This window comes from Cibotium barometz, chromosome 18, assembly GCF_041138505.1.
Source record: "Cibotium barometz isolate CiBa-2024 chromosome 18, ASM4113850v1, whole genome shotgun sequence".
In the NCBI taxonomy this organism is placed as follows: domain Eukaryota; kingdom Viridiplantae; phylum Streptophyta; class Polypodiopsida; order Cyatheales; family Cibotiaceae; genus Cibotium; species Cibotium barometz.
The window spans coordinates 21,369,726-21,441,814 of record NC_141063.1 but is presented as its reverse complement, the minus strand read 5'-3'; the positions used below and the strand labels follow the sequence as shown (position 1 = coordinate 21,441,814).

The following is a 72,089-nucleotide window of genomic DNA, read 5'->3' as shown; positions in this document are numbered from 1 at the left end:
CTCCAGGAGCTTGGTATGATGTATTGGTTCCCAGTTCTTGTTGTTGTCGTCTCTTGATTAATAATAGCATCAGGAACTAAGACTTCTTCCTCTCCTTCAACAAGAGGTGGTTCCTCATAAATTGGGTGAGAAGGAAGTGTTCCTCGAAAGGGTTTTAAAAGATGAATATGGAAAGAGTTGTGGATATTCCAATTAGATGGCAACTCTAGTCTATAGGCCACATCGTTAATCTTTTCAGTAATTTTAAATGGTCCATAGTATCTAGGTGCAAGTTTAATTGTAGGGAATTTTTCCACACTCTTCAATCGTCTCTTCTCAATTCTCAAAAGTACATAATCACCTTCTTGGAATGAAAAATCTTTACGCTTCCTATTTGCTTGAAATGTATACTTCTCTTGAGCTCTTGCAATACAATCACGTACTTCAGATAAAATGCGATCAAAGTCTCGAGTATATTGGTCAGCAGCTTCAATCTTATGGGAGAGTCTAGTAGCCGGAATAGGCAAAGCTCTACCATAGATAATCTCAAATGGTGCTCGACCAGTAGCAGAATGAGGAGTATTATTATAAGCAAATTAGAGTAGATGTATGTACTTATCCCATGAACTAGGTTGCTAGGAAACATAGGCTCTAAGCATATCCAAGATAGTGCTATTCGTGACTTCGGTCTGTCCATTTGATTCAGGATGAAAAGCCGTAGAAAAATCTAACTTAGTGCCTAAGTTTAAGAAAAGAGCAATCCAAAAGTGACTACAAAATTTGGAATCTCTATCAGAAACTATCACTTTGGGTAGACCATGATGAACAAAGATTTGCTTGACAAATATGGTCGTAACTTACTGAGAAGTTAGTGTCTTTTTACATGGTCGCAACTTACTGAGAAGTTAGTGTCTTTTTACATGGAATGAAATAGGCTTGCTTACTAAACCTGTCCACTATGGTCCAAATCATGTCATGATGACTGGAAGTAGTAGGAAAGCCTGTAAAGTCCATAGACACTTGTTCCCATGGTCGGTCTGGAATGGGTAAAGGCATAAGCGATCCCAAAGCTTTGCCTTTGTAGCTTTTAATTGCTTGACAAATGTTACAGTTAGCTACAAATTTTGCTACATCATTTTTCAAATGAGGCCAAAAGAATTCTTGAGAAACTACTTGAAGTGTTGCGAAAACTCCTCTATGTCCCATGAATGGTGGTTGGTGCATCTCTTCCAAGACAAGTTGTCTATAGGGTTGAGTAACACATAATCTTTTCTCAAAGAAAAGATAGCCATCATTATGAGAATAATTTCCTTGAGGTGTCCAATTGTTTTCACGCAATTTGATCCATATCTCAGAAAAATTTGGATCTACTTCATAAGTTTCTTTCATAAGTACAAATGGTTCACTTTCAATAGCGAAAATGTTGTTGATATGAGGTCTTCTACTTAAAGCATCGGCAACAACATTTTCCTTTCCAGGTTGGTATTCAATCATGGGTTGGAAACTTTGTATGAAAGATGCCCATTTGATGTGCCTATCTGAAATAAGGGGTTGCGAAAGCAAATGCCTAATGCTTTGTTGATCAGTCTTGATAAGAAATTCTGAACCCATTAGGTAATGCTTCCAAATCTTCAAGGCATGCACAACTACTGCTAATTCCTTGTCATATGTACTTTAATTTGTTTCAGCAGGTTTTAGCTTTCGACTTTCATAGGCAATAGGATGGTTGTCTTGCATAAGCACAGCACCAAAACCTTTGCCACTAGCATCAGTTACTACCACAAAGAATGGTCTTTGAAAGTCAGGTATTGTAAGAACTTGTGCATGAATTAATGCATCCTTGAGTACTAGAAAAGATTTATCTTGACTTTCGGTCCAATGGAAAAATGTAGTTTTCTTGAGAAGTTCCGTCAAAGGATGTGCAATATAAGCAAAATTCTTGACAAACTTCCTATAGTAACTACATAGACCTAGAAAAGATCTAAGGTCATGAATGTCTCGAGGTGTAGGCCAAGAGGCTATACACTCAATCTTCTTAGGATCCACACGGATTCCTTCAGCTGACACTATATGGCCTAAGTATTCAATCTCTCGAGGTGTAGGCCAAGAGGCTATACACTCAATCTTCTTAGGATCCACACGGATTCCTTCAGCTGACACTATATGGCCTAAGTATTCAATATCTTTTTGAAAGAAAGAACTCTTTTCAGGATTGACATACAATTCATTTTCTCTCAAAAGGTTAAACATGTGCTCCAAGTGTTGCTCATGGTTTTGACGATTCTCGCTGAAAACAAGAATATCATCAAAGAACACCACAACAAAGCTTTGAAACTTTAGGAAAATACGATTCATCATACGACTGAATGTAGCTGGAGCATTGGTCAAACTAAATGGCATAACCAAAAACTCATAATGGCCAGTCTGGGTTCTAAATGCAATCTTGAATATGTCTGACTCAGTCATGCGTACTTGATGATAACCAGACTTTAAGTCAATCTTGCTAAAGACCTTTGAACCTCTAAGCTTATCAAGTAAGTCATCTATCCTAGGGATAGGGTATCTGTTCTTGACAGTGATTTTGTTCAATGCAACACACATTCGGAAAGTTCCATTGTTCTTCTTAACAACAAGAAGGATTGGAGCTCGAAAGGGTGAACTACTAGGTCTAATAAGGCCTCTTTCTAATAAATCCTCGATTTGTTTTTGGATTTCTTTTTGCTCTAAATTGTTGACTCTATAAGGAGCTTTACAAGGTGGAGATTTGCCTGGCAATAAGTCAATACTATGGTCTTCAGGCCTAGACTTAGGTAATCCTGGAGGTAAATCTTCCATAAAACAATCCCTGAATTTGGAGATATAAGGATCAAGTTTTGGACTTTTGGATGTGTTAAACTCAGTGCTAAGTTGGTTAACCCAAACCATATAAGTCTTCTCCCTTGTTCTAAGAGCTCGCTTTGCTTGAGTGTGACTCAATAAAGGGTTCGTCTCTCCTTTGACTAGACATTGGAGGAAAATATTTTCATTGTCCTTCCTTACACAAATGCTATACATGTATCATAGTCTATAATAGGGTTGTACATATGTCTCCAAGGCATACCCAATATTACATCTACGCCTTGTAAAGGTGCAACTAAGAAATCCCTTTTTTCTGTTAAGGAATTGATGCTTAAAGTCAAACCTTTCACCTCATGCATGCAATTATACTTGGTTCCAGTAAATGCAGCTTTAACTCTATAATGTGTAGGTGAAGGTTGAATGTTTAAAGCTCTAATTGCCTTTTCAGAAATAAAGTCATGAGTGCTACCATCGTCATGCAAAACAATAACTTCATGCTCATTAATTTTTCCTTTTATTTTGAGTAGCGAATGAGCTTGAGGCTTACCTTCTGCTTCTGAATAGTCGGGGTCAGAATTACCCTCTTGCTTGAGCGATTCATCTTCATTGTCGTCCCCTTCAAGCATATTGACTCGTGCCACAGGTGTCGAATTCTTTGCACGTTCTGGGCAATTTGGTGCTATATGTCCTTCTTTATGACATCGAAAACATTTGATTGGAGGACCTTTGGGCTTGCCACCGTTGACTTTCTTTGAATTTGATTCGCCTTTGACCATCTCCTTGCCTTTGTCAAACCCTGGCTTATGAAAATTTCTTGAAGCATGAAAAGGTTTAGAAAAAGGTTTAGAGTGGTTACTCTCAAATGACTTGGCCTCTCTAGGAAAACCATTTTTGCATTCGAAATTTGTTGCCAAAGATATTGCTGTAGAAAGTGAATGAGGTTTAAACATATTCACATCGGCCCTAATTGTAGGCTTAAGGCCCGAAATGAATTTCCTCTTTTGGTCCTTCTCATTGACTTTCTCCACACCCTGTACCTATAGTAATGTATTCCAAAACTTCTCCACATACTGAGACATGCTTTCTTTTTCAAGTTGATGCAATGTATCCCATTGATGCCTAACTTTAGATTTAAATTGTGAAGGTAAGAAATGCTTTTTCACTAGCCTTTGAAACCTTTTCCATGAATCTGGTTTGTCACGTCCTTGCTTGATGACGCTTCACCATAAAGCTGCGCTATCCACCATGTGATTAGCCGCACATTTGATCTTGTCCTTCTCGGAAAATTTCTCCCCCGAAAAGTAGTCATCCAATTGACTAAGCCATGCCAAAAGGACTCGAGCATCTTTCTTGCCATCATAATTCTGAAATGAAAAATCTTTACGACTGATTTTAGAATCTTTCCGTGAATTTTGTGCTTGAAGTGTAGTATTGATAGCTCTTTAGATGATGTCGTCTTCGTCATCATAAGATGGCAAAGAGTCACGCTTACGCCTTCGACTCGTGAGCTATCGCTCCAATTCAATTCGCATCTCTCTCTCTTCTACAATTTGTTGTTGTAGAGATTGGAGTTGCTCTTGAATTGAAGGTAAAATAGGAAAATTTGCCATAGTGCTCATGCAAACAATGTAAACAATGGCAAATAGGAAAATTTGCCATAGTGCTCATGCAAACAATGTAAATAAGTAAAATTGATATTATTTGATGTATGTAAATAAAGCAAATGATTGTACTTATCTCAATTCTCCCACAATTTGATTTGTGTTGAAATTGAACAAAGACTTTGGTTCAATGGTTGGGTCGAATCCCCTTCGTTTCGCACAAGTCCCGAGCAATTCCGAGTGATTTAGGAGACTTGGGCTAGTCGAAATGCTGAAGAAATAATTTTCTGCACCTTGAACACTGCTCAAACAATTCTGAAAACTTGGCCAACCCTCTGTAATAATATTTGAGAATTTTTTAGAAATTTTCAGAAATTATTTTGGAATTATCTGGCATTTATTTGGCCTTTTTAAGCCTCTTTGAGCCCTGAAAAATCAATTTTCTGCACCCAAAAATCTGAAAATTGCAATTCTTTGGAATTTCCCTTGAAATAGGAAAATAGGAAGTGTGAAAGCTCCAAAAGTTGATGTGACATGCATTGGGCTTGGGAAAAGTGGAATTTAATTAAGCTTTTAATTTAGCTTAATTAACTTTTGTGAGCTTATGGCTTGGAAAGCACACGGCGATAATTTCCGCCCGTCAGGTTGCATTTTGGCGCATCGCTTTTGCTTCTTGTTGATTAATTTACCAAGCTAGTTGCTCACAAAACATGCAGACCGTCAATTATAGGATTTTTGTAGCTTGAACCTCTTCTAATTCTGAGCAGGGCAGGTGAGGTTTTTGACCATGGGGAATCCATCTGTACGGTCAGATCTGAAATTCATGAAGCTGTGAGCAAAACTACTTTTTGATAAAGAAGAATGGTTTTGGGAAGAGGTAAGTGGGTTTGAGAAGTAGAGCTAGTTTGAGAATTTGAATTTTTGGTTAAAGACCACAAACCCTTCTTTTGCCCACCGGTTAAAAGCCTGCAACTTTCTTGAGAGTTGTGTTGATGAAGACCTTTCCCACCTTTCCACAAATCTCCTAGCCCAAGCTCTGATACCACTGAAAACGGAATCGTTCTCTAGGATAGCTTGTGGAACACTTGAGAAATTCAAGACATAAATTCAACCATGAAAACACATGCTTTGCAGGTTTCAACAAAATCAAATAAATTGAACAAAAACATAGCAAACATAATACTTAGCTCCAAGACAAACATGCTGGGTGCAATCTTCCCCCCCCCCTTGTGCGTGGCCTTCCCCCACACAAGAGTATTTTTATTAGCTTTCAACCAAAAATAGGCCATAGCCCCCAAAAATATACAATGTGTGCTTTTAGAGAGCACGACACTCTTCCACAACAAAAATAGAGTGTCCCAAAAATTGGGGCTAGGGTAAAGCGTTTAGGCTTTAATAAATTCAACATTATAAATGTATTTTTCCTAATGTATCAAAATGGAAAAATCAACTACTAAGGTTACAAGCTACGCTTGTAAAAATAAATATGATGCGCATAAGAAACATTCTCCTCGACATTATTCATCAATCCTCGTAATCTTCATCACCTGAAAATATAAGCCCAATTAATAATTAAATTAATTCCACAAATATTAAACAGGCACAAACCATCACCAACTCATGACTACCAGGCGTAAGTACCCCAGGAATCACCCTGCCATACAAACCTAACTGAAATAATCATAGACGGTCCCAAGCATACGTCATATACCGCACGTATTAATATTTATAGTGGTGTCACCCACGATATTAACCTAGCCGACATGACGCAAGAGTAACCTAGGCATCCCCAAATTACTCAAGAGGGAAAAATAATATTCTTAAAGAGGACTTAAAATATATTCTCATGACAACACATCATCCATACATCTATCCACATCAACCACATCAATCCACATCATCCATACATCCATCCATATCAATCCACATCATCCATGCATCCATCCACATGAATCCACATTATCCACATATCCATCCACATCTTCCATACATCCATCCACATCAATCCACACGTCAATCCACATTATCCAGACATCCATCCACATCAATCCACATTATCCACATATCCATTCACATCATCCACATCATCCATACATCCATCCACATCAATCCACATTACCCACACATCAATCCACATTCATTTCATAAGTATTCCCATTCTCATCTAATCACATCTTTTTCTATCCCATCACTTACTTCCTCATTTATCCTCATCAGGTCTCATCCACTTGCATCTACCCATACATCTCATCACTTAACCACTTATCGTTCATTCACATCCTGATTCACATCACATCACATCCCTTATCATTCATTCACATCCCGATTCACATACTAACACATTCATTCACATCATATATCATTCATTCACATCCTGATTCACATGCTAACACATTCATTCACATCCTATATCATTCATTCACATCCCGATTCACATGTTTACATCCTGATTCACATGCTATCACATTCACTCACATCCCTTATCATTCATTCACATCCCGATTCACATGTTTACATCCTGATTCACATGCTATCACATTCATTCACATCCCTTATCATTCATTCACATCCCTTATCATTCATATCTATCCAATTTACATCACATCTCATCGTCTCAATTCTCGTTCATATCCATCACATTTACATCCACATGTATTCTCCCATATACATCCACATCCATACTTATCACATACACATCCACATCTATCCTTTCACATACATCCACATCCATACTTATCACATACACATCCACATCTATCCTTTCACATACATCTAGTTCTACTCTTCACATACATCCAGTTCTACTCTTCACATACATCCACTTCTATTCTTCACATACATCCACTTATATTCTTCACATATATCCACATCCATCCTTTCACATACACACATCCACATTCATCCTTTCACATACACACATCCACATCCATTCTTTCACATACATCCACTTCCATTCTTTCACATACATCCACTTCTATTCTTCACATACATCCACATCCATCCTTTCACATACACACATCCACATCCATTCTTTCACATACATCCACTTCTACTCTTCACATACATCCACTTCTATTCTTCACATACATCCACATCCATCCATCCATTCATTCACATTTATTTGATTCACATCACATCTATCCATCTATTCATTCACATTTATCTGATTCACATCACATCTATCCATCCATTCATTCACATTTATCTGATTCACATCTATCCATCTATTCATTCACATTTATCTGATTCACATCACGTCTATCCATCCATTCATTCACATTTATCTGATTCACATCACATCTATCCATTCACATTTATCTGATTCACATCACATTTATCTGATTCACATCACATCTATCCATCTATTCATTCACATTTATCTGATTCACATCACATCTATCCATCCATTCATTCTTTTATAAAAATCAACTTCAGTGGGAATAACACTTTTATAAAAATCCCTTTATACATCTATTTATGCATAAATTTAATTTTAAGGAAAAATAACACTTTCGAAATAAAATAAAAAAAGCTTGTGTGAACAACTTGAGCTCTATTTTGAAGGTAGTTTATTGTTGCTCCATTGTGCTTCTTCCGTTCAATAGTGTGATAATGTTGTTGAAGGAAACATAAAGTTTAGATTGCTATAGATGAAGGCTTGGAATGTTGCAATCATTGGTTGTGCATTTAAAAAGTTCCCTCCATAGCTCCCAAGACAAAGTGGAATTCTCCTTGTTATCAGGCTTCTTGAGAAATTACCTTACTTTTGTTTCACTCATGAAGACTTGTTGGGCCACCTCATGGATCATTCCACATGTTTTCTTGTTAATCGCTATCTTGATGTTTCCTCCATGGCATCCCAAGCTATTAACTCCTCCACTTTGGTCATCATGGCTTTCTTCAGTTCCTTTGTTGGCATAAAAAATGCAAAGTCAATATGGCACTTATATAACCGATCAAACCCCTAAATGAATGCATGGAGCATGCAAAAATGGATATTGTCTAATGGGAATGGAATGATTTCAACTTAGATCTACCTTGGCTCTATTGGGCACTGCCTTGACATGTTGCATGACATGACTCCACCAACCCATTTCCCATCATCAGCTTCTTCCTCTTCTCTATCATCATCACTATTTTGGTTCTCCTTAGTTACACTAGCGACCTTCCCCTTAGTAGCACCATTTCCCTCGGTAGCACCCTTTGCATAGCTAGCACCCTATCCTTATCACTGTCCACATGATTGTATTTATCCTCTGCAAGGCTCCATGACACCATATTTTCTTCTCATATTGAACAATAAGTCTACTTTATCTCATTCTCGCTTGTGTCCCATGCATGTGCCATTGCCTCATTCATCAAGGTGATACTCATATGCTCTAACCTTCTCTCTTCACAATCTGGCAGTTGTCCAATTTAAGCACGGAACGCTAGTGTGTCTCCTAACAGTGTAAATCACAAATGAATATCTTCACCCACTAAAGGTAGGGTAGTAATTCTCAAACCAAAAAATGTAAGAGGAAAGAAAACTCACCATGCAAGGGAGACGATTGAAATTCACCATGGCTTAATGTAGCCGTTCTAAGTCCACAAAAAGTTATTTAAGGCATCATGTTGAAAGACTACTAGTGATTTGTTGGCCTTCCCCTTGTTGGGACTCGGTAGTGTCAATGTGCCTTCCAGATGGAAATACTACCCCACACATCTTTTCACATCATCATTATTAGTTATCTTTGTAGCTCATACCTTTATAGGAGATGGAAACAAGTTGCTTGCAATCCCATGCTTCCGAAGGGAATCCTTAATTAGATGGTGTATTTCCTCATAGCCCTTGGTAATGATTCCAACTTCATCACATGCATTTTAAGTGTTCGTTGAGCTAAGAAGGTCTATGAAGTCCAACATAACTTCCTTTGTCAAGGAGGGTGCTTGATGTATGAACACGTCAAATCCCTCCACCCATCATTGGTATTACCATAAGCCTCTTTGAGAAAATCCCTACAAAGCAAATCGTAATCACTGTTAAAAATTAATGGTACTAATATCGTAGAGCAATTAAGCCGAAGCGTAGTGCAAACCTACTTTATGGCATGAATTCTCCTTTTGCAAGCTTTAGCGCTCCACCACAAGACTTTCAATTAACGCCAATGCTTTCTTGTGCTCCTTACCTCTATTTGGGGTGCTTTTTAACCGATTCAAGGTCTCTTCTAGCTTCAAGGTGTATGCATCCTTCTCTCCATTTATGGAGTCTAGATCCTTCATCTTTGATGGGTCTCTACCAAGTCTTGTTGGCATTGATGTAGAAGTGATTACATGCCCTATAGTTAAGAATGTAGATACGTGCTTCGCAATGCTCTAGACATGGAAAGCCTTTGTTGCAGTAGCCCAATAATCCCTTATCCCCTTCACCCACAAATTGTACAAATGTGGATAAGTCCTTGAATGGAGGAGTATCTCGAATAGGTAGATCAAGGGGGGGAAAGATGACCATCAACCCAAAGATCTATATTCTTTTTTCCTACACTACTTAATGCATGCATAGTATGAGGAGGTATTGGTTGTTTAGGGTTAGTATGCTTGAAAGATGCATACTCCTCATCATCAGGAACACGCACATGCACATCAAGCTTACATTTACTTAGTGTCATTAGTATTGGTGATTTCTTATAGCTTCCATTAGGATTATAATGGAGAGAAAGAGAGAGAAGAGAGGTTGAAAATAAAAAGTCAAAAAGAAATGAGATGGAATGCTTGAAAACTTTAAAAAAAATAAAGAAGGAAAAATGTTTGTTTATGAATTGAGGGAAAAAAATAAAATTTAAACACTAATATAAGTTGTGAGAGAGTTTTAGAGATAAAAGGAGTTTTAAAAAAAGGTGATTTCTCACCCCTACCCCCATACATGTTTTTGATGAGGTGGTAATTTGGGTATTTAATGGAGGAACTAGAGATGGAAAGGTTCAATTATGATGATTCAAAAGCTTGTGTTGATATGACAAGAGAGTGGAGAGAGGTTGGACATTAAAAAATTTAAAAAAAAATAGAGGGAATGTTTGAAAATTGAAAAAGTAAAGAGGGAGGAATGTTTATATGTTAAAAAGCCTTTTTTTTAAATAGTTATGTAAGAAAATGAGGGAAAAAATATTTTTCATATATATATATATATATATATATATATATATATATTGTTTGGGAGTAATTTTTAGCATGATATTCATAAATTTTAAAAAGTAAAAACATCATTTTTGGGCCTCCTTAAATTCAAAATTTTTTGGATGTGAAAAATAGGCAGTTATGGGAAGAAAATTGACTTTTTAATATAGATATAAGTTGGGGAGTTTTTAAGGGAGAAAGTGTCAAAATTTCAAAAAGTAAAAATTTACATTTTTTAGGCCTCATTAAAACACGCCAATTAAGTTGGTGATGCGTGGCAAGAGAGAGGAGTGAGATTGATGATAAAAATTTAAAAAAGTAATATGAGGGAGGAATGTTTGTATATTAAAAAAGTAGGGGGAGAAAGGGTAATGATTGTGAATCTTTGGTTTTAAGCCCTACAAATAAGGTAAAGTCTAGGCAAGTAGGGGGATGGAAAGTCTATAAAAGAGCCCAAGAATAGGGGTCATCGTTCGTCTTATCCCCTTAAGCCTTTACATTTTTAGCTTTAATCCCTTAAAATTAGGAATCCTTAGAGGGCCCTTTTGAATTCCAAATGCCTCCTAATGTACTAACCTTAATCAACTCGATCCTTACCAGATTATTCACTAATTAGTTGGGGTTGTGACAAACATTGACCTCACCTTCCATGTTTGAGGATGGAGAGTGTCTCATCCTCCCCAATGCCCAAAGCCTTTTGAATGTTGTCAAGAAATAGGAACTTTGACCATTTAAAATGACTGAGTTCAAGAGATAAACATCCAAATCTAGGAAAAGATCCTTGACCCCCTCCTTTTCTAAGTCACGATCTTCTTCTCTATGATTGAGTTCAAGAGATAAACATCCAAATCTAGGAAAAGATCCTTGACCCCCTCCTTTTCTAAGTCACGATCTTCTTCTCTATAACATCGTTTATCTATACTTGGAAGGTGACAAACATTGACCTCACCTTCCATGTTTATGAGGATGGAGAGTGTCTCGTCCTCCCTAATGCCCAAAGCCTATTGTCAAGAAATATAAACTTTGACCATTTAAAATGATTGAGTTCAAGATATAAGCATCCAAATCCAGGAAAATATCCATGGTCTCCTCCTTTTCAAGTCACGATCTTCTTATATAACCTCATCTATCTATACTTGGAAGGTGACTGCCAACAATTGGAAGCTTAGTTTTAGCATCCACTTGCTCCTCCACATTTCTTACCATATAAGCCTTTGTTCAAGGCTTACGCTACTGAAGATGAAGCCTTCATAAGTTCTGACTCTTAAAATGATTGAGTTCAAGATATAAGCATCCAAATCTAGGAAAATATCCGTGGTCTCCTCCTTTTCCAAGTCACGATCTTCTTATATAACCTCATCTATCTATACTTGGAAGGTGACTGCCAACAATTGGAAGCTTAGTTTTAGCATCCACTTGCTCCTCCACCTTTCTTACCATATAAGGCTTTGTTCAAGGCTTACGCTACTGAAGATGAAGCCTTCATACGTTTTGACTCTTGGAGGAAGAATACAATTGTCATCTCCCAAGAGAGAAAGAAGATTATTGTCATTTTCTAAGAGAGGAAGTTCTCTCCTACATTACTTGTCCCTAGATTCATTAATTCTAGTCTTGGAGGAAGCATATCACTATCATCTTCCAAGAGAGGAAGTTCTTTCCTACATTTCCTATCCCAATATCCATTAGTTGATCTAGATCTAGGGTGGGTGTGAAAGATAGCTAAAATGTGAATCTTTTAAGGTGCTTCAAGAAGGCATTGCCATTGTTAAAGATAATGTCAATGTAGTTTGTTGGCACCCATTATTTATTACTATGATCAGTGAATATTATGTAGTACTTAGGATTGGACCGCAATCTCCATGTATTGGAGAATCTCTTTAAAATTATCTTTGTGCAACGAGAGAGCTTGTTGCACATCAATCTCATCAAGGAAGATTGACATCAACTTCCACATCTCTTTAAAATGATCTTTTCTACAACAAGAGAGCTTGCTGCACATTAATCTCATCAAGGAAGATGGGCATCAATTTTGGCCAGCTCATCCTCTCTTATGAAAAGATATGCTCTCTCAATAAAGTCTTGCATTTGGGAGGTTGTGGTGAGCCATAATAGCAAGTAGACAAAAGTTGGAAAAAGAAATCTTCATGTAATTGAAAAGATGAATGACACTTTTATGAAATGGCATATATAGTTAACTTTGTTTTAGAAAACTTGCATACTTTTATTATGTTATCAAAATTAGGATATAACAATTAGTTAAGTGATCATTTGGCCAAATTTGGGTGAATAGTCCAGCAATTAGTCAACCTTAAATGTGAGCCAAAAGATGAAGACAATGTAGTTGTGCTCATCAAGAGCATGTGAAAGCATGTGAGGGATAACAAGATTTGAACAAACGTTAGAGATCCTTTGTGTAGCAACACTAAAGTTTGAAGATCTAGTTGCCTTGCTCCTCGAAAAAGATATGAGAATCAAAGAAAACCAGCAAGCCAACTGTAGTACATTAAGCCAATAGTAGTACTGACTACAACAAAGCCTTTTGTGGGAGCACATAATTGGAAGAATAACAGGAAAATACAGTGTAGGTACTGCAAGAGGATGGGGTAGAAGGAGTCCAACTGCTTTAAGAAGATGAAGAAAGAGCAAGCCAAGGACATGCTAACCTTGTTGTTTGTAGAGGACCAGAAGGAACTAGTTGTTAAAAAGGAGAAAGTATAAGAAATCTATGTAGCAATATCCAAGTCTCCCTTGATGAGGGACCAAGAGTGGGAATTTTAGTCCTTTACCCTATGTGATTGAGGCAATAAGGGTTCTCTGCCCTGAGCAGTCCCCTGAAACCTGATTGAATCATGTTCTTTTGTGTGCCTTGATTTATAAAAGACTTCATGTTTCTCTTCTCCCAGTTAGAAGCATAGCTGGCCTCGCTACCTCGGTCTTACCCTTATATGAGAAACTACCATGGCATGGGAGCTGTAGATGGTAAGTATAGCTCTTCTCCCAGTTAGAAGCATAGCTGGCCTCGCTACCTCGGTCTTACCCTTATATGAGAAACTACCATGGCATGGGAGCTGTAGATGGTAAGTATAGCTCTTCGACAAGGTGGATGGGGTAGGCAGTAGCATCTTCTTTGCATTGGTGGGGTCTCACCACCTTTTCTCTCTACGAAGGGGTAGGTGGTAGCATCTTCTTTTTGCATTGGGGTCTCACCACCTTTTCTCCAAGAAGGGGTGATTAGTGGCATAAATTGGAGCTTCTATGTGTGTAATGGTGTGTTCACCCCCTCTTAGGAGGGTGGATAAGCATGCATTAAATAAGGATAGCATGGTTTGGTGTGAGAAATGCCTATATAACAAGGTCTTGTACTTCATTTTATAAAACAATCCAATCACCATATTGAGTCGTGCAATATATCTTTTTCATAACTTCAGCTTGTCTCACTGCCTCTTATTTGGTCTTCCACCCACCATAGCCTAACCCCGCACACGTAGCACATTAGCCCTACTTACCATACAATTTCCCAACCTTAAGTATCTCACATTGTGTGCAAATATTGTTTACATCACATGATAGTTTGCCCCTAACTTTTGGCTAACATGCTACCTACTTCTCATGTAGTGGCATTACATGTCCACCACATGTGTCTCACCTAGTCACCTGGCTTCCATCATCCTTCCAATAGCAAAACTAAGATCACCTGTCCACCACATGTGTCTCACCTAGCTTCCATCATCCTTCCAATAGCAAAACTAAGATCACCTGGCTTAACACCAGCCATCTGCCTCTTGCCCACATCACCCATATGCTTGCCCCTAAACATAAAGCCACCCATGTGCAAACTAAGGCCACCCATGCCTCTGCAGCATCTTGAGGTTACAAAAACTTGAGTCTATGGAACCTAAAAAATGGCCATCCAATATCAAGCCATCCAATATCAAGCCATCTGGGTGACCTTGGCACGGAAACTTATTGGCCTCTAAACCATCCACCTCGTGAGTTGCATTATTCAAGTTTGACAATGTACGTTTGTAACTATTATTTGAGTAAATTATTTATGGTCACGTCATGAATTTTTACAGTGGTTCTCAATTCCCTTACATTTTATACAAATGATATTTTACACAAATTATCTTTTGTATAAAATATTTGATTATATAAATGTATTCTCATTGTTATATAAATATTTGATTATAAGCATCCTAGAGAGTGATCAAAGGAGCTCCAAGTGTTTAGCTTTAAAGAACAAGTAATTAGTCAAAATTAACAATGACTATCATCCTTCTCCTTTCTTATAGTTTGCATTTAAGGGAATGGTTTGTATATAAACCCATCTTGCTGCGTATTAAAAAAACCACAAGCTTGTTAATTAGTTTTATGTCTAGTGAGAAGCTAGAAGGGGTTTCTCTCAAAGGTGATCTTTAGTCGGCTCTTGAAGACCAGTGACTAATATAGCTATACCCAATGCGACAAGCCATGCATGGAAGTCAAAATCGTGCAATTCCTTCACATGGGCACGGTGCTATCGAAGCTGAAGATGTCCCTAAAAATCTTTGCAACAAATGCTTGGGTATAGAGGGAGAACAAGGCTTTGAAAATTTTGGTCACAAAGAGAAAGAGTGGATAAGGGTAAGATTAGTGACTAATAAGACTAAAATCAAGCTGAGAAAGGATTAAAGAAAGCTGAAGCTAAGCTAATTGATACCAAGTTGAAACTTGAGGATCCAAGCTCCCATGGAGATGGTGATGGTGTTGAGGGTGCATTAATCCTATACTAATTGATTAGTTCTAATCTAAGCTAGGTTGGATGATACTTATACTAATTATAATATGATTAGTGATAATCTAAGCTAGGGTGAATGATACCTAAGTACAATCGTAGTGATGAATAAACTAAACTAATTAATCTTTTGACTTAAGAAAAATTAGGTTACAAGATTAAGACTTGTACTCATAAAGAGGCTTGAGAGTTTGCTTCATTTCAATGCTTGAAAGTGACCCTTTTATATGAGGTAGGTACAACAAGGCTTGCTATGAGCTTATGGGATTTCTTTAGCTAGGTGACTTGGCACTCTAGCATCACTTATTTCAACACTGTTACTCGGGACTTCTTTATTGCTATTGTGGGAAGCATGGTTCCTTTTCTCTTCTTCTTTATTTTGCATGTATGGAGGTCTGTCCTTTAGAGGGCTTTTCCATTAGAGAGGGTAGTTGTTACAATGTATGGAGGTCTCTCCTTCGTATGGCTTTTCCATTATTGGAGAGGGTAGCTGTTGCAATGCCTCCAACCTTGAGTTGATAATCCTTGTTAAAAGTAGGCCTACCCCCAAATATTATCATCCTAGAGTCAGTAATAATTTCTCTACCTCTCTATATACTAGCTCAACAAAATTCTAGGTTTTCTCTTTTACATCATGTTCTGTATAAACCCTTTAGAGTTTGAGTAGAATTCTAATGTCTACTTTTGTGAAGCAGTTTGGTTTATAAAATGAGAAGTGTGTGCAAATGGATTTGGTGGGGGTGATTAAGTAAGGGGTTTTACATTTGTCCAATGGGGCTTTGCTAGCTTGATGGGACTAAATAGGGCAACTCTTTTTGGTGGCATTATGTTTGATCCATGGATGGTCAACCCTAGTAGGCAATCTGAGTGCATTATGCATAGCCTCCATTGTCAGCCTCAATATGACCTTCTTTTTCCCACCTAGAACTTGGACTGGGTCCACATGAAATGCATTGGTGGTTTAGTAATAGGTTGCCATGGCCTAAAAGCATCGAAGAAAATCCAAGATCACCATGATCCGAGATATTGAGTATGGATTTTAAGTGCTTTTCTAGTCTCAAAAACTTCTTGTGCCTAATGTTGCACCTTGTAATGTAGTGCCCTAAATATACTTAATGCATTCATTGCATGCTATGCAAGAGAGATCAGTGGGGGTCCTTGGCTATCCTACATGCTTGGTATGTGAATGATATGCAATCATGCAAAGTGCACTAGTAAAACAGTTAAAGCATGCCTGTTGCATATGCCTTATCATGTGACACCCTGAGATGCATCATAAGCTTGATTAAAACATATATATGGTGTGAAAAGGAATTGAGTATGGAGTTCTTAGGTGATGTGTCATACACTAGGCCAATTGTAAAGTTTCCCTTCTATAGCTCCATAGCTTTTAGAGTCGATGATTCTCCTTTTGTGAATAGTGTGTGGTTGTGAGGACCACTCCACCACTCCTTTAACTTGACGTAGACTTGACATTCATGCCTACTGCATCTCGCATAGGTGACTTGACTTGACCTTTATGCTTGTCTCTCTAGCACAAGCGACTCAATAGAAAAAGACTTTGTGAATAACATTGTGTTGTGGTTAGATTTACACTTGACTCTTGACTCTTATGCCCTTGGCCCATTTTGACCTATGATGACTTGACATTCTAGCAGGTTGCTGTCCAGTCTTTTCTTTTGCCTTGATCTACTTGATGCTGCAGCAACTTAGCTTAGCCTATGATCTGGCACGAGGGTGATAGTATCCTCTTTACAAACAAAGTTTTCGCCCATGTCAAGATTGAAGACTTTATGGTCTTTGGGCCTTTTTGGGGCAAGGTTTGCTTGGTCGATTCTTGCTTTCAATTTAGAGGAGTCTTATTCATGATGCTAGAGGTTGCGGAGAGGTCTTGTATTTTCTTTTACAGTTGTTCCCACTCTTCCATGGTCAATTGCTCCTCTACTTTAGCCTTGCCCTTCTTAGTCCTTTTAGGTACCCATACTTGCTTTAGCTCAGTTAGATTGTGGATTGGCTTTAAGCACAATAATGATTTTTGACGTTATTTGACTCAAGTGCTATATTGTTAGTGATGGCCTCCTTTTGTGGACTTAATCTTTGGCAACCAGATCAAGTCATGTCCTTGATAATAACCTTGGGCTTTGAGGGAGCGTTCCATGTTTATCCATCCTTGGGTGGAGCGTTCCATGGTTATCCATCCTTGGGTGGCTAGATCAATTCTTCGCTCCAGTCTTTGGGATCCATACCAACTTGTTGTATTATGTCCTTTGCAGGTTACGTATATTGGCTTTTGTGATCCACACCCATTTTGGTTGGTTTACTCTATCTTGTCATATTCTATCATTTGCACGTTAGGTATACTAGCTTTTGGGATCCACACCTATTTTGGTTGGTTTACTCTAGCTTTTGGAGAAGCATGGGGTATAGTTACTAGAATTGTTGGAACTTTTGGTACCCCACCTATCGAAGCTTATCCTTGGGCATTAGTGGCAAAGTGGAGGCATTAGGAATTGGTGATTCTTGGGCCACTTTTTGATTCCTCCTATGGTTTCTCCTTGGTTTAGGCTTGGGCCTCTCTACCTTAGGAGATCAACTTCTAGCTTATTGGCCCCTGTTAGTGGTAGAGTTGGGAAGGGTTGGGGTTGTTTTGATGAGGCCTTGAGTTTTTAGATGATCGAACTTACCAACTCGATCAGGTCTGCTTGTAATAAACAAGATCAATTTTTAGATCTCTGAGGAGATTTGTCTTGGTTCTCCTACAAAAAGGACACTCATGGTTCTTGTCTCAAATTTGATAGTTGTGGTCCTTGTCCTCTAATTAATGTTGGAATCATATTTAACAATCCACCCTCTTCCAAGGATGATTTCTTTTGGAATAGTTCCTATCTATAGTCCATGAAAAAAAAACTACCTTCCATGGGATAAGAGTTTATAAGTTTTACAATACCTTCACACGCATTATACTATCTTAAAACATTTTTCACTAAGGCCTTTATGGGATCAAGGGGTTTTCCTAATAAGATTCATGTCTCAGAGGACATGAGGTTTCTTTTTGCTCCAATGTCTAATAGAGTGAGTTTGGATATACTCTTTATAGTGGTGGGGAAAGTCCTTCCATATCTTCTTCTCCATGAGGTTTCTTCCTGCTCCAATGTCTAATAGAGAGAGTTTGGCTATACTCTTTATAGTGGTGGGGAAAGTCCTTCCACATCTTCTCCTCCATTATCATTATCTACTATGATTAGGGAATTACTAGGCCTAAAATTTACACCCAAACCTATAAGTAGTATGACTAGCTTGGCGAGGGTTACACTTCCCATTCTTTCTCTAGGCCCAATTTCTTACTTAACAGTTCTCTCTCCCATGGAGGTTAGATGTTCTTCCCTTAATATGTCTAACATGGAGGGAAGCCTCATCTCGGCTTAAGGAATGTGGTTTGTTTCCCTTAAACTCAATGAATTGTCCCCTCTCACCACATGGCTTTCTGGTCTTGAAGTGGTTTCCTTAGCAGAGGTCCTCACTTCACTTGGCCTCTAAGTCCTATGTTCAAAGTTTGCATTGGATGGGAAAGCTCCCCCTTGCCCAAACCTTTACATCCCTCTCACTTCATCAGTCTGCACCCATTGGATGGGAAGCGATGATAACTTTTGGGTTTTCTAAGATTTGTGGTTCATGTCCTAGCATAGCTGCTGCTAGAAGCAAACATCACTCTAAGAGAATCCCTTTATGGTCAATATAGATGGGAACCTTTGCAGCTTCATAATATCATAGCATTGTAGCACATAGGTTTCATTTGTTATGCAAACTTGTTCCTTGATATTCTTGCTCATGTCTCTTCTTTCTCCAATCAAATGAGCTTCTTGAGCTCTCTTAGCCCTCTTAATGATTCACCCATGAATACTTGATGCTCACTGGGCTCTAATCCCACTTAAGAAGCTCTACAACATTTATCTCTATCCCTTTGATTTGGATGGAAATCTCTACAAGGTAGCTGCTAGTAGGGAAGAGCAACAGATAGGTACAATAATAAGGTACAATGACACATCTTGAGATACTCTTTGTAGTGAAGGAAAGAGAATTATATTGTGTGGGCAAAGTATGTAGTATCTCAGTGATTTCAAATTTTGGATTTGAGGCCATTTCAGACTTTGTTTTGGCTCTGCAAGTTTTGGCACACGCACTTTGTGAAAGTGCCATTTTTGAGAGTGTATAATCAATTTTTGGTTTGGTGCAAAGTTATGAGTAGAAATTTGGTTGCAAGGACAATTTGTGTAGAGAATCTAAGATTTCTAGGTTATTGGTGGATGTATATTTCTGTGGCTATCCACATACACTTGCAATATAATAGGTTTATAATACTGCAAGAGGAGAAGATTGTGTTAGAGATTACAAGTTTGGTATAGTTTCTACAAGTTTCTATAAGCACTATTTGATAAGTTACTATAGGTAACCATGTCTTGACAGTCTATCCTAGATTGTGAGCAAGAAGTTGGACAAGAAAAACTTCTAACCATAAAAGTTCAAGATGAGAAACTTCCTTATGGTAAAACGATACTAGAAGTTCAAGATTAGAAACTTCCTTATGGGAAAAGGATACTCGAAGTTTATTCTAGGTGACGAGAAGGAGTTGAAGCTTTTAGAAGAAAATGTCACTCCTCAATAGGCATATACCTTTAAGTCATGGCATGAGAGAGCCAACAAAGTGATGTATTAACTATTTGTTAATGTGTCGGATTCTATGATTGCTCATATATAGGTGCAATGACACCTAAGGATACATGGGATACCTTGTTTAAGCTATATAGAATAAATACCAAGGCAAGGAACATGTAGTTAAAGTAAGAGCTGCATAATGTGAAAAGAAATAAGGTGAGTATCAATGATTACTCATTAAAAGCAAAAAGGCTTGTAGGTATCCTTGGCTCCATTCGAGCTCCTATTGATGTTGATGAGAACTTGGTGTCGAGTTACATTATTGAATGATCTTGGTAAAGAGTGTGACCACTTTAACACGTCTATCTGAACTCATGAAAACTTCCCAAACTTTAAAGATCTTATAGTATTTCTTATCATTTGATGAGATGAATGCTAGGAGTAAATCATCTTCTAGAAATATGCAGGACCAGGTCTTCTACACAGACCTAAGTACAGGTAGGGGAAGAACTTCATCTAGAGACCATGGTGTAGGTCATTTTGGAAACCAAAATCATGGACAGAAGCTCAGGGGGTTTAACTAAAGATATGTAAGTCTACTACGTGCAATCATTAGGAGGGTTTTTTAAACAAAGATTTTGAGGAAAATTTACAGACATCTACTTACATAGGGGGTTTTTAATGGCATTTTTAAAAAAACCTATAAGTTTATAAAGAAACAGGAGTCATTTTATTAAGTCAAAATTCACAAAAATGGTATTTTTTAATACCCTTTGAACGCATGTTGTATGTAGGTATTCCTAGGGTAGAAGCAATAGGAATCTAATGTACAAATAAGAGAAAAATGTCACTCTAGAGGTATGTGGAGATAGAGAGGCTGACGTGAATGGTGAATAAACGAGAGTGAAAATAGCATAGAGTGCTATTATTGTGGAAAACCAAGTCATATAGCAAAGGAATGTTATAAAAGGTAGAATGACATTAAAAGTGGGAAGCTATAATAAGGAAAATATACATCTTCAAGTAAGAAAGCTAAACATAGAAGTGAGCAGCATTTTGTGATGTAGCATACACTTAATTTTATGATTGCAACAAATGCAAGGAACCATGGCGATGTATGGTATGTTGATTCGGGTGCAAATGCAAGGAACATGATGAGTCATGGAGAGTGATTTAGAGATATCCAAAAAATGAAAAAATGAAGGTATGTGTAAACAAGTGATGATATTGCATTGCACATGTTGGTAAACAAATGATATTGCATTGCACATGTTGGTAAGGTGCCATTGTCTATGTCGGATGGCAAAATAAAGCAGTTGGATGATGTACATCATGTTTCAAACATTACAATGAACGTGGTTTCTATTGGATAAATGGAGTTGAGCAGGGTCTGCAAAGTGAGAAGTTTAATCCTCATGCCTGTTATGTAGAAGATTTAATAACTAGTGTGGTTGTAAAGGGCAACATAATTAGTACAATCTTTGCATTGGAACATGCCTAAAATGAAGGTTGCATTGCTTACACATGATACATGGGTGATTCCAGACATTGATATTTGGCAGAAGTGTATTAGTCATGTCAATATTCAGCAATTGAAAAATATATAGATCCAAAGCATTGTTACAGGTCTGCTGAAGCTCAAAGTAGATGGAATGCACAAATTATGTGAAGAATGCAACTGGGAAAATAGTCTAAGCATGTATTTCCACATGATAGGAATGTGAGTCAAATACCATTGGATGTGGTGCTTTTTGATGTTTAGGGATGTGGTGCATTTTGTTTAGGGATGTGGTGCATTTTGTTTAGGGACCAACAAAAACTACATCAATCAAAGGATGACACTATTATGTATCGTTCATTGATTTGACCACACTAGGAAGGTGTGGACTTATTTCATGAAAGAGAAACGTGAAGTGTTTACCCACTTTCAAAGCTTCAAGGTAATGGTTGAGAAAGATGAAGGCATATACATAAAATTCCTAAGATCAGATAGAGGGGATGACTATTTCTCTAATAAATTCAGTGATTATATGGGATAAAGAGGCATTTCACATGTAGGTAATCCTACCACACTAAAATGGGGTTGTAAAAAGGAAGAACATGCATATTCTAGAACTATGGAATGAGAAAGGGATGCCTTATTATTTTTTATTAGTCAAGCACCTTATAGGGAGTTTGATTTACAGGGTCCTACCACCATGCCAGATTTGAGCTATGATGTTGGGTTGGTGAGTTATTTTATGCAAGCCCTGAGCAAGCCACACTTGTATGCGGATAAGAGGATATTCAAGTATATAAAGTCCATATAGTATACTATGGACTTTTGTATGAGGCTGGAGTACATGTATAGAAAAATGGATGTACAAATGTATAATAGGCTGGTAGTAGCTTGGACATGAGATCTACTAGCTGCTTTATGTTTTCTTTTGGGACTTGCAGAAGCTACTAGCAGATATGGGTAAGCCTATTGATGGGGTTATTGTCATTTATAACATGAGTAGCATATAGTTGGTGGTGAGTAGCCTAGTGTATTATGCTAGGATGAAGCACATTGAGGTGCATTATCACTTTGTGAGGGAGAAGGTTCTAGCAGGTGACATGGATTTGGTGTTTGTCAACATAGAGGATCAGGTAGGTGAATTCTTCCACAAAGATGTTAGGTACAGAGAAGCTCCACAGGTGATGTAGATTTGATGTATATCAGAATAGAGGATCAGGTAGCTATATGTGTGTGTGTGTTTCTTGCAAGGATCTCAAGCTCACCCTCTCTCCCTCATTCTTCTTAGGGTTGATATGAGTGTTCGAATCAGTAGTGTTCAACATCCATGATTGGTGAAAATAGTGCTAGTTACATTAGATATTTGGACTAAGTTCAGTTTCCAAGTTTATTTAAAACCATTTGGACCAAGTTTTAGTAGTTAGGGTTTAATGTCAAGGATCTAAAGTATAAGATCAACGATTTAGGGATTTGGGTCTATATCTTAGGGTTTAGGTTTTAGGGTGCATAGTCTAGGAGGATATGGTTTATAGTCTAGGGTGGTCTAAGAGGAAAGGGTTTAGGTTTTAGGGTGCATAGTCTAGGAGGATATGGTTTATAGTCTAGGGTGGTCTAAGAGGAAAGGGTTTAGAGTCTAGGGGCATGCGCATGGGTTGGTTCCCACCCGAACTTCTATTTTCAAATCGGACTCAGTGGTTCCGCTGTGAGCGAGTTGGCTCAAAATGAACTTGGTGTCTAAGATGGTAGACACACGCACACATGTTTGTTTGATGGACCCTCCAATGTATCATTGAGGGGAAGTGTTGAGAGGTAGCGATTGACGGTTGTGCAATGCTACATTGATGGGTGATGGGTGAGTTGTGGAACACCTCGATTAAGAGGGGGTGTTAAGAGATGTAATCGTGGTGTTGTGTGTATGTGGGAAAGCACCCTAAAGGTGCAAGATATTGTGGCAAGATAAGAATGTCACATGTAATATTGAATGGTGTGTGTGTTGACCAAAAGAAGTAGAAAAGGGAGTGCCACATGGATGATGATATGTAAAGTGGGATAAGGCTAGAAGGCCTATATCATTGTATGGTTTACTTGAGATATGCAATAGAATAGAGATCAAGTGTTGAGTGTGCAATCTCCCTCTCTCTCTCATGGAGTTTTTAGTGTGGTATAATTCATTGTATGAGGTGAAAAAAAGGAAAAAAAGAACCTGTCTCTATAGCCCTTCACCTCCCAAACTTGGATAATAACAACACAATGGAGGCACCAGCCACTGGCTGGAACACTCTCTCACAGTTCACCACCCACCCACACCAGAAAGATAGCTCAAAACCACGATAGACAGTTGATTATCCAGCAAAAAACATACACAACACCATCCACACTGTAACAAACTCAGCAATTACACCAAAAACCAGGACTCTGGACAGGATTTACTGCCAAGGGAATTCACCCTTGCGTCTGACAACCAAGCCTCTGTCTCTCGGTCTCTGCACTCTCCAGAGGGTGCCCCACCAGCAACCCTTCTTCACTTCCTCTGTAGCCCGGCTACTCTCTATCCAGCTGCTACCTGCCAAGTGTCGTAGGCGAGCCCCACTGTCTCCAGCCCACACATCAGCACCTCTACTGCAGCCAACACACACAAAAAACCAAGGCTCTCTCTCTGGTCAGCATCCACTCTCTGCCTGCAATCGTCGCCCACACAAAACCAGCCACTTCTCTTCAGAGGGCGCCCCACCAGCTAACCCTCAACTCAGCAGCTCTCACTCTCTGTGTGTCGTGACCAGTAGCTTCGCCAACCACCAGAGCCTCTGCAGCTTTCCTTGCTCATCAGCTTCAGCAGTTCCCTTGTATCTGGCCCCTCGACCAGTCCATCTCTTTGCCTGCAGCAGCAGCCAGCCTTCCTCAACTGACCACTAGTCCTTCGTACCAAGGCAGCTCCTAATCTTCCCGTCTTCACCAGTTACACCTGCGCACCCCAGTGGCTACCAAACCTTCACACCTGCTTGCTCTCTGCACTCGAATCAGCTTCAGCTCCCAAGCCATCTTCTTCAGGGTGGCTGCCCAACCTCCTTCGCCTCAGCACCCAGTTCCACAACTAGACGACCACTCCACAGCTCCTTTGCCTCTGGTCCCGCTGAATCCCAGCCGGCTCTGCCCACACTAGGGCTGCCCCCCCAGTAGCCCGTTTTCCCTTCACGTCTATCTCTTTGTCCGCTGGTCGGAGATGCTCCACTGGATCACCCGGCCTGGTACACGGCGGCTACCATGCCTTCTTCGCCTGCAGCTACACACCAGAGCGACATTCGAGCCCAAGCGGCTACTCTCCTCTTCACGCCCGTCTGCTGCAACACTCCAGCGTGACCCTAAACATCACGAGGCCGCCACTGTCTCTCCGTCTGTCCCCGCTTTATACACCAGCCAAGCCTTGCTATACAAGGTGGCCACCTCCTTTTCCAGTGCTGCGCCTTCGCCAGCCTCTGGAGTCTGCAACATCAACAGAGCGATTTCTCTTTCTTTTGCAAGGCAGCCATCTCACTCGCTTTAGCGTCTTCGCCACCACCTTCTAGATGGTGCGCTGGCAGCTAACAAAATTTCCACGTAGCTACAAGCTGGCCACTTGTATCATATATTTTTATTTATTTTTTAAAGCTCCAAAATGATGGCCACACAATACAATGGCTCTTCCTTCCTTATGCTTCAGGTCATCACGCCGCGCCCACGACCTTTCCAAAACAAGAGCTGCCCCCGGCCTTCTATCAGCTGCACCTCAATTTCCTCTGTACGACCATTTCCCCCATGCTCCAAAGGCGGCCTCTCTTCCGAATGAGTCAGTGCCTTGCATTTGGCAACCACCCGCACACCACACTGCTACAATAAAAAACTTCCAAATCTCCAGCATTACCAGCTCACTGCAAAACCACCCGCTCTATACATTTACCAAGGCATTCAGGGCAAAGTTTATTCACACACCATGCATCCCATATATACACAGACCCAAAACACCTTTCAGATTTAAGCCTGACATACTTTGCCCAACCCCTAGCCTGCTGAATCATTCATGATCAGCAGAAAGCATATGACCATGTTTCCCTTCATCAATTCGTTGAGCATCATACAAGGTAACCAAAACATCTCTATTCCATATGATCAAAGAAGAAAAACTGTCATCTTCCCCAACAGGTGTAGTTTGCCATCCCACATCCCACCACATATCATTAGAACTTCTGGAAACAAAGCTCCTGACATACACACCATCCTGCCTCATTTCAATCCCAAAATCATTGATATGGTCAACACCAATATTAGAGAACCAGTGAAGCAACTCTTGTTGAGGATAAAAACTGATGAAAGCTTCATCAAGAAAAAACTGCTGTGCCATAACACTTTCTTGTCCATCATCATAAGAAGCATCACACCATCAAAGCCAACCACTACAGGCAAAACAAACTCCCCTTCAAAAGGCACCATTGCCAAAGCATCCATCTCAGTTCCTGTATGCTCATCTTCATCAAGGCCAACAAGAAATTCCTCTATCACAGCATCCATAGTCTCATCCATAGCATCAGCATCATTCATAGTCTGCCGGTGTTGCTCTTCCTTCATATAGCATCAATTCTAGTCATGGCTTTCTTAACATTAATGCACATCTGGTCATCCAACTCCAACTCAGGTTCATCATCCTGCAGGCTTTCTATATCCCACTCATCCCACATAGGTTCATCATCCAAAGACTTTAAAGCAGACTCTTTCACATCACATGCATACCTTTACTCATGATTCACTTGTACTTCCTCGCATTCTTCCTGTATGGCCTCTTCTTGTTGAGCAACCTCATCACCAAGCACTTCCTCATCAATAACCAGGGCATCCATGTCTGCATCCTCCTCACTGGATGAAGTGTCTTCTGTTCCCTCACTCGTAGTAGTGCTACTGGTCGTATCATCAACACTCGAATCTGCTTCACTTTCCTCTTCATCATCAACAGGCTTCTGGTTATCCATATCAAACTGCTTTTTATCCCCTCTCCTGTCATACAGAGTAATGACTCCTTTCCTCCAATCCTGAACAGCCTTCACCGCTCTCAACCATGGTCTTCCCAAAATGATGGGGAATGCACCCATTCCTGCCGGCATAACATGACAATCCACAAGCACCTTTACATCAAAAGCCTGCAATTCCAATTCCTTGATCATAGCTAAGCATTTGACCTTCTGGTGATTGGCCAACCGAATACGGAATCCAGACACTTCAGAAAAATTAAGACCCAGTCTCTCCATAGCTGCTAATGTGATTACACAAATTTGTGCTCCACCATCTATGTATGCTTCTCCCAGATTCTTCCCTTTATACCATACATTCACCACAGGACATATGTCAGGCAACTCCTGAACAGATAAAGCAGTCACTATCCCTTTGGCAGGCTCCTTCTCTCTCGGGTTCACAAGTCTTTTCCACTGACGCTTCAAGTTGGGAGCTAACTCTATCAATTGCCCAAAAGTAATATTAGCCTTCCTTCCAGCCATGTCCTCCTATAAATTGTAGCTATCCTGCCCAACCCCCAGTGTCAGTCACCTGAAACTTCCTACGAGACTTCCTCTTCTGCTTGACCTTTACATCTCCTCCTACGAGACTTCCTCTTCTGCTTGACCTATACATCTCCTCCTTCCTTCACTTTACCTTTCTTCTTGTTGGGCCCTGCAGCATCCCTACTTTCCCTTTCCTGTGGCATCCGTTTTCCCAAAGGCATCACATCAGCTTCTGCCTCCTTCGTCTTCTCAAGGGTGACCACATCTATCACCTTAGTTTTACCTTTCTCCTCATTTGTCAATCCACTGGTTCTTGCTTCACCTCTAATTTCAATTCCATAATCATTTGCCCTATTGGGAATCTGAGAGGGTAAGAGATACATATCACCCCCCATTCGCTGAGGCTTATCACAATTTGTACTTAGATGTCCAAGTTCACCACAATTCCAGCATGTAGGAATAAACCGTCTACCCCTGCCAAAACCACGGCCACTTCCATAGCCTGTTTGACCTTTAACTCCTTCCTGATTGTAACTTCTACCTTGGCCACGTCCACCACCTGTGTTCTCCATCATCTTCAAACTCAGATTCTTCATACAATCCACCATTTGCCTCATGTCCTGTTGAAGCCTTTCATCAGAAGCTATAACAGCTGTAGGTGCTACCTTTGTCCCCTGTGGTATGGCATTACTCACTTGAACTTCCGTCAGTTGCACTCTTTCCAGCACGGTTCTCATCGGTACCGCTTCTACCCTCCTTATTTCAAGCCTCACTGCCATTGGAACCATCCCCAGCTGGTTCATCCGTTGCAATTTCCAATCCTTTGATTTGGCTATCTCCACCGCATCCTCATAAGACCTGGGCTTCTTTAATTCCACCTTCCAGCGAATGCCTCCCTTCAATCCTGCGATAAAACGATCCTTTGATTTGGCTATCTCCACCGCATCCTCATAAGACCTGGGCTTCTTTAATTCCACCTTCCAGCGAATGCCTCCCTTCAATCCTGCGATAAAACGATCCTTCTTCATCATGTCCGGAGGTACCTGATCATCTCCCAAAGCCCTGCACAAGGTCTCCCACAACAAAGAGAATTTCTTTACATAATCATCAATTGGCTCCAATTCGCCCTGTATCAACCCCTGCACTTCATGCCAAACTCTGTCTGGATCCTCAATCTTCTTGAACCTCTTCAAAAGAGTAGTCTTCAATCCATCCTCGGTCACTGGAATGCGTGGCTCAGCATCCTTTAACGACTCCTCATAAGCTCTGTACCAAATCCTTGCATCCCCCTTCAAGCATATATTCAACAGCTGCAATACCTGTGCTGGCTCATTGATGTGGTTGCTTATGCATGCAACCTCCATCCTTTCAAAAAAATCTGCCACATCTTCATTAGGACCACCAAAAAACTCTGGATACGACATCATTTCAATCCCTAAGCTTCACCCTCAAACCCAAGAAAAACCAGAAACACCTTCCTTCAATCTCCTACTCTGGCACATACACCCTCGTAGGCAAGAGAAATACCTGAGCTATCCTCTGTGGGGGCACCAGAAGAATGTGAGGTGAAAAAAAGGAAAAAAGAACCTGCCTCTATAGCCCTTCACCTCCCAAACTTGGATAATAACAACACAACGGCCGGCCACCACAGGCTAGAACACTCTCACAGTTCACCACCCACCCACACCTGAAAGACAGCTCAAAACCATGATAGACAAATGATTATCCAGCAAAAAACATACACAACACCATCCACACTGTAACAAACTCACCAAATACACCAAAAACCAGGACTCTGGCCAGGATTTACTACCAAGGGAATACACCCTTTGCATCTGACAACCAAGCCTCTGTCTCCCGGTCTCTGCACTCTCCAGAGGGCGCCCCACTAGCAACCCTTCTTCACTTCCTCTGTAGCCCGGCTACTCTCTGTCCAGCTGCTACCTGCCAAGTGTCATAGGCGAGCCCCACTGTCTCCAGCCCACACATCAGCACCTCTACTGCCGCCAACACACACAAAAAACCAAGGCTCTCTCTCTAGTCAGCATCCACTCTCTGCCTCCTGCAATCGTCGCCCACACAAAACCAGCCACTTCTCTTCAGAGGGCGCCCCACCAGCTAACCCTCAACTCAGCAGCTTTCACTCTCTGTGTGTCGTGACCAGTAGCTTCGCCAACCACCAGAGCCTCTGCAGCTTTCCTTGCTCGTTAGCTTCAGCAGTTCCCTTGTATCTGGCCCCTCGACCAGTCCATCTCTTTGCCTGCAGCCAGCCTTCCTCAACTGACCACCGGTCCTTCGTACCAAGGCAGCTCCTAATCTTCCCGTCTTCACCAGTTACACCTGTGCATCCAGCGGCTACCAAACCTTCACACCTGCTTGCTCTCCACACTCGAATCAGCTTCAGCTCCCAAGCCGTCTTCTTCAGGGCAGCTGCCCAACCTCCTTCGCCTCAGCACCCAGTTCCACAACCAGGCGACCACTCCATAGCTCCTTCGCCTCTGGTCCCGCCGAATCCCAGCCGGCTCTGCCCACACCAGGGCCGTCCCAGTAGCCCGTCTTCCCTTCACGTCTGTCTCTCTGCCCGTTGGTCGGAGATGCTCCACTGGATCACCCGGCCTGGTACACGGCGGCTACCATGCCTTCTTTGCCTGCAGCTACACACCAGAGCGACATTCGAGCCCAGGCGGCTACTCTCCTCTTCACGCCCGTCTGCTCTGCAGCACTCTAGCGTGACCCTAAACATCACGAGGCCGCCACTGTCTCTCCGTCTGTCCCCGCTTTATACACCAGCCAGGCCTTGCTATACAAGGCGGCCACCTCCTTTTCCAGCGCTGCGCCTTCGCCAGCCTCTGGAGTCTGCAGCATCACCAGAGCGATTTCTCCTTCTTTTGCAAGGCGGCCATCTCACTCGCTTTAGCGTCTTCGCCACCACCTTCTAGATGGTGCGCTGGCAACTAACAAAATTTCCACGTAACTACAAGCTGGCCACTTGTATCATATATTTTTATTTATTTTTTAAAGCTCCAAAATGATGGCCACACAATACAATGGCTCTTCCTTCCTTATGCTTCAGGTCATCACGCCGCGCCCACGACCTTTCCAAAACAAGAGCTGCCCCCGGCCTTCTATCAGCTGCACCTCAATTTCCTCTGTACGACCATTTCCCCCATGCTCCAAAGGCGGCCTCTCTTCCGAATGAGTCGGTGCCCTGCATTTGGCAACCACCCGCACACCACACTACTGCAATAAAAAACTTCCAAATCTCCACAAGGCATTCAGGGCAAAGTTTATTCACACACCACGCATCCCATATATACACAGACCCAAAACACCTTTCAGATTTAAGCCTGACAATGGGTGATGGGTGAGTTGTGGAACACCTCGATTAAGAGGGGTGTTAAGAGATGTAATCGTGGTGTTGTGTGTATGTGGGAAAGCACCCTAAAGGTGCAAGATATTGTGGCAAGATAAGAATGCCACATGTAATATTGAATGGTGTGTGAGTGTTGACCAAAAGAAGTGGAAAAGGGAGTGCCACATGCATGATGATGTGTAAAGTGGGATAAGGCTAGAAGGCCTATATCATTGTATGGTTCACTTGAGATATGCAGCAATAGAATAGAGATCAAGTGTTGAGTGTGCAATCTCCCTCTCTCTCTCATGGAGTTTTTAGTGTGGTATAACCCACCTTAATCTTATGCTTAATCTTATGTCTATCACCATGATCAATCCCATTTTTGGATTGTTTAACAAATTGAATGTATGAATTGTATAAGTCATAGACAATTAGTGATTGATGGAGATGTCCTCATGGCCCTCTATCCAATGGATTATCATATGAGCTTTTTTGCTAAATCTCCCACCTTGTCATTATGCTCTAGTTTCATCATTAGTCTTAATCTATTCCTTGCATTTCTATTATGTCAAAATGTTGATTCTAATCCATTTCTACACACCCTAATCCTCTCTAGGCATGAAATTCAACTTGGTATCAAATCCACCCATCATCCCTTGATCACCTATGCATCCTAGGACAATCTAATGAGCAAAATCATTAGCATCACTAATTAACTACTAAGCCTATTTTTCCTTCCTTTCCCAAGCTCCAAAATCATTAGGAATCAAAGAGTTTTGGCTTATCTACTGCAAGAAGGCATCATTTAGAGCAATTGCATAAACTCAGAGAAGCTATGTACAAGAAGGTATCAAAGGAGGGTAAGATTGATCAAAGTAACTGCATAAAAAGGCATCAAAAGAGAGCAAGATTGATCAAAGCAAAGTCTCAACAAGCTCCCAACTGGCGGGCAATGATTTTCAATAATAAGAGGGTAAACATCTCAGATTCTCATCAAGACTTACAAGGTTTTGACTCATGGTGTCATCATATATGATATGGAGGATGTACACATTGGTTTGTTGAGCATAAAAAAACAAACATTTGAGCTTTAATGAAAAACATTTGATCTTTAAGATTCAAATCATTCTTTGGTCTGTTTAGCAAAAAAAATTATCTAAGCCATTTAGGTTTCAACTCCCACAGGGGTGTTGCTAAAGCCTTGTGCATCATCAAATTCATTTCCCCCCTTGGTTTTATACTCCAATTTGCTCTCCCAAAACATGGTATTCTCTGGTTTTATAATTTTTAAAATTGGGAAGAGTTAATCATTAAAAAATGTATCTCTGTATCTTTGTAAGGGACTAGACATTGGCATTGGGTCACTCCATTACTAAGACCTTCACATCCCCATAGGGAAATCATGAAAACTCCTAATGGTTTCTATACATGGCAAGTAAACTTATACTTATGAAGGATGGACTTTGGAGGATTATGAGTGGAAGGGAGAAGCACCCAGATTTGGAAGGAGAAGATAAAAGGTTTTGGCATGGAAAAGATGAGAGAGCCATAGCCATCATTGCTTTAGGACTACGAGATAGTTTTATCATCATATTGCATTAGAAGAAAATTCAAAAGGAGAATGGTATGAACTAGAGAAGTTCTTTGGTGCCAAAAAAAGAACTCTAAAATTAGTTTGAAAAATCAACTTTGTAGATTGGCATCAAAGAAAGTGAGTCTCTTCAAGCTCACTCAAACAACATAAAAAGTGTTATACAACAACTTGCATGTGTTGGATCTCCAGTAGTGGATGAGTAGGATGGCATAGCAATCCTTCTTTCAAGAGCATGACCTTGGAAGCATTAAGACAATTAGTTGGCTACCTTGAAAAATCTACCCGACCGACCTTTATCGGCATTGAAGTAGCCTTGATTGAAGAGGATAAAAGACTTGAAGTCAAAGAGGTAGGATTTTTATGGCAAACTAGGCCACATAGAGAAAGATTGTTGGAATGAAAAGAAGACTCAAACCAACAATCAAGTAAACATAATGATCAAAGAAGAACCAAATGAAGGGGCTTCCCAAGAAAGGAGGCCAATCATTAGAACATCTCTTCTAATTGATGAAAGAGGGCACCCTCTCCCATCTTATGTTTAACCCGCTCATTGTATTCCTCCCTTTGTGTAAAACTTCAAGCCCTAAGCCAACATTGGTGTAATGAGCATGTGTCTTTTCGGGGTAGCTTGCCATTTCCTAGTGTGTAGGGAGGTGTAGCAATAGATAGTAACTCACTATTGCTAGAGGGATAATGATGCATATTTAGTGCAGGAACAGATAGAGGTGTGCACTCCACTTTCACTATAGGAATGCATATTTAGTGAAGGAACAGATAGAGGTGTGCGCTCCACTTTCACTATAGGAATGCCAAACAAAGTACTATCTATGCTGACAATTATGCTAGGCATGTTGATTTGAGAAATGGATAAAGGTGGGCAATCCATATATCACTAGCGAAGTGGATAGAGGTGTGTTGAATACAGTGGTTGAAGGAATGAGTTAGTTGGGGTGAATCTATGTGAATTATTGGAGACCCCAAACCTAGAGGTATACACTCCATATAAGCCAAAGGTGTGGATAAAGATGAAGTAAGAATTAAGCAATTATTGGAGACCCCAAACCTAGAGGTATACACTCCATATAAGCCAGAGGTGTGGATAAAGATGAAGTAATAATTAAGCAATTTTAGATACATATGCATTTGATTTTCCACCATGCATAAGCCATGGATTTACTAGTATTTGGATGCTACAAGGTGTCTTATTTTCAACCATAACTCATCCATAAGTGGATGTACAAGTGAGACTTGACCTTGGGCTTTTTGAGTCGATTATGACTCAAAGTGTGTAGCATAAGCGGAGATGTGACCTTAGGCTTTTTGATCTCGACAAGTGTGTAACATAAGTGAGACTTAACCTTAGTCTTTTTGAGTTGATTATAACTCATTGAAAATTGGATGTAGAAGTGTGTAACATAAGTGGGGCTTGAACTTAAGCTATTATCATGAGCATGTACAACCATGTTAACTAGGGTATGTCACTCATAACTTCACAATGTAACACATTTTAAAACTAGGGGATTGGGGATGCCATTAAAACCTTAACCCAAATGTTGTGTAAAGTCTCTTGGGAGCACTGCAGCTTCTTGTTAGAGGAGGAGAGATGGAATTTGTTGTGTAAACTCTTAAACGAAGTAAAATGTGAAGGGTAGGGGACTATAGGAGTATCATTGAATAGTCTTTTGTCATGTAGTATTTTTGGGCCTTTTCTGCTTATATATATAAATAATTATTATTGGTCCCAAAAAAAAAACCTTAACCCAAACGTGTCCTCTCATTGGCTTGAGCCTTGCACAACAACATATGCAAATGGGCACTTGGTCCACGTGGAGGGTTGGAGTGCCTCCAAGGGTTGCTTGTTTGCGTGGATGGGTGGGTGGGTATTCCTTTTGATGAACCAACAGTTACCCCACGTGGAGGGTTGGAGTGCCTCCAAGGGTTGCTTGTTTGCGTGGATGGGTGGGTGGGTATTCCTTTTGATGAACCAACAGTTACCCCACTATTATGAATCACAAGAAAGTTTGAACTGTTATTCTTATAATGTTAACATGTCACAAAAATTCAAGATTTATATTGCAAGGAGGGTGGCTCGTGAGTGACACTTAGAGTGTGAGAGTAGGTTTGGCCTATGGGTTTTTATCAAAAAAGTCCACAAGAAAGGTAACACCAAGGGTTGACAATCGTGGAACCTTACTTTCAACGTAATACATACTTAATACTTTTAAATAGTTTGATTAAGAGCTAAGCTCTAACTTCTAATTACATGTACACGCAATGGATGAATTATTGACAAAGGTGGAACCTTATTTAATACGATATTTTGAAATAGTGTGATCAAGCTCCATTATTTTTTTAAAAGACTGGAATTATATTAGAGAAATGGGAAGATTTTTACAAAAAAGCTTTTTATAAAGAAGCTTAACTTGTTACAGCTCAACTAGCTCAAGGATAAGCTCGATTGGATGAGATTGACCAAGGTAAATTTTGGCATTATCTTTTCAAATATATAGCATAGAAAATTAGAATATTTTATTTGTTAACCTTGGAAGATACAAAGTAAAATGGACAAATTGAAATGTGCACGGTCTAAATGTACAAGCTTATTAAATTTAAAAATTTGTTTATGAGCGCTTATTAACCAGTTACATTTCTACTTCACGACCGTATATATTGATTTTTGCATGGTACGAGGTTCCGTGCTCAGCACGCAACCGAGCTTCTATTGTCTACAGAAAAATAGTCGTAATCGAGTAGATCCTGGTAATCGGGCAAATAATGAAAACTTACGCTAACCTCTTTTAATCACGATGGGAAGACAATTATAACCGAGCTTCTACTGTCTACAGAAAAATAGTCGTAATCGAGTAGATCCTGGTAATCGGGCAAATACTGAAAACTTACGCTAACCTCTTTTAATCACGATGGGAAGACAATTATAAATAGAATTTGTGATATTTACGCATATTTGATGATGCAATTACGCCAAAGAATTATCCGCAATTCTTTGAAATTGTTTGAGCGCGCGCGCGCGCGCGCACACACACAAACAAAACTTAAATACTTACGCTAATTCTTTTAATCACGATTATAAATACATCTTGTGATATTTAAGCTGCAATTATGCCAAGGAATTATCCGAAATTCTTTGAAATTGTTTGAGAGCACTCACTGTACACAAAAAAACCTGTTAAATACTTTTTTTTAAAATATGTTTTGATGATTATTGTTTTATATTTTTTTCTCTGACTGCAAGCACACTAGTCCTGGCAAAGCTAACAGGCCGCATTAAGGAAGCTGGCAGCAAGCCGACATTTAAATTTTTAGACGCCTTGGAGTACATGCGACAAACCGTCTGCTGGGGACCTCCCCCTTTAATTCCAAACCTGTCTTCGCCTTTGTTTTTTCCCACAATGCTAGATTTCAACATTTTTTTCAAAATAATTCATTAAATCATATTGTTTCAATTCACTCATATATGACACCATATATTTCCAAATTAAAAAAGAAAATTCCAATTCATATTTTCACATAATTTCCCTTCACATTATTTTTAAATCCAATTCATATTTTCACATTATTTTCAAATCCATACACCATATTCCACTTTTATTTTCTAATTTCGCATAATTCCCTTGCTTCTTCCTTGCGTATATTGCTTAAATGCACACCTACGTGACACACCATACAATTTTTATTTTCTAATTTCACATAATTTCCTTGCTTCTTCCTTGCCTATATTATTTAAATACACACATACGTGACACCATGCATTTTTTATTTTTTATTTCCCATAATTTCCTTGCCTCTCCTGCAGGTTTTAGTCAGCATATTGACTCTTGCTTGGCCACTTAACCCATGCTTTTAGCACCACAAATCCTCTGAGTGGCTGCAGGGCGAATTGTCCAATAATACCAAGCAGTTGACACGGCTAGATACCCTCAATTAGGCCATGATTAGCAGCAATTTGCTTCTTCAATTGTAAGCACCTTAATTAACCTACTCACAGCCAATTGTCTGTCTGGACTGTCCTTCTGCTGGTATTGAAGGAGAGTGAGTACCTTCAGCTCTTGTGTCTGCTTTTTGTATGAAAGCATTATGTTGGCCTGTATTGCCTGCTCGAAGCATGTTAATGCCTCTGTTGAGCCATCCATGGATGAAGATTGCACTCCAAAATCTCCTGCTACAAGAGAGACGGTCAGGTCTCTCACAAATCAGGTAAGCTTGCATCTAATTAGAGTTTGTAAGCTTGCACCTAATTAGAGTTTGTAAGCAATTTTATCCTATAATCTTTTCCATCAGCATGAAACGGTGCAATTTGCCTGCTGTGCTATAATTGTGTGAGGTCATGAAGTGCTTTAGCCAAGCTTATGGGACTTAATTTTTTTTGTGTGTTTAACTTGCTATAAGGACATAATATTAACTTGCTAAGGACCTATTTTTTTGTGTTTTAACTTGCTAAGGGCATAATATACTTGGTGAAGGGGGCCTTACTACTTAGGATGAGTGTGTAGGTGCCCACATGGCATGATAATGGTGCTCTTAATGATGAAAGAATGAACATGAATGTGAGTTTATGGTGCTGTTAATGATGAAAGAATGAACAATAATGTGAGTTAATGATATAAGGTACCCCCCTAATCATGCTTATGGTGCTCTCTTGTGTTGAATTTGTGCAGCTAAAGGGGATGGCAGTGAGATTTTCAGCAGGGGCATATAGGCATTGCAAGCCATGTGCAGCACAGGACTTCAATCATGAGGGGCATTGCATAGACGCAATGGACATCACGGATGCATCATCCGAGCTCTCCATGTCAAGCACACAGAACACGGGGTACTCAACACCCCCTCAAAGCTTCAAAGGGACTCCTAGCAGGAGGAAAACCAACCATATTGCATGCTCTACGCACAATATTAACATTAATAATGGCAGTAATCATGGAATTAATGATGGATATATGGGCAATAATATGCTTGAAAATAGGAGCAATAGAAAGGTGCAGTCTGGCCTTGTTGGTTCCAAATCAGAGTATGAAGAGGATGAGGTGGAGAAGGAGTGGGTTGCTCAGGTTGAACCAGGGATCTTGATCACATTTGTCAATTTGCAAGATGGTGGAAACGAGCTCAAACGGATCAGATTCAGGTTAGTAAATCCTCACTTCTCTCTTCTGAATTGCTTTGTTTCTATAACTCTTGTTTTGTTAATCTTCACTTAATCAAGATAGGTTTTAACCTTTAGCTTGACAAATTATGGTGCTTTGAAAGCTATTTATGGGCATATATATATATATATTGCCTTTAATTTTTTATTTTTATATATTACCTTTAGCTTCACAAATTATGGTGCTTTGAAAACTTTTTATGGGCATATATATTACCTTTCATTTTTAATTTTTTAATTTTGTCTTTGAATTTCCCGCTATATAATTTCATTTTAAACTCTATATGCACAATTTGAAGTTACCTTTTCAATAGCTACTTTTAGCCTCTAAAAAACAAAGTTACTATTTTCGCTTTCTAAGGCTTTAAACCTAATATGCAAACCTTATATAAAGCTTATGCTACATATGTATACTATTAATAATATATATGTATATTATTGGAGTTGGGCGTCCTAGAGAAGTACAAAACCAAAAATTTGAGGACCAATAATATTTATTTATATTATTGGAGTTGCGAGCTAGAGAAGTACAAAACCAAAAATGAGTTGCACGTTTTCCACTTGGGAATTGGCCCTTAGGATGGAGCCAAGCCCTAGCTACAATGTGATTTTACACCCTATACATGGCCTTCAATTTGATGAAAAAGTAATTTTATGAGGTTTCATGCTTTCATCCTTTGAAGTTTGGTTAATTTGTCATCCTCATTAGAAGCCCAAAAAAGCTTGTGAAGCCTAAAGTGGGCTTCAAATTTAAGCACTTCCCTTGAGGCTTGAGCCCTAAAGCCTCACCTCTTAAAAATGTAAGGGTGGAGACTACCTTGAGATTTGCATTGACATAACGCACAGTTTGCCATGTGGCTCAAGATCTTATCAAGAATAATGCAAGGATGGAGACTATCTTGAGATTTGCATCACCATAATGTATAGTTTGCCTTGTGGCTCAAGATCTTATGAAGAATAAATTAAGAAATTGAAGAAACTATAGAGTTTCAAACTTGGGTTGCATGATAAGGAAGGAAGTGTTATTAAATATGTTACTTGTGGGTATTATTGACCTTCAAGACATCTTGAGCTTCCACCTTCTCGAAAATTATGAAGATCAACATCGTGTTTATGTTAGTATCCATTGGTAATCTTGAAAAAAAATTTGTATTAGGGCTTTTGAGCATCACCACCAATCAATTATCAAAATACGAGCATTTTGTTTAGATTTGAATTTAAAATTGAGATGTTCCTTCTTTTTTTCCCCATTTTGAAAAAGGTGCTTCTTGCTTGATTTTGTAATTTATTATTGAAGAGATATTGGGTCCTAGCAGTTGCAATAAAATTCCATTAAAACAAATGACCCTCAACACTTAATTTTGAATTATCTTCATTCTTAAAAATTTTAACTACTATGAGTAAGTGAGCATTAATATTTCTAGAATTTGTTGTCCTTTAAACATGTCCCCATTCTACTAAAAGAAAGTGGACATTAATACTTCTAATGCGAGTTATTTAATCTAGAACAAGAAAAAACTAAGTCATCATTCTAATACATAGCTTTGAATTTGAATCCACTAAAGCTAAACTCACCTAACAGCATGTCTCAAATTTAAAATTTATATATAATTTCTGAAAATAAGATATTAACTCCTATAATCATTGGCTATGTTGACTAATTTACACCAAAAAGTCACCTAAACATGCATGTCAAACCCTAACTCTTGGAAGCAATGGCTACTTTGACTATCTTACACCAAAAAGTCAATTTTGTAACTCTCTCCCAATAGTGTTGTTAGAGTAGGACTAATCAATTTAGGGCACTTTTATCTACATAAGGGCACTAAAGTCCCCCCCCCCCCCATTCTCTCAGAGAACAATGGCATCGTTAAGCTCACATTGTAATCATTTTTCAAAATAAAGCACGAGAATTATCAGACAGAGCTTATGTGGCAAAGTGCATTTTTAGAGTGGTAAATTTTGGTTTTTGTTCATTTAATATAACTGCACTTTTTGTGCCATTAATTTATGATTGGCGGCTCGTCTCTTTTTCTTTTATTACCACCATGAAATAAGATCAAAAGAAAAATGTAGAGGAACATAGACTTGACAAGAGAGTAGCTTTTATGCTATCATATGGTTCACATTTTTATATCATTTTCTGTCATATTACATGCAAATATGTATAATATCTCTTTTACTCATTGATATCACACAATTAATCTTTATGTTTGCAAAATCAAAGGCAAGAATTTATGGGAATTTGTCATCTCATACTTTGTTATATTGGAGTTACCCTTAAGTTCTAATGTTTGCTATTACTATTATGATTCTAAGCACGAATGGCCTTGCAGCCGTGAGATGTTTAATAAATGGCAAGCACAACAATGGTGGGCAGAGAATTGTGATAAGGTACATGAGTTATATAATGTGCCAAAGTTTAGTAGGCTACCCGGATCACTACCTACACCGTCAAGGTCGAAAGATGAGGTATGCTATCTGCTCTTTTGCAATGAATTTTTTTTGGTGTCATTTATGTAGATTACTATTGTGGTTACTTAATGTAGTGATGATGACATCTCAAGTAGAATACTTTTATCCTTTATATTTTTACGTTGTGCAGAGGGAAAATTAAAAAGCTTCATTATGTATCCTTTGTCCATCCTTTGGTTAGGGTATCTCAATTTAATTAAAATAAGTAAGTCAAACCTTTTTTCTTCCAAGACTTACACCATCCTATTTAAATGTAGATTTATTGAATGAAAGTGGTACCTAGAGGAGATTATAGAGAGCCCCCTGCTATATCATTAAAATATGAAGTGGTCTAATTGTTTTAAAGAACATTTAAATCATTAGTGTATTTTTACCTCTTTTGTTTGTGTAATACACTACATAATCAATAGAACGCTTTCAACAACCATGTGAATAATAGAGGAACCTTGCATGTGTTTCACATGTCCTCTCCTATATTGCTTGCATGTAAAACATACCTCAATGATTGTCTACACCTAGCTTAATAACATGTCTATAAATGGGATACCTCCAGAGGAGAAGAAGATTTTAAAACTCAATTCAAATGTTATTTTCTTGGTTTGTTGTTGGAAAGAGAGAGAGAGAGAGAGAAGAGAGAGAGAGAGAGAGAGAGAGAGAGAGAGAGAGAGAGAGAGAGAGAGAGCATTTTCGGTTCCTTCCATCTCTTTTGGGAATATGTGTGTGTGTGTGTATACATATATATATAACTTGAGTATAACACTAATTCGCAGCAGTTTAACCCCTCAAAAATATAAGCTGGAAAGTAACCCAACTCAAAAATACAAGCTAGAAAGTTAACCCAACTATTTGATGTTAGAAGTGAGTTTTTGTTAAGAAAGCACCTCACCGACTAAAAAATTGTCTTGTGACTGAGTTTATAAGTTTCCATGTATTTCTCCAAATTTTTCTTCCTCTATAGTTTTACATAGGAATTATTACTATAATTCCTATAATGTTACCACATAGTTTTAGATAGGAATGATTACTAGAACGTTAGTTTATCTTACTATATATTGGTTTTAGATAGGAATTATTACTAATATGGCACCAAAATATGTTTTACATTTCCATTAAATATATTATGTGAGATTTTTAAGAACAAGAGTGTTTTTCTAAGGTTTCCTTTTAGTATGCAATGATTAATGCTTGAAAAAGTCAATGAAATATAACCCCATATCCTCTCTATTTAAGGCAATAAAATGATGACCCCCCATATCTTTGTAGTTGCATACATTCACCCAATGCTTTCTATTTGCAATCCTATCTATGTAAGGCAATAAAATGATGACCTCCCATATAGTTTCTATTTGCATGCATTCACCCAAATCCTTTCTATTTAAGGTACACAATTCTTCGTAAAAAGTCTCAAAGGGCTCACTCAACGAATGGAAGGAGGGAGAGGAAACTCATCTTCTAAGGTTGTATTAATTAAATGCCACATCAGTGGCATTTAATTAATACATATCAAATAATTTGTCTAAATATTAGTTTAAGATAGGAATTATTACTATCTAAAATAATTTGTCTCAATATTAGTTTAAGATAGGAATGATTACTATATATATATTTTTTAATTTATTTTTCCATAAGCGCGATGAATTGAATTAGAATAGAACAAAAATTACATTAGCTGGAGTATGGAGAGCATCATGATGATTACTATAATGTATGTTAGTTTATCTTTGTAGGAATAACGCCAAAAAAAAAGTGAGATATGGCCAAGAGAATCTACTTATTTGATTTTTTATTGGGTGGGGTTTCAGAATTACAAGTCACAAAGTAGCAAGCCACGTGGGAAGACAGGAGGTGCTCATCATGTGAGGGCAGTGTCAATGTATGGAGGAGATCACGTGGGCGGCGCCCACGAAGACTCGTCGGCGTGCCCGTCGGAATGGGAAACGGCTAGCGAGGCCGCCCAGCACCACCACAACTACAGTGGCAGCGAGGCCGTGTCCGCTGCTAGCGACCAGGAGGACCCTCCCCCCAACGAGTGGGTGCAAGAGGATGAGCCCGGAGTCTACATCACCCTCACCTCTTCTTCACCGGGTGTCAGAGAGCTCAAGCGCATCAGATTCAGGTCAGCTCCTTAACCTACAACAATATTATGTAATTGATTTTTCCAACATGTTGTTTTGCATTTCCATTAAATATTTTCTGGTGTGAGTGAGTTTTTTTTAAGAATAAGAGTGCTTTTCTAAGGTTTTATTTTAGTATGTAATGATTACTGCTTGAAAAAGTTGTGTTTTTCTAATGCTTCATTTTCGTATGATAAAGCTCAAAGAAATGATGCCCCTCTTTGCCCTCTCTATCTGCATGCATTCACTTATGTCCTTTCTATTTAAGGTCTCCCAGTTCTCTATAAAAGGGCTCAAGGGCTCATTCTAAGAGTAGAGGGGAGGGCGGGGGGATTGGGGTTATGTACTAATCAATGGCGTTTAATTAATACAACTATGTTTCACCAACATGTTTAGAGAATCATTTTGATCTTATATCCCCATCTAGAAGAGTGTTTGAGTTCAACTCTTCTAATGCATAGAAACACCCTCTAGAGCATACGAATGAAATAAATGAACCCTTTGGCATTTTAAATTACATAGGTTTGGATAACTTACAATAAGAGACAACAAGGTTTGAGGATGTTTTTTGCTCTCTTGCAAGGCTTGAAAGCTTGCCACTTGTTGTTAAGGCTCTTTCTGAGGCAGATTGCAATAAGAGAATGTGTGTGTGAATGGTTGTGGTTTAAATGTACCCATGTGCAGCCACCTAGGAGAGTGCTTCGGTGTTGCTACAAGGTCACCAACAAGTGTTATGGACATAACATTGCTGCCATAGAGATTGCCTAGAAGAAAAAAGTGTGGATTCACTATGCTAAAGACAAAGGCCTATATACCATAACAATAGCTTGTAATGGAGCAAAAAGGCTTTGGATTTAGCTGGCCATAAAAGGGGAATTGAGTATTAGGAGTTACTTAGCACAATGGCGTTGGTGGATACCAAGTTGAAATAGAAAACCACATGCAATTAAGGTGGGTCATAGACGTGATTAAATCCCAATAATGCAGCCTTGAAGAAATGTGATGTAGAATGGTTATACTATTAAAATGGATAATTTAACAATTTGTTTGAACCCTCTAAAATAGTTAGGATACAATATAACCTTTTTTTTTTCAAAGAAAATGTTGTTTATATTAAGAAGTTAGATAGAGTTACATCAAATAAAGAGCTTTAACCAGCATAATATCCTTGGTGATTATTGTCTCTCTCAACAACATCATATCCTGGATTGAATTGATCAGCTTGTCATCCTATCTTACCTTTGCTCTCTTATGTAGCTGGGCTATCTTGGTAACCAAGTCTCTCAATCTCCTCTGAATGAATCTTTCACCTGCATGTATTAAATAGAGCACCCAATGCTTTCCTCCAAAACCAAGTTTTTCTAACCTAGGGACAGTCCATTCTAGGCACGTATACAAGATGCCAGAGAGTTAAAGCATCTTTTGGCTTGTGGACAGTGGATGAAGATATGTAAGTCATCCTCCATAGCTTGACATCTATGACATTTACCATCCCCAGTGTTTATACTAAGAGCTCTGTGATGGGTCCAGCTGGCTCTATGCATTATGAGCCAGCAGGCTTTCTTTGGCTCAACATACTTATTCCACAGCTTACCAAAGAGGAAGTACCATTGTGATATGTCCCACATAAGACCCCATCTCTTGTTGAGTTTGTAGTACACAGGGGGAGCCCTATGGTTGGCAGGGATGGGTAGTAGGTTAGTCTGAGATCTCCACTGGAAGGCTTTAGGGTAAGGTAAATCACTAATAGAGAGTAACCAATAATCTGTATGACTCCACAAGCTAATCCTATCACCAATGAGTTCTAACACTGCATTAGATACATTGTAAATCCTTATCAACTTTGCTCTGGATAGCCAGGTGTTATAAGAAGTATCCCACCAATTGCATATACCTTTCTTATGCATCCTAAGAGCGGTCTTAGCCTAGAGCTCATCTACTGGGGGAAGGGGCAAAGAAGGCCACCACATAGAGTCTCTGCCATGGAGGTCCCATGTGTAGCTAGGTTTTTTTGATAGGATTAGGTCCCCTTTCACTGCATTCCATGTTGACCAAAGGGATATGACAAGAGAGCTGCCCAACAGGTTTGATGTGGAAACTACTCACACCATTGTTGTGAGGGGAAAAAGATTCTTCCATTTGGGGTGTTTTTTGAGTTTGAACTGCTTTTAGTACTCATGTTAATCAGCCAGGCCGATTCTTCTTAGGGGTTGAGAAAGCTTCTCATGATTCATTTAGCAGCCATTCTATCACCAACTTTGTTACATCTATGAGGCCTAGTCCCCCTTTTCCAGTTTCTATACAACACCAATCCCATTTGACCTTGGGGACTTTCTTAATTCAAGGGTCCCCCCCTCCCCCATAGGAAGTTCCTACACAACTTGATGAGTTTTATTAGATCAACATCTGGGGGTCTCCAGCAGCTCAGAATGTAAATGACAGAGGGGACAATGAAGTGATTGATAATCATTTTTCTGCCAGCAAGATTAAGCTGCATTTTTTGCCATCTGGTGAGTTTGCATTCAACTTTGTTGAGCACCCATTTCCACCTCTATTTTAGATTGACTTTGAAGCTCATTGGGATGCCCAGAAGCCTGAAAATCACCCCATCTTCCAAGGTGTTACATCTTGCCTGAATCAACCAAGCTGGAGGCTTCTCAATTAGAGTTCTAATACCTATTTTTTGGTGGTTAATTACAGAGCATGAAGCTCTGTAGTAGATGTCCAGGCATGACTAGAAGCATCTAATACTCTGCTCAGTATTTGCTACCATTGCATTTGTGTCATCTCCAAAAATTTATGTGCACAGTTGTTGACCATTAGAGAGGGCAATTCCCTACATTTTACCTTTCTCCATTGTGTCTTTGATCAACCAGTTCAGACCATCTACAGTGATAGCATAAAGCAAAGGGGCTAGGGGCACCCTTGCCTAATGGACTTAGTTAAGGGGAAGGCCTCAGAGAGCACTCCATTGACATTGACTCTTACTGTGGGTGGTAGCATTACCAAATAGGGTATCCACCATCTGACTAAAGTGTTGGCTTGCACCCATATGCTTGAGAGATTCCAATACATAGTGCCTAATGAGCCTATCATATGCTTTATCAAAGTCAATTTTGAAGTCCTGTTCAGATTCTTCAGCAAACTCCATACCTTCCTAGAGAGTAATTATGGCATCTAGGATATGCATACCCTTTATGAATCCCTTCTATTCCTGTCTGATCCAGCTTTTTAGTTGGCTAGAGAGTCTTATAACCAAGGCTTTAGCAAAGATTTTGTATGCACAGGTTAACATAGTGATGGGTCTCCAATTTCTTAGGTCATCCTTCTCTCCTTTCTTATGTATGAGTTTGATCCTCCCCTCATTGATTGAGAGGGGGAGAGCCCCATAGGATACAATCTCTTGCCAAACTGCTATATATATAGAGGGTCCAACAAGGTCTCCTTGAAAGTTTTGTAGAATTATGAGGGCATGCCATCCACTCCAGGGCTTTTCTTTCCCTTTAAATTGTCTATTTCCTTGCTTATTTCCTCCCTTGATAGATTGTATTCCATAGTTTTAGAGATTCCAATTGGGATAGTGGGTTTCCCGGCTTGCCACTATGATATCTATGCATTTGATTCGATCCTTTGTGATCTCACCTCCTTTGTTGAATATGTTGTTAAAGTGTTGGAAGACCCTTTTTCGGTTCCCTTCCTCTGAACAACTACTAATGCCATTGGTGTCTTTAAGAGGGTGGAGTTTATCCTTGCTTTGTTTAACCTTCAGCATCTTGAACATTTTAGGTGTGGGTAGATCATTTTTCCCTACCCACTAGTCTCTAAAGAAGAGTTTAGCATGTTGAAGAGAAATCTCTTCCTCTATCCTAATCTCTGCTCTGGTTCTAAAAACCTCATTTTGTACAGAGAAGTCCTCCTTGTTTACTTTATCCTCTAGCTCCTTCAGCTTAAGGCGGAGCAGTTCTCTTCTTAGTTTCCTAATTCTGGTCACCTCTTTTCTAATGCAAAAGGGATTGAGTAGATTTGATGGCCAGACTTCAGGCCTTGGTTGGAGTGAGTCCTTTACCAAAGAAATCTCCCCAAAATTTTTTAACTTCCTCCTGTACAATAGGCATCTTGAACAAAGCAAGGTCAATGTGGAACCACTAGTTAAGCACCTTTTTGTCATAATTATCCAACAGTAGGGTGATGGGGTAGTGATCTGATCGACACGTAGAGAAGTCAGTTCTACATTCACACCTCACAAATGAATTTCAAAAGCTCTTGCTTACATAGCCTTCGTTGAGCCTTGCCTTCCTGACTAGCTCCCCTAGGGCATAGTTTTGCCATATGAAATCCCCAGTGTTCCCCAGGTCACACAACCCAAAGTGGTATGAGGAGTTCTGCCAATCCTACTACTTCTCTGCACCTTTGATGGTCTAACCCAGTCATCTGTACCTGTCTTCTCTGGTCTCCACCATGTTGAAATCTCCCATTAAGATAATGGGTTCTAATACTAATCTTAGGGTCCTCCATGTTCTGGCTATATTGGCTTGGGCACCTACAACATATATGCCAATAAAGGAGTATGTGGACATCTCAAATGCAACCCACTGGTCATAAAGATCAAGTTGTATATCCTTCAGCTCATCCTGGTGGTCATTGTGCATACCTATTGCAACACCACCAGAGCCTCGAATGTGTGGACAATGTATATCCAAATATAATCCTTAGAGATGGATTGACCCTTTTCTCCAGCACAAGGCCACTGACTTTGACTTTAGTTAAGGCAATAAAGTCAAGTTTACCTTGCCTTTTGAGCCACTCCCTCACTAACTGGACTTTGGAGGGGTTAGTTAGGCCCTTAACATTTAGTATAGTGCACTTCATTTGACTTTTTTCTGGGAGTTGACCTTTTTTAGGGCCACCTTTAGAAGCTGATTGTGGAGTGGTGGATCCCACCAAGGGGTGTTCCCTTTACAGTTCCTTAACCACCTCCATTTCATTTATATTGCCATTTTGTGTATTAGATAGGGCTAGGTTAACCCTGTTCTGCTCGTCATTCAGATGCTCCTCCTCTAAGGGTTGATAAGGATTGACTAGGTCATGGTCCATTTGGTTAGTTTTTGCTAAGATTATAGATCTATCTAGGGGTGTGGATTGGATGGTCTCTTGAGAATCCTCAGTATCCTCTATGTCAGCGGGGTTATCTAGTAGAGCATATGAGTTTGCGTATGCCCTCTGTTGGCCCGACCGAGTCTCAAGTTAGGGTATTTAGTAGGACAGTTCCTGATTACATGGCATCCTTTTCTAGAGAATATACCATGTCTGGGGGTAAGCAGACCATTGGTTTGTTGGAATGAGGATTACCTAGTAGAGGGGCTATGTTGACCTTCGGTGGCACCATATCGACATCCTCATTCTTATCCTCCACTTGTTTCTATAGTAGCAGAGCAAGTTCATCTCCTTGAATCTGGCTCTTGAGTCCTCCAACTGCTTCTTTGTTTCCATGAAGTCCTCGATCATTCTGTCATACCTCGTCAGGGCATATTTATTGGGGTCCATTGCTGGAGGCCAAAGGGGAACTGTTGGTGAGAGGGAACTTGGTCGCCTCTACATCCCTGTGGGGTTGGTCGCCTCTACATCCCTGTGGGGGCCCCTGCGCTAACACTAGGGCCAGCACCTTGCGCTCGAAGTAGAGTGGGGGTACCCCTCCACTCGGTGCCCATGCACCCGAGGGGGGGCGAGGGCGCTGCTTAGTCCAGTCAGACTGGTGGAAGTTCTAAGGAGCGACGAAGAGAGAGAAAGAAGAAAGGGTAACTCTAGCTAAACCCTAACACTTTGTATGCATGCAAGCTCCTCTCGCTCCATCATGCTTGTGAAAGTGATACAATATAACCTTTATTATCATACCAATTATCCTCCATAAATTCCTACACCTTTCCTTGATTCTCTCCACCTCCCTTAGTCTTCTCCCCAAGATTGATGCCTATTACTTTAAACCCTTTCACAATATAAAGCTTCATTGTCCTTTTACCATTAACAATAAGATTAGGAGGTGTACTTTTAGGAAGACCTACATACAACGTGCATTCCAAGGGTATTAAAAAATACCATTTTTTGTGAATTTTGACTTAATTAAATGACCCTTTTTTCTTTATAAACTTATGGGTCATTTAAAACCCCCTTATGTAAGTAGATTTTTGTAATTTTTTCTAAAAATCTTAGTTGAAGTAGACTTACATATTTTTAGGTGAACCCCTCGAGCAATAAGGACACAACTTGGCACTACATATTTGGGTTATGAAGTGCCTCTTGTAACATTTCAAAGAATAGTGAGTGAAACCTTCTAAGGATCTCTTAGGATTTTTTTTTTGGATGATCTTAGTGTTTTTGAGTACTCAAAACACTCATGGATATAAAGAAGTAAAACTAGGTCTAAATAGTAGAAAGTAGCTCTTTTTTATAAATTCAAGTGTATTACCACACTAGGACACATCATATGAGGAGGAGTCATCTTAAGTAGATGTTCAAGTGATTAAAGGATTCAAATACTTGCTTTCTTTAATCAATCTAACTCGATGAGAAGAGGTTTTGAAACAATTATGATTTCATGGATAATTTATTAGAGATTATGTAAATGCCTTATCCTGTTTTAATAATTTAATAAAATGGGATTGATCGCCTATATATTTGGACATAGGAATGCACGGTAGCCTTTGAGACCTTATAAGTTAAGCTACCTCAAGCACTAGTATTAAAGTGACCTAAATGGGAAAAGAAGTTCAATGTACATGCTAATGTATTGGATGTAGATGTTAGTTTGGTACTTAACAAAAACCAGACAATGAGGATTAGCTTATTTAATTTGCTAACGAGAGGTTATCCAAGCCTGAAAAGTGTTGTTCTACAGTTATAAAAGAAGAAGTACTTGGCATAGTATGTGCTATATAAGCTTTTTTACATTATTTGTCAGATCATTTAGCCTTGCTTTACCTCATTTACTAAACCTACTCTAATAGGTTAATTCACACAGTGGTGTACGATGCTAATGTAGAAATGTGATTTAAAGATAATGTGTAAACCAAGTATTTAGTATGTGTAAGAAGATCATTTATCTAGAGTCTCTTTAGTTTTCCCATTAGTAGATGAGACTTTGGATAGATTACAAAATGGAGTTGTGTTTGGGGTCAATACATTAGAATGGTATTATGATATGTTCGAATTGCTCAATTTATGAGAATTTATTGGGAATTTCACTCGAGAAGATAGAAGAAATCTAGTTAATAGAAGTAAGTCTTATCGTATAATTGTCAAATGGTTATACAAATGGGTGTACATCATGCCAATAGTAAGTGTATTAGATTGCTCGATTTATTGGGAATTTCATAAGAGAAGATAGAAGAAATCTAGTTAATAGAAGTATGTCTTATCTTGTAATTGTCAAATGGTTGTACACATAGGATTACATCATGTCAATAGTAAGTATATTAGATTGCATGAGTAAGGAATAGATTTGATAAAAGCTTATCCTAACGTGAATGGAGATCACTTCTTTGGCCTCGTTACTTCTCTTAAAGCTAGTTTATGGACGAAGAATGCAAATCAGTTCAATAAAGAATAGCTATTATAGGCTTGGTTAGGTAGCTCCTTTTTATTATATGTGTTAGCATTCTATCATACAGTCTTGTGGGTTGACTACCATGAGTACATAACATGCACGTTCCTTAAAGGTGATTTTGGGCATGTTCCTTGATTCATCTAGGTATATATATATATATATATATATATATATATATATGTGTATATATATATATGTATGTGTATATATATATATATGTATGTATATATATATATGTATGTATATATATATATATGTATATGTATATCTATATATGTATATATGTATATATATATAATATGTATATATGTATATCTATATATGTATATATGTATATATATATAATATGTATATATGTATATCTATATATGTATATATGTATATACATATATACATATATACATATATATATATACATATATACATATATGTATATATGTATATATATATAGTCTTGTGGGTTGACTACCATGAGTATATAACATGCACGTTCCTAAAAGCTGAATTTGGGCATGTTCTTGGATTCATCTAGGTATATAATTCAGTCGTATTAGCGGACATGGAGATACACTGTGAAGTTTTCGTCTGAGTTGCGGCCATTTGATATTGTGCTAATTCTTTCTATCTTTAGCAGTGCATTTGCCCTATCAACTACTTATTTGTTGTACTAATTCTTTCTATTGCTACTTCCCTTAGTGCTAGGCTTCATTATGGCTAAGTCTGCCCTGCATCTCCGGAGGTTTGACAGAAACTTAGTACGAAGGGCTTTGTGTGAATTTATTCTCTTATGTGTGTGTGTGGAGTGCGTGTGTGAGAGCATATCTTGATACAAAGTTCTATACCCACTATTGGGCATAGAGGACGTTAGTGGGGATATCATAGTATCTAGTCCATACTATGCATAATGGAGTTGATAGTTATATAGTCTTGTGGTGGGTTGACTACCATGAGTATATAACATGCACGTTCCTAAAAGGTGAATTTGGGCATGTTCCTAGATTCATCTAGGTATATAATTCAGTCGTATTAGCGGACATGCAGATTTCACATTGTGAAGTTTTCGTCCGAGTTGCGACCAGTTGATATTGTGCTAATTCTTTGTATCTTGTTCTACACCCACTATTGGGCACTAATAACGCCAGTGGGGATGTTGTAGTATCTAGTCCATACTATGCATAATGGAGCTGATAGCTATATAGTGTTGTGGGTTGACTACCATGAGTATATAACATGCACGTTCCTAAAAGGTGAATTTGGGCATGTTCCTGGATTCATCTAGGTATATATATATATATATAGTCTTGTGGGTTGATTACCATGAGTATATAACATGCGCGTTCCCAAAAGGTGAATTTGGGCATGTTCCTAGATTCATCTAGGTATAAATACATAAGAACTCTCTTAATACATTCCTTACAAGGCCCATTTGAGGTTGAAAACTCCCCTAATGCACTATAGTGTACACTCTCAAGAGGAGTTACACTTACACTAAACAGTTAAGGGAATGACTCTCTAACATGCATACTCCATCAATTCCATATTTCAAGACTTTGGAGTGATTATTTTATGCATGATTTAGGCTCAAAGAAAACCAAGTGGGATCCAAAAAGCAACAAGTGCATCTTTTGGAATGTAGTATGTAGTATGGTGTTTTTGGACCTTATTTTGAATCCCCTAAAATTAGGCCATAAGCACTCTCTTAATCTGGCCCATTTGAGGTTTAAAACTCCCCTAATGCACTATAGTGCACATTCTCAAGAGGAGTCACACTAAGAAGCTAAGGGAATGGCTCTCTAACTTTCCTACTTCGTCAATTGCATATTTTAAAACTTTTAGGAGTGACTATTTTATGCATGATCTAGATTCAAACAAAACCAAGTGGAATCCAAAAAGTGGCAAGGGAATCTTTTGGGATGTAGTAACAACCCCAATAGATATAGAGGAGGGACTTGTTCCACTTTATTCAACAGCGCCAAACATTGAGGAGATCACTATCCATCAGACACAACCACTCGACCTAATGGATCATGGCTTCCCTCTTTGAAGGTGAAAGAGTTGCTTGCACCCATTTCTTAGTAGGTGGGATTTAAAGATAAAGAAGATGGCGTGACTAAACCATGGAGGGCATAGCCAATACTAAAATAGATCAAGTAACTCGTAGATGGTAAGAATCCACCAACCACTACAAAGAAGCCAACTAAATAACAGATAAAGAGAATAGAGAAATCAAAGAGGTCTCAAGATAACATTATCAATTATGCACTTCTAGCAGAGATAATGAAGGTTTAGGAGCATGTGAGTTTAGATGAGGTGCAAGCAAAACCAAACTAGATGGGAGCCATGAAGATAAAGTATGACCCATGTAGATAGAGCAAAACCTCGTCATGAAGAACTACATTTGGTACCTTGTGAATTGTCCAAAGATACCCAAGATCAATAGCACCAAGTGACTGTATAAGGCTAATTACATATCTAATAGCTCATTAGAGAACTACAAGGCACAACTCATGGGGTGAAGGGTTTTCTATTCAGGGATTCGACTTTGAGGAGACATAGGAGACATTCACCGCCATAGCTAGATTGACCATAATTCACATAATCATGGCTTTAGCAGCATAGGATGGGTTCCCATCATGTAAATGGATGTGAAATCAATTGTTTTGGATGGATTACTCAAGGAGAAGGTGTATTTGGTGTAGCCACTAGGGTTAAAGATTCCATGTTCACATAAGATAAACTTTGAAAATTGAAAAAGTCACTAGACGAGTTGAAACACTCCCCTGAAGCAATTTAAAAGCTAATTAATGGTTACTTTTTATAAGTATTGGTCTTTCAAAAATCTCATGAGTTACTCTGTGAGTAGGGGAAGTACATGATCATCATCCTTTATATGGATGACCTCTCTTAATGTGGAACTATGAAAAGAATATCTCACCAAAAAAGGAAGTGTTAAGCCAAGAGTTCGAAATAATAGACCTTGGGCTTAATGCATTTTTATTTTGGAATCGAGGTCTAGCAAGGACAACACCACATAGATAGGTTAAGAAATCCATCCTAAATGAGAGAAACCTATTTGAACATGGAAAGAAAACCTTCTGTGTAGGATTGTCATAGATAACCCCCCATAGATAGGTTAACAAACCCATCTTGAATGAGAAGAACCTATTGAAACATGGGAAAAAAATCTTAGAAAGAACTTGGAAAATTCAGAGAAGGTGATCAATCACCCGATTGGACAAAATGAAAATCTAATAGTAAAATAAGATTAAGGCTAATGTCCTATTCGAGTAGCTCAAGGATATACTCACCAAAATGCAAAGTCAATATACTTGGACTTCGAAAATAATAGGACATGCACTAGTAACCCCAAAAATACTTGGACTTAAGAAATAATAGGACATGCATGACCATGAACAATGATAACTATTGGCAAGAGTGAATACCCCAAAGAATGTATAATAAGTATATTGTTTATGCATAATGAAAACAACATAAAACTATCATTAGTTGTTGTGGTTGTTGTCTATAGGAATGACAAAATCATTAGGTCTCTTTTAGATTTTTTTATTCTGATGAGGAATATATAATTGACAAATTATATGCCCCTAAATTGCATTTGTATGGATGTGTCCTTGTTTGTGGGTCAAGACCCACTATTTATAGTAAGAGCCAAGGCTCAAGGAGTACACATCTGAGTTATCTAAGCTAGCTTATAGTGATGAGTTACAATTGAAGCCCTAAATTACCCCATTTATAGGAAGTTACTTAAGGAAAATTTATTTTTTTCACTGGCCTTTGTATTTTGACATCCAAGGAACTAGGAACAAAGGAGAATGTTCAAGGTTTATATTCCACTATAGGGAATTGAGTATTCTGGAACTCGAGGGTTGTTGTCCAAATTGTATCCAAAAGGAGAATGTTCAAGGTTTATATTCCACTATAGGGAATTGAGTATTCTGGAACTCGAGGGTTGTCCAAATTGTATCCAAAAGGAGAAATTCTGAGATTGAATAACACTTTTAAAAAAAAAGTGATGTGGTGATGGTGATGTGGCACTCACACATGGTAAGGTAGCAGCGCAGGGCCACCTTACAAGCTTGGAATGATGTGACTAGCTTTTGGAAAGCAAAAGATTAAAAATCTTTTTTAAATACTAAAGAGTGAAGAGATTTTATTATTAAAAAGATGGGTCCATGCACAATAGGGTGTATGTATTTTTTGCCATGTATTGTATGTATTATGGAGGTTCTATAATCATTAGTTTGAATTGTGAGGCTCCACAATCAATGTGGTATATCGAGAGAGAGAGAGAGAGAGAGAGAGAGAGAGGTTGGCATCAGGTTAAGGACCCGTAATTAAATATAAAAGTATAATCTTGATGGCCAAAAGTACTATTTTTTGGTTAAAAGTATATCACAGTACATGGCCAAAAAGTATTACTTTTTGGTATACCCTACTATGCCTAGACTCAGATGCTTTTTGGACTATGAGTGAGTTTTAAAGTGCTTTTGGTACACCCTACTATGCCTAGACTCAAATGCTTTTTGGAATATAAGTGAGTTTTAAAGTGCTTTTCTCAAGTGCTTTTGGGGAACAACTATAAATTCAACGATTCTCTCATTGTTAAGACATGTAAAAAGACGAGAATGAACTCTAGCTCTAAGAACTTGTACTCAAGACTCCTCCAAGGGGTTTTATCAGAAGGGGTCGGCCTAAGGCTATTCCGACCCCTAATGTGGTGTCTTCTCTCTCTACTCTCTCTTTTGTTTATTATCAAAATTTTTCAAGATTTCACATGTGATTTTGTTGTTTCCTTAAAGATAAGCTGAGTACTTGTGCCACAACCCTTACAAAGGCTTGTTATAGTGGTATCAAAATGAAGGCTATGTCTGTCTCCTACGAGGGATAACGATCCTTACACGACGTGGTACTTTTTGCTTTTTCTTCAAGAAATGGGAAGCACTCACCATCAAGAAGAGGACCAAGCCACCAAAGTGCTTCTAGTGCAAAAGAAGGATAACTCATTCTACATCAATGTACATGGATTATAGAGCATTGAACAAGATTACAATCAAGAATCAGTTTCCTATACCAAGGGTTGATGTTATATTGGATTGCTGGAAGACACAACATTCTTTAGTTGGATTGACTTAAAGAGTGGTTGGCATCAAATTTGGATCCAACCATAAGATATTCACAAGACTACCCTCCATACCACTTTTGGATTGTTTAAGTATTTGGTGATGCCTTTTGGACTCACAAATGCTCTGGCTACCTTCAACCGCATGATGGATCGGATCTTTAGACCACATCGAAAGTATGCAGGCACTTTCTTTGATGACATCATTGTGTTTTCCAAGACCAAAGAGGAACAAAAAAAACATTTAGCTAAGGTATTTTAGGAGTTGTAGGAGCACAAGTTGTTTATCAAAGAAGAGGGAGTTTCTCTTAGAAGAAATACACTACCTTGGACATATAGTGTCTAAGGTAGGAGTGCGGATGGATCTAGCAAATTAAGGATTGGCCAAAATTGAAATCCATACATGAAGTGTGCAGTTTCTTGGGGTTATGCTCCTATTACAGGAGGTTCATTAGAAACTTTGCCACCATTACTGCTGCTCCATTGCATGATCTAACCAAGAAGAAAGTAGTGTTCAGATGGGGTGAGCATCAGAGACATGCCTTCAACCTATTGAAGGAGAAGCTTACTACTACACTGGTATTGGTCATTCCAGACCTAGTGAAACCTTTTGTGGTGGAATGGGATGCAAGTGGGGATTATAAGGGCAAATTTGCAACAAGAAGGCCATGTGGTTGCCTTTGAGAGCCAGGGGTTGCAACATATGAAGAACCACTTACAGGTTTATGAGAAAGAACTTCTAGCCATGATTCATGCTCTTACTTCACAAAAGCATTATTTTCTTGGGGTTGATTTCATGGTGAAGATGGATCATCAAAGTTTAAGATATTTTGTGCCCGAAGCTAAGCTTTTGGAGAAGCATATGAGGTGAGCAAACTTTTTGTCCATGTTTCATTTCCAAATTATCCATACACTTGTTGGAAAGAAGAATATAGTTGCAAATTCTCTATCTAGGAGACCACAGGTACATTCAGTGACCATTGGATTCCATGATAGATCACTATGTGCATGTGCATGATGAGGATTTGGTGGGATTATGCGTTGGAAGCTAGAGGATGGTTAGATAGTTAATCACTATTCCTTGAAAGAGAGATATTTGATGCTGGATACATAGTTATGCATAACCAAGGATTTAAGGCAAAAAGTAATAAGAGTCACATACATCGCCTTATGTAGGGCATAGAGGTATTTCTTCTACTATGCAAGCATTGGAACGATACTTCTATTAGCCTAGTATGAGAAAGTAGAAGTCATCATCGTCCTAAAGAAATAAGTTTGAATGGAAACTATTTGACATAGCTAGTCAATGCTTAAAATGATTTTACGACGATTAACTATATTAGTTTGAGCCCATATTATAAATTTTAGGATCTAAAGACAGTGTACAATGTGTGATGGTACCCTTCACCACACTTACCCACACATTTAAAAATAAACTAGGAACATTCCAAGGATCCTTGGCTCTATCCATCTAAAGAGAGGGAAAATCTAATTTAACATAAAAGGTTACTTAAAAATGAAATAGCTACAATGGCACCCTTTTGAGGTGGATGTTTTGCGTGTGACACTGTCACTTGGTTTTGAAGAGAGAGAGAGAGAGAGAGAGAGAGAGAGAGGAGAAGTTATATAAATTATCTCTAGTAATAGATTTTAGTTTTTTATGCTTTATTTATCAAATAGACTATTATACGCTTCTTTTAAAGTCCATATAACAATGAAAATTAGTATAATTATATCACTTTTCTTACAATTCTTTCCCTCACTTTTTTAAAAAGTTTGGAATGCTTAGATTCATTGAATGTTTGCAGCCGAGAAAAATTCACGGAGGTGCAAGCGAGGCTGTGGTGGGATGAGAATCGTGTGAGAATATATGAACAATATCTTTGACAATGGTCTCTTTTACTTTCTTCTTGTAAATTTTACTAATATGAGATGTTGATAATATCTTATGAAGTTTTTGTAACACCTTTATGCAAGCTCATTTTAAACTATTTAAGGTCCATGGTGAGAAACTTACGTTTAAAAAGGAGGATTTAAAGTGATTCATTATCCATTATGTACTAAGCACTTTAGTTTATATTCCTCTCAAAGGTATTTGAATGAAAAGGTCTATTAGAGTTATGTGTTCTCACTCCAATTTTCATGACGTGTAATAGGCATGTTTTGCATGTAGAAAATATTTGTCACAATATCAATGTAGTAATTTAGCTTTTACAACCATGCACACACATGCACATTGTAGAAGAAATCCATTGTGATAAAAACATTTTCTAGTTGCAATATATGAGCAATTTATACAGACAATAGTAGGATCTAATAACAAAAAACTTATACTCGAACTAGATAGTAGCAAAGATGCAGAGAGATATCGTATCACTCATGTGAGGAGAACAGATAAATTTAAGCTCTCACACCCTTGTGCTTTTGTGGAGACATTAGAAGAAGGATGAGATATCCAATTTAAGGATAATCCAACTTGGGTAGAGTATTAGAAGGGGAAACAATAGTGGATGCTATATGGATTAAAAAAGTTGGGTTCCTTGTCCCTAGGTTAAAGATTCGTGTATTTGAACTATCTTTTTTATTTTTCCTTGTAGTGGTAGAATCTAGATTTAAAACGTGCTATTCTTCCTTTTCTCGCATAGCTTATTGCATTTTCCCTCCCTCTAGCTCCTTCCATAGCCCCCTTTCACCTTTTAATTGTAGCCCCCAACCTTCTCCCACATTTGCTTCCCTTCTCTTAGTTCTTCCTCTCCTATGTAGTTGATCTCTTCGTGTTTTTTTCTGTTGTTCATCACCTTTAAAACTCTTCTTCTAGTTTTGATATGTCTTATGATCTTTAGATTCCAAATTTGAGCATTGTAGCACCCCTTAACCCACATCAAAGATGTATAACACCCCTTCACACATCTTTGAGCTTTGCAGAGCATCCCTCAACCCACCTTTAAGATTTGTGGTAGATTCCTCAACCCACCTTTGAGCACCCTTTAAACCATCATCAAGCTATGGAGAACCCCTTAAACCATCTCTTAGATTTGCAACATGCATCATCTCCCTCTAGTAATGTACACAAACCTTGCAACACCCCGCGGCCTTCTCGTAAGATTTGCAGCCCTTCTTAGCATGCCACTCATATTTATACCACCCCTAAGAACTTCAACACATCTCTAAGCTCTTGTAACATGACTATGAGAGCTTTACAACACCTTTCACTAGCCTCCCTAACCTCTATAGCACACCTCACAATCTTGCATAATGCCTCCACCTAGTAGTAGAAGGAAGCCCAAAGCCATAATTGGTTCCATGCTCTTAAGTGATATTTAAGATAGGCATGGACAATGGATGCTTATAGAGTTTAGCAAGCTAATGTGGATTTACCATTCAAACATCGATGAAGGGAGCTAATAGAACACGAAGAAGGTATATCTCTTATACCCCAACCACCATTGGAAGGGTTCAATCTTTGATTTAAAGATAGGGAAAATGTCTCATGAAGGCTCAACATGTGTACACACCATCATTGCTGAAATTCGAGCTAGAAGTGCAAGAGTGTTAGCAAACTATAAGTAGGAAATCTTTGAGCTTGTTGCTTTATGGTTAGATGGTGCTTATATTTGTTCTTGACATATTGATATATTATGATTGCTAAAAGGATTTATTCTATGTTGTTTGTGTGCCATTCTTTTACTACAAACATAGTCACCTCCAATTGTGTAGAGTGGTAGCCCTTGGAATGCCTAACAAGGAATTTTAATGCTATGTGTGTAAATATTGGAGAGCTATTTTATTTGGGGGAGAAAGCATCACTGAAGGGATCTTCTTCTTCAATGCCTCCTGCATTTTCCCAATTAACTAGCATGCTTATGGAAGGCTCAATCCACCCTAATTTACCATCAGTAAGTTGCCCCATCCCAAATAATTTCACAATTGAGAGCTTAAGATGTAAGTTACAAGTGCCTCCACGAAGTTCACATAATTTGGGGATATTCATGATGCTACATGCTTTTGTTTATACTTTCTCTAATCTGATGTTCATATCCCTACAATGTCGGTTTTCAAAGATGCTAGTAAAGCTCTTGACATTTTTCTTCTAGAGGGTTGAGATACGAGGACAAATACAAAGGAGACCCAGTCAGATATTTGATGGTCAAAGAAAAAACCACCACTAGATTTTACACTGCTCGTTAAAATTTGTCCTGGGAGTTTCCATGTAGAATGTGGAATTACCACCAAATGGAGTAACCCCTTGATTTTGATACCCTAGAAAAACAAGAAATCAAGCTTTCGTTCTTCCAATCATGGTGCATGAAGGTGACTTGGATCATGTCTTTCAGTTCAAGATTGGAAACTTGAAAGATTACTTAGTTTTATATTTTAGTTTAGGAGTTGTTTTCACCTTTTTGTTGATAGATGGTAGAGAGAGATGAGAAATGTTTGAAAAAACAATCGCATTGTAAGAAACGGATGAAGGAAAGGTTGCACTCATAGCATGGGGTACACACATGCACCATATGATGAGGAAGAAGGTCACCATGGAAGCTTGCTTGAGCCCTCTTGAGAAAGAGAGTGAATATCAAAATGATTAGTGATTATGAGTTAGTTGTGATTAGGGCTTATACTTGTTTTATGTACTCTTGCTCCTTTTCATACTCACTTATCCTCTTGGCCCCCACATTTGGCCATGCCCATGGTCCCTTTTTGGCCCATTATTTACAAGGCTTGACCACCTTTACAAAGCATGTGAATCCACTACGATACAAACCATCCCCAATCAAAATAGTTTTGTCCTCCCAAACAAGAAATAGATGCCAAATTCGATCCCATGAGTGAGGTCTCCACCACCATTAAGGATCCATTTCATGCTTGATTCACCTCCAATCATGTGTAGGGGGTACTTAGGGGGTAAAAGTCTCAAATATGTAATTTTAGTTCAAGAGAGCATACTTGAGCAGTGTAGCCTCAATTCCACATGTGAAACCCATAAATCATGCCACATGATGGCATATGGCTTCCATTAAGTGATCAAAATACACCCATAGTTGGCATCCCTCAAAGCCTCATAATAGTAAATCACATGAAACTACAGTAAGCATACTCATTGTTATTCAACTCATGTAACCCCACCAAATGCATCAAAAAGGCCTTCAAAACCTTCCAACATGGAAGTAGGCTGCCAAGTTGCTTATAAGGTATTCTTGCAAAGTACGGTTACAAAGAACCCTCTCTCTCATGCCCAACACTTTCTTCGGCACAAAGTCAACCAATACCATCCTCATTCATAGGAGGGAGCTCATCCAAAGCTTGCACTTCCGGCCCTACATATGCTTTCAAGTATGATACATGAAAGACATTATGTATCCTTATGGTGGAAGGGAGTAACAGTTAATATACCACTTCTCTAACTCGCCTCAACACCTTGTATAGGCCATCGAAACGGTGATCAAGTTTAGTGCTGGTATTACTCTTGAGAGATCCATATCTTGTCATGGGTAACCTCAACAACACAAAGTCCCTCTCTTTGAATTCCAATGGCCTTCTATGTGCATCTTCATAATGCTTTATCTTCTCTTGAGACTTCTTGATGTTATCTTTGCATGTTTGCAAGAGGGTTTGCATCCTTTCCACTTCATCCTTAGCATGAGGGTTCACATTTTCTTGCTTGAAAGCCACAATAGGCACATGCAACTTGTAGCCATACATAGCCTATCCCAATGCTCACATGGTAAGTGTTGTAAGAAAATTATGCTAAATGCATCCAACTCATCCCGTGCATCTTGCATCTCATAACAATAGTGCCTCAACAAATAAGTCTCAAGCCATGTGTTAACTCTTTCTATGTGACCATTGGTTTCTAGGTGATAGGCCGTACTAGGTGTCGATTGAGTACCCATGCTCTCAAATAGTGTATGCCAAAAGTATCCATGAATTTCACATCTCAATCAATCACTATTTGTTGTGACATTCTATGAAACTTGAACACATACTCCATAAATTGGTGAGCAACCATGGATGCTGAATATCTCACCTTTGTAGGCCCAAAGTGGATAGCTTTTGTCAAGTGATCAACCACCACATAAACACTATCCCATCCCCTCTTAGAAAGAGGAAGGCCAATAATGAAGTCCATTGCAATATGAGTCCACTTATCTTCTGGGAATAGGTAAGGGCTGAAGCAAACCACTGGGTTTTTGTGTGGGATCCTTGTTGAGTTGACAAGGTGCACACTTGGAGAAAAACTCACATACATCTCTCCATAGGCCTTTCCAATGAAAGCTCTTTCTTATTGCATCATAGGTCTTAAAGAGGCATAAGTGTCCCACCATTGGTAAATAATACACCTCAACCAAAACTTTTTGCTTAAATGCCTAGTGAGGTACAAGATACACTCTTTACTTGAAGTAAAATAGCCCATTATACAATCGAAAATGAGGTAAATCATCATATATATCATGCTGTAATTTCTATAGCATATGTGATGCCTCTTTATCTAGCATATACTCCTCTTGGGGATATCCACAATACAATCCTTTTGGACTTCGGTGATGCCAATGAACATGCCCACATCCTTGGAAGTGAATCAGCCACCACATTATCCTTTCCCTTCATGTAAGTGATCTCAAAGTCATAATTTTAAAGAGTTTCCAACCATCTTCTTTGTTTGGCAGAGAGATTGGGCTAAGATAAGAAATACTTAAGCACCGTATGATCATTTCTCACATTAAACTTGATTCCAGAAAGATAGTGTTGCCACTTCTTGATTTCATGCAAGATAGTGATCTCCTCTTGATTATACACATGCATCTCCATCTCTTTATCATCAAGTTTGCAACTCTCAAATGCAATCACCCCATGATCTTGATATAGCATGGCATAAATGCCTCTTCCACATGCATCCACCCTTATAGCAAAAGGCTTGGAAAAGTCTAGATATACCAAAATAGGGCGGTGGTAATAAGCATGCTTTCTAGCTCTTCAAAGCTCTTATGGGTTGTAGCATCCCAAAAGAAAGCTTCTATCTTTAACTTATCCAGCATCAACTGAGCCACAATTTAAGCATACTTATCATGATAAACCTCCTAAAAAGATGATAAGCCTAAGAAACCCCTCAGTTGTGTGATATTGGTAGGAGTTGGCCAATTCTTCACACATTGCACCTTCTTAGGATCCACTCTTATACCATCTTTGTCCACAATATGACCAAGATGCTCCACTTCACTTGCCATGAATGTGTTTTTACTCTCCTTGGCATTTAATTGGTTGCCTCTGAATGCATCCCAATGCCATGCATACATGATCTAATGCTCCTCTTCACTCTTGCTATATACAATATATCATCAAAGAAGACCAATAGAAACTTGAAGAGGGAAGGTTAAAGCACCTTGTTCTCATCAAACCTTGAAAAGTGGCGGGTGGATTACATAACCCAAACGACATAACCATAAAGTGATAGAGATCCCTCTCTCAGTGTCCTAAATGCCATCTTGTACTCATCACCACTGTTCATCCTAATTTAGTGGTAGCCCGATCTCAAGTCAATCTCGATGAGAAATCTTACACCTTTTAACTCATTCAAAGGATCATCTATATCCTTGTTTGGGATGGGATAACAATTCTTAATAGATACCACTATAAGAAGGCATGAAGGAAAGGTGTCACTGATAGCATGGAGTACACACATGCACCATCTCATGAGGGAGAAGGTCACCATTGAAGCTTTCTTGAGTTAAAAAAGTGATTATTATAATGATTAGTGATTATAAGTTAGTTGTGTGATTAAGGTTTATACTTGTCTTATATACTCTTGCCCCTTTGGCCACCCCTTTGGCCATGCCCATGGCCCCTTTTTGGCCCATTATTTTTACAAGGCTTGACCAACTTTACAAATCATGTGAATCCGCTACATTACATGCATGCATACTTGAAGTCCCTTTGCATACTATTCTCATCAAGCATGAACATGACTTCTATGTCCTGGTGTTGTATATAATGGCATGGTTATATAATCAATTTTTTTGTAATTAAAACTTTTATTCATGACAATTTTTCTATAATGTTGATGATTTTTTATGCAATGATTTTTTGTACGTAACTTTTCTTTTCTCAAGATTTTTTTCATATTGCGGCTTTTTGTGCAATGGCTTTCTTATAATGCAAGTTTTGTATGTAATGGATTTTTTTTCTAATGATGTTTTTTTATCATCCAAGTTTGGTATGTGATGGTTTTCCTATAATTTAAGTTTTCACAAGAAATAGTATAACGATAACTAATTGTTGTATCCTAATTTTGATAATGTAATAAAAGTATGCAAGTTTTCTAAAACAAAGTTAACTATATATGCCATTTCCTTCATAAAAGTGTCATTCATCTTTTCAATTACATGAAGATTTCTTTTTCCAAATTTTGTCTAATTGCTATTATGGCTCACAACAACCTCCCAAATGCAAGACTTTATTGAGAGAGCATATCTTTTCATAAGAGAGGATGAGCTGGCCGAAATTGATGCCCATCTTCCTTGATGAGATTAATGTGCAGCAAGCTCTCTTGTTGTAGAAAAGATCATTTTAAAGAGATGTGGAAGTTGATGTCAATCTTCCTTGATGAGATTGATGTGCAACAAGCTCTCCTGTTGCACAAAGATAATTTTAAAGAGATCCTCCAATACATGGAAATTACGGTCCAATCCTAAGTACTACATAATATTCACTGATGATAGTAATAAATAATGGTGGCAACAAACTACATTGACATTATCTTTAACAATGGCAATGCCTTCTTGAAGCACCTTAAAAGATTCACATTTTAGCTATCTTTCACACCCACCCTAGATCTAGATCAAGTAATGGATATTGGGATAGGAAATGTAGGAAAGAACTTCCTCTCTTGGAAGATGATAGTGATATGCTTCCTCCAAGAGCTAGAATTAATGAATCTAGGGACAAGTAATGTAGGAGAGAACTTCCTCTCTTAGAAAATGACAATAATCTTCTTTGTCTCTTGGGAGATGACAATCGTATTCTTCCTCCAAGAGTCAGAATTTATGAAGGCTTCATCTTCAGTAGCGTAAGCCTTGAACAAAGGTTTATATGGTAAGAAAGCTGGAGGAGCAAGTGGATGTTACAACACCTTCCAAGTATAGATAGATGAGGTTATATAAGAAGATCGTGACTTGGAAAAGGAGGAGACCACGGATATTTTCCTAGATTTGGTTGCTTATATCTTGAACTCAATCATTTTAAATGGTCAAAGTTTATATTTCTTGACAACATTGAAAAGGCTTTGTGCATTAGGGGGAGGACGAGACACTCTCCATCCTCATAAACATGGAAGGTGAGGTCAATGTTTGTCACCTTCCAAGTATAGATAGACGATGTTATAGAAGAAGATCGTGACTTAGAAAAGGAGGGGGTCAAGGATCTTTTCCTAGATTTGGATGTTTATCTCTTGAACTCAATCATTTTAAATGGTCAAAGTTCCTATTTCTTGACAACATTCAAAAGGCTTTGGGCATTAGGGAGGATGAGACTTTCTCCATCCTCATAAACATGGAAGGTGAGGTCAATGTTTGTCACAACCCCAACTAATTAGTGAATAATCTGGTAAGGATCGATTTGATTAAGGCTAGTTCATTAGGAGGCATTTGGAATTCAAAAGGGCCCTCTAAGGATTCCTAATTTTAAGGGATTAAAGCTTAAAATGTAAAGGCTTAAGGGGATAAGATGAACGATGACCCCTATTCTTGGGCTCTTTTATAGACTTTCCATCCCCCTACTTGCCTAGACTTTACCTTATTTGTAGGGCTTAAAACCAAAGATTCCCAATCATTACCCTTCCTCCCCCTACTTTTTTAATATACAAACATTCCTCCCTCATATTACTTTTTGAAATTTTTATCATCAATCTCACTCCTCTCTCTTGCCACGCATCACCAACTTAATTGGCGTTTTTTAATAGGGCCTAAAAAATGTAAATTTTTACTTTTTGAAAATTTGACACTTTCTCCCTTAAAAACGCCCCCCAACTTATATCTATATTAAAAAGTCATTTTTCTTCCCATAACTACCTATTTTTCACATCCAAAAAATTTTGAATTTAAGGAGGCCTAAAAATGATGCTTTCACTTTTTAAACTTTATGAATATCATACTAAAAATTACCTCCAAACAATATATATATCTAAAAAATATTTTCCCCTCATTTTCTTACATTAACTATTAAAAAAAGGCTTTTTAAATATAAACATTCCTCCCTCTTTACTTTTTCAATTTTCAAACATTCCCTCTATTTTTTTTGAATTTTTAATGTCCAACCTCTCTCCACTCTCGTTATATCAGCACAAGCTTTTGAATCATCATAATTGAACCTTTTCATCTCTAGGTCCTCCATTACTACCCAAATTACCACCTCATCAAAAACATGTATGGGGGTAGGGGAGAGAAATCACCTTTTTTTAAAAACTCCTTTTATCTCTAAAACTCTCTCACAACTTATATTAGTGTTTAAATTTTATTTTTTTCCCTCAATTCATAAACAAACATTTTTCCTTCTTTATTTTTTTAAAGTTATCAAGCATTCCATCTCATTTCTTTTTGACTTTTTATTTTCAACCTCTTTTCTCTCTCTTTCTCTCCATTATAATCCTAATGGAGCTATAAGAAATCACCAATACTAATAATGACTCACTAAGTAAATGTAAGCTTGATGTGCATATGCATGTTCTTGTGATGAGGAGTATGCATCTTTCAGGCAGACTAACCCTAAACAACCAATACCTCCTCATACTATGCATGCATTAAGGAGTGTAGGAAAAAAGAATATAGATCTTTGGGTTGATGGTCATCTTTATCCCCCTTGATCTACCTATTCGAGATACTCCTCCATTCAAGGACTTATCCACATTTGTACAATTTGTGGGTGAAGGGGATAAGGGATTATTGGGCTACTGCAACAAAGGCTTTCCATGTCTAGAGCATTGCGAAGCAAGTATCTACATTCTTAACTATAGGGCATGTAATCACTTCTACATCAATGCCAACAAGACTTGGTAGAGACCCATCAAAGATGAAGGATCTAGACTCCATAAATGGAGAGAAGGATGCATGCACCTTGAAGCTAGAAGAGACCTTGAATCGGTTAAAAAGAACCCCAAACGGAGGTAAGGAGCACAAGAAAGCATTGGCGTAAATTGAAAGTCTTGCGGTGGAGCGTTGAATTCATGCCACAAAGTAGGTTTGCACTACGCTTCGGCTTAATTGTTCCTACGATATTAGTACCATTAATTTTTAACAGTGATGATTTGCTTTGTAGGGATTTTCTCAAAGAGGCTTATGGTAATACCAATGATGGGTGGAGGGATTTGACGTGTTCATACATCAAGCGCCCTCCTTGACAAAGGAAGTTATGTTGGACTTCATAGACCTTCTTAGCTCAACGAACACTCAAAATGCATGTGATGAAGTTGGAATCATTACCAAGGGCTATGAGGAAATACACCATCTAATTAAGGATTCCCTTCGGAAGCATGGGATTGCAAGCAACTTGTTTCCATCTCCTATAAAGGTATGAGCTACAAAGATAACTAATAATGATGATGTGAAAAGATGTGTGGGGTAGTATTTCCATCTGGAAGGCACATTGACACTACTGAGTCCCAACAAGGGGAAGGCCAACAAATCACTAGTAGTCTTTCAACATGATGCCTTAAATAACTTTTTGTGGACTTAGAATGGCTACATTAAGCCATGGTGAATTTCAATCGTCTCCATTGCATGGTGAGTCTTCTTTCCTCTTACATTTTTTGGTTTGAGAATTACTACCCTACCTTCAGTGGGTGAAGATATTCATTTGCGATTTATACTGTTTAGGAGACACACTAGCATTCCGTGCTTAAATTGGACAAGTGCCAAATTGTCAAAGAGAGAAGGTTAGAGCATATGAGTATCACCTTGATGAATGAGGCAATGGCACATGCATGGGACACAAGCGAGAATGAGATAAAGTAGACTTATTGTTCAATTTGAGAAGAAAATATGGTGTCATGGAGCCTTTGAAGCACCGAAGGAAAAATATGAGGCCTTAGCTTATTCGAGAGAATTCCAAGCATCACAGAGGTAATAAAGGGATCATCTAAATGGCAGACTCCTACATGTAGAAGAAGTAGGTACATTCAATGTGTAGTGGCATTTGGGTGGAGACTAGGAGACCATTAAGTGCATGCTTGGTTGTTCCCAAGGTTCCTCTGCTTGTTGTCCTTGCCCATTTTTCATGGGTGAAGTAGAAAGCAAAGACAAAGGTAAGAAAAAGGATAAAGGAAAGGAGAAGCATGCAGAGGATAAATACAATCATGTGGACACTGATAAGGATAGGGTGCTAGCTACGCAAAGGGTGCTATCGAGGGAAATGGTGCTACTAAGGGGAAGGTCGCTAGTGTAACTAAGGAGAACCAAAATAGTGATGATGACAGAGAAGAGGAAGAAGCTGATGATGAGAAATGGGTTGGTGGAGTCATGTCATGCAACATGTTGGCAGTGCCCAATAGAGACAAGGTAGATCTAAGTTGAAATCATTCCATTCCCATTAGACAATATCCATTTTTGCATGCTCCATGCATTCATTTAGGGGTTTGATCGGTTATATAAGTGCCATATTGACTTTGCATTTTTAATGCCAACAAAGGAATTGAAGAAAGCCATGATGACCAAAGTGGAGGAGTTACTTAATAGCTTGAAATGCCATGGAGGAAACATCAAGATAGCGATTAACAAGCAAACATCTGGAATGATCCATGAGGTGGCCCAACAAGTCTTTCATGAGTGAAACAAAAGTAAGGTAATTTCTCAAGAAGCCTGATAACAAGGAGAATTCCACTTTGTCTTGGGAGCTATGGAGGGAACTTTTTAAATGCACAACCAATGATTGCAACATTCCAAGCCTTCATCTATAGCACTCTAAAGTTTATGTTTCCTTTAACAACATTATCACACTATTGAAGGGAAGCAGCACAATGGAGCAACAATAAACTACCTTCAAAATAGAGCTCAAGTTGTTCACACAAGCTATGGAGGATAGTTGGGGAGAGACAAACATCACTCATTACATGATGGTAGGTTTAAGCAAGATTTACTTTTGGAGTTTTAAGTTGTTGATGTTGAAAGAATGTAATTTGTATGATTGTTATTTCTCATGATAGTTGGTTTTTTGTTTATAAACAAATATGGCTCCTTGGACATGTAGAGCACTCAAGGAATGGAGAAGTTCCACTATTGAGCAAGAGGTGTCTACTCCAAAAACACTCGTCTCATGGGGGAGGAAAGAATCACACAAATTATTTAGAGGGGATGTTCAATTGGTTTTTTCGATATACCTTTGGAAGCTGGTTGTTGAACATGGAGAGGGAATAAGCATTCAAGCTTTCCAAGGCCGTCCAAAAATCCAAGAAGGTCTCAAATTTTGAGAAGTCGAAGCGAACATCTACCCCTATTTCCCATGCTACTTGGTGATTGACAATGAGAAGACATGGAAATTGTTGGGCGAATGTTGTCATGTAGCTTGTACAATTGTTGCATGCGTACTTGTGTTGGATTTAAAAAAGAATTTTTGCTATGTGCCTTGCTTTTTTTAAAGTACGATTGAGAATTTTAATTTTTAAAAATTAGGGTTTTTTTCTAGGTCATATTGCCATTTTTGGCCCTATAAATACCTATAAGAACTCATTCTAACTTTCCTCTCTCTCTCTCTCTCTCTCTCTCTCTCTCTCTCTCTCTCTCTCTCTCTCTCTCTCTCTCTCTCTCTCTCTAACTCTAGAAATAAGTATGCATTACCTTTGTATTAACATTTTCAATGTATAAATCTACCCTTGACTGTGTGCAAGATCAATCAAGCTCTGTGTGAATTGTCTGTGCAAGAAAAATCTAGCTCTATGTGAATATGAGTTTGTGCAACAAGAAGAACCTTGAAAACCTACTTAAACACTGGTCATGGGGAATCATGTGGATTCCCCTTGCAACATTTATCTCTTTGGAAAATCCCCCACAGAAGACCCTAAAAAAAATTTGCACCAAAAACATTCTTCCATTAAAAACTTTGAGAAATAGTTTTGTAAAAATTCTAAGCAATAGTTTTTCATTATAGATAAAATCCTATTGTAAATAATTATGATAACACCTAGTCAAGACCATAGATTATTCTATTGATGTTGCTTGACAAATGCTTTTATTTCTAGTGAGTCTATGTTACTACAGAGCACTTCATGTACGTATTTAGTCATTTGTTCTCGAGACTAATTCCAAGTTCTGATGTTTTTTGCATAGCATTTTGCTCTTCTCCTTTCATCTGGATCAACTAGTTTTGTTGGATTGTTCACGTTTCCTGAGGAGTGTCAATTTTTTTCCTCTATTTATTACTCAAAATTGTATAAGAATTGTCAAGTTTTAGTACTTTTTTAAACAATTAGTATAGTATTATGATAACTCATTAGAGTACAAGCCAAAAAAGGGTTTTCATATCTAACTAAGATAAGGGTTTGCATGTAGACATCGATAGAATTAATCCTCTTATATTGTTGCTCCAATCTTTCTCCTAACTCCTGTTGTGTAGGTGTTAATCTTTGCATCTCTTATTATGTAGTCAATTCAGGGAGTTAAAACTTAAGAGGTATTAGGGAAGATCATGATCAATAATATTACTCCCCATGTTATACAATGCAAGTATGCAAGTGGTGGTAGAGATAAGTAGTCTAATAAAACTAGTTGAATAAGGAGTAGGCCAAAAGGGGGGGGTTGAGGGAGAGAACTAGAAAACAAATCAAAAGAAAAGGGGGAAATGAAAAGTATATAGGAAAATTTATTTTAAATTACGGTCAACCTAGATCCTTATGTTTCTTCTTCTTGCATACTAGATCCTTATGTTTCTTCTTCTTCCCTTCTTCATAATTCGTGTTTCTACGTAAGATCTTAACAAACACCTACAAACTATTCTCACTTTTCTCTTGTGGACACAACACCATTCTTGTTACGCCACATGCACCATAGTTTTCCTTAACACATTTGTGTGCATGAAAGGTAGATCCACTGGGTTTGGGATAAAGTATAGATTCCAAAATAGTTGTAACACTCTTATATACATTTTGTAAAGATTTGGAACCACGTGTCCCTATCTCATCATCAAGACATACACCATAAGTACATGAACGCAATGCCCCATGGATCCCAAAATGGTGATGACACATTTGATTGACTACATTCTTAAGAAATATCATTTAAAAATGTGCAATATAGTAAAAACAAGTACAATTATGCACAAAAAATGTCTTTAAGCTTTTAAAACAATGTTGTGAGATCTTCAACCTTGGATCTCCCTTGGATACAATCATGGAATCTATGGAAGAGCTCAACCTACCATGAAGCAAATACATAAAACAAATTGTGATAGATTAATGTAAGCAATTTCAAAGTACATTAATTTAAGCACTATAAGAAATGCCCTTATACTGATTGCACAAACTTCTTTCAACAATTACAAAGGAATCCTTGCATTGCTTTAAAAGCACTATAATGAGACTTATACCAGTACAAAGAAAAATGCACTTTGTAAAAGTGTAAGTTATGTTTCCAACCACTAATTCAAAGTAGTCAAGGAACTACTTTAAAGTAGGGTGGGCACTACTTCAACCACTTCAAAGTAGTCTGGGCATTGCTTCGAAAGCAATACAAGCACTGCAAAGTAATATGTGAACTACTTTAGAAATACAACAAAGTAGTGTCTAGCACTCACTAGAAGTGTAGAGAGTGCTTTCAAGCAAAATGCACTTTATAAAAGTGTAAGTTATGTTTCCAACCATTTCTTTAATACAATCTGGGAACTACTTTAAAAGAAATATATTCACTAAGAAGAAGTGCATGGAATGCTTTAGAAGCCCAATAAAGTAGTGTCTAGTACTCACTAAAGGTGTAGAGAGTGCTTTCAAGCAAAACACATTTTATAAAAATATAACCACTGCTTCAAGCAGTTTAGAAACTGCTTCAAAGAAGTCTGAACAACTATTTCAAGCACTTTAAAGTAGTCTAGACATTGCTTTAAGTAATATATGCCCTACAAAACATTCTATAAAAGTACAACATAGTAGTGTCCAACACTCACTCTAGAAGTGTAGACTCAAGTGCTTTCAAGAAAAATAAACTTTGTTAAAGTGTAACATATGTTTCCAACCACTCCTTTAATGAAGTTTGGGCACCACTTCAAGAACTTTAAAGGAGTTTAGGCACTGCTTTAAAAGCAACATATAGACTACAAAGCAATTTGTGGATTACTTTAGAAGCACAACAAAGTAGTGTTCAACACTCACTAGAAGTGTAGAGCATCCTTTCAAGCAAAATTCACTTTGCTAAAGTGTAATTTACATTTCCAACCACTACTTTAAAGCAGTCTGGGGGCACTGTTTCAAACTTAATACATATGCACTACAAAGTAGTTAAAGCACTGCTTCAAATGCAACATATGCACTACAAAGAAGTATGTGGACTCCTTTAGAAGCACAAAAGGTAGTGTCCAACACTCACTAGAAGTGTAGAGAGTCCTTTCAAGCACCACATAGTAGTATGTGCAGTACTTTGAAAGTAGTAAAAGAGATAACTTTGAGGATGTCTCCACGGTACAATAGCCTTGATCTTGCTTTAAATTAAAGACGTAGTTTTAGGGATTTTATTAGAGCACTAAAAGTAGTGCGCAACAATCACTAAAACTATAGAGAGTGCTTTGAAAGTAGTAAAAAGAAGTACCAAGGCATAACAATCTTTAGCTTAAAACAAGGAAGCAGTTTTAGGGCTTCAATTAGAGCATTATAAGTAGTTGTACAACACTCACTAAAAGTGTAGAGAGTGCTTTCAAGCACTCTCTACACTTGCCTTCAAGCACCAAAAAGCCATCTCCAAGATATATCAGTCTCTAGCTTACTTGAAAGTAAAGCAATAGTTTCAAGACTTCTCTTAAAGTGGTCCAAGTAAACAAGAAAATTCTTGTAGAACTGGTTGAAAGTGTACAAAGTTCTTTCAATCACTACAAAATAGTTTTTGGAGATCTTTGAAATCAATGCAAAGCATTTCTTTGCAAACTAGGTCCAACACATAGTAGTCTCTAGACTTGTTTAAGGTGAAGACATAAGTAGTATAAGAAGTGTGTAAAGTGCTTACAACAACAACAAAGGACACTAAAACTAAAAAATGAAAGTGTGCTTTCCAAGCATCACAAAGAAGTCTATGAGAAGAAGTATGCAGACATTTGACAATAGAAAAACTACATGACGCACATAAAGATTCTCACTTTAGGCTTATTTAGAAGATAAGTTAGTTGCTTCATATAGGCACATCTACCTATCCTCTTACAACATCTTTCTTATTAGGGGAGACCCTTGTCTTGGATTTATAAAATGCAAATATGAGTTCCTTAATCTCTTATATAATTTTGGTGGTGTTTATTTTTCTTTGGCATGTGGAAAAAGGTAACAATCCATCCTCATCAAGTAAAAGATGAGATTTTGTTGAGTAAATATTTCTCTTGTGGATCCCCCAAAACTTTGCAGCTTTTGGAACACTCATATCTTTTGAATCACGGACACCATAATTCATTAGCATCATGAAGGATG

The 72,089-nt window shown here is 38.4% G+C and overlaps 1 protein-coding gene across 2 annotated transcripts; it reads left to right on the top strand.

Moving 5' to 3' along the window:
* The first annotated feature begins 35,621 nt into the window (after nt 1-35,621).
* On the top strand, nt 35,622-56,529 carry LOC147629067 (protein Brevis radix-like 2). Of its 2 annotated transcripts, none has more exons than XM_086812311.1 (5): nt 35,622-36,182; nt 36,644-37,107; nt 39,462-39,597; nt 41,403-41,716; nt 56,263-56,529. In XM_086812311.1, the coding sequence occupies exons 1-5, from the start codon at nt 36,063-36,065 to the stop codon at nt 56,339-56,341; spliced, it is 1,113 nt and encodes a 370-aa protein (XP_086668437.1). In that variant the 5' UTR covers nt 35,622-36,062; the 3' UTR covers nt 56,342-56,529. The 2 variants fall into 2 exon arrangements, with proteins under 2 accessions (XP_086668437.1, XP_086668438.1); XM_086812312.1 differs by having other exon boundaries at nt 35,623-35,945.
* Nucleotides 56,530-72,089: the final 15,560 nt, after the last annotated feature.

What these genes read in the sequence shown, in the direction of transcription:
- LOC147629067 (XM_086812311.1), top strand. Translation starts at nt 36,063, where the DNA reads ATGTTGGCCTGTATTGCCTGCTCGAAGCATGTTAATGCCTCTGTTGAG. An exon ending in CTCAAACGGATCAGATTCAG is followed by an intron (nt 37,108 to 39,461) that starts GTTAGTAAATCC and finishes ATGGCCTTGCAG; the next exon opens with CCGTGAGATGTTTAATAAAT. An exon ending in CTCAAGCGCATCAGATTCAG is followed by an intron (nt 41,717 to 56,262) that starts GTCAGCTCCTTA and finishes GAATGTTTGCAG; the next exon opens with CCGAGAAAAATTCACGGAGG.